This window comes from Pyrus communis, chromosome 8, assembly GCF_963583255.1.
Source record: "Pyrus communis chromosome 8, drPyrComm1.1, whole genome shotgun sequence".
NCBI lineage: Eukaryota > Viridiplantae > Streptophyta > Magnoliopsida > Rosales > Rosaceae > Pyrus > Pyrus communis.
This window is the reverse complement of record NC_084810.1, coordinates 14,246,873-14,309,046: the sequence shown is the minus strand read 5'-3', so window position 1 is coordinate 14,309,046 and position 62,174 is coordinate 14,246,873. Positions and strand designations below refer to the sequence as shown.

Below are 62,174 nucleotides of genomic sequence, written 5' to 3'. Positions count from 1 at the left end.
CGTGAGGTTGAGTAGATCATGTTGGTGTATTCATGCACCCCATTTGAGCATTGTATGAGAAGTTGTTTCGTAATGTTGGTTATGTGCTTTAAAATTTATGTTTTTATAATTGTTTCACATATAGGTGAGACCTATCCCGATGACGAGCACAGTCACTCGAGGCAAGGGGGTTACGACCCTTCTACATACTAGTGAGTGGGCTTTTGGTTTTCCGTATATACCTATATACTTGTGATTTTCCCAGAAAATGAAATTAAACGTTTATTTGTTTTATATGCCATGCATTATGTTTGCCCGGTTAATTATGCATTATTATTTGCATATATACATATGTTTGGTGCTGCGGACGCGCAGGTAAGTGCCAGGTAAGTTATGGTTTATGTTTATGTTTAGTAGTGATTTAAGATGCATAGAGAGCTCATAACCTGCACCCCCGGTGTTAGTGCTCGCGCCCGAAGTAGGGCACAGTCCTTCATGTGTTGTTCACCTCCCGCACCACATGCTCATCTTGGATCCACGTTAGGTGCACAATCCTGTCGTACAGACCACTTTAGGTGGTTCCGACTCGTAGGTGACCCGCGATTATTCGCCTAGTCTTCAAGTGATCCTAGCACTTGAGCGTATCTATTTACACCCAGTCCTGTCGTACAGACCACTTTAGGTGGTTCCGACTCGTGTGCAGGTGTAGTCATTAAGTTGGAGAATTGAGCTCTAGATTCAGACGTACAGGTCACGTTAGGTGACTCCGGCTGACAGATTATATGGCATTGATTTAACATTACCTGAGTACTTGCATTCTATTTAGAGGCATATGACATGGCATATTTTATGAGCATGTTAGCTATATTATGTGTATATTCTATTTTTCTGGGAGGTATACTGGTTTTACGGCGAGGGGTTAGAACCTTGTTATTGAAATGATTTCGAAAAACTTTGTTTTTACGCACTCACGCTTTCTGTTTTGCACCCCTCCAGGTTCTAGTTTGGATAGCGCTTTTGGTGGCTCCCCATAGGATTTCTCGGCATATCTGACAGATTATCGCCAGTGTAGGACCACCTTTGGGTGTGTTTATTTAGTGTTGTTTCTCCCGGACTACACTAGGTCTTCCGTGCTCTGAACATTGTTTTTCACACTTACGCTTGCACATGTATGTTATTTACTTTGTGTATAGCTAGGTTTGTATGTATTCGTACTTTTATTATTATTCTTAGCTTCCGCATTGTGCACATGGTTACGTCACTTCCACGTGACAGCCAGCATGCCCTGATATCGGTCGGGGTGTTTATTGTAACATTCCACATCGCCCAGGGGAGTGATCTTTAAATGTATATTCTCATCCCTACCTAGCACGAGGCCTTTTGGGAGCTCACTGGCTTCGGATTCCCTAGGAACTCCGAAGTTAATCGAGAAGGGGGCGAGAGCAATTCCGTGATGGGTGATCCACTGGGAAGTTGCTCGTGAGTTCCCAAAAACAAAACCGTGAGGGAATGGTAAGCTCAAAGCGGACAATATCGTGCTACGGTGGTGGAGTAGGCCGGGGAAGTGATCCGCCCCGGGCCGGGATGTGACATATTGTCTTTTAAGATATAGAATGAAGAGAAGAGTGGTTTCTTCAAGGTTTTTTATTCCTTGTTAGTCAAATTCTGAGTCGTGTCTTGAAAGTATGGAATATATGAAGTTCACCAGAGTCCGAAGATTGATATGCTTTGACTTCGGATTATAGATTGTTGAATCCTGGAAGATGGACGCCTACCGAACTACAAGCACAAGAGTCAGGATAAAATTCTGTCTTTAAGACAATGTATTTATGCAAGCCTCAATCTCTAAGTTTGTCAGTTTTTCTAACTATTTCTCTAGTTGTTTATGTTAATCTTATATATAATTGTTGTAGTGAATTTATTTATTATTATCATTAGAATTACATTGTTTTTTTTTATATTTTCTAGTATTACTCCAACAGTTAACATTATTAATAGAAAGCAATGGATGTTGTGAATCCAGCCCATACCTTGAACCAAAAGGGGTCTAACCAACAAAATAAACAACAAAAAGGGACGTCTAAGAATATATATATATATTATTTATTTCCATTTTAATATGAGTGTTGGAGAAGTTAAGCAAGAGTGAATCAAAATAACACACATCATTTCTAGAACTATAGTATAATAACCCAATATTTTTTAAAGTAACAAAAATAACCCACATTATTTCTGAAACTACAATATAATAACTCACACTATTTCTGAAAGTAAACCAAAATAACCCATATTATTTATGAAACTACAATATAATAACTCACACTGTTTCTGGATCTACAATATAATAACTCACACTATTTCTGAAAGTGAACCAAAATGACCCACAATATTCCTGAAAGTGAACCACTATTTCTTCAACTACGACAAATAACCCATACTATTTCTGAAAATGAACCAAAATAACCCACATTATTTCTCAAACTACAACATTATAACCCACACTATTTCTGAAAGTGAACCAAAATAGCTCACACTATTTCTAGAACTACAACCACACTATTTTTGGAACTACAGAATAATAACCTACACTATTTTTTAAAGTGATCCAAAATAACTCACACTCTTTATGAAAAATAACAAAATAAACACTATTTCTAGAACTACACCAAAATAACTCACACTAATTTTGGATTTGAACAAAAATTACGTACATTAAGGCTACAACTATCACAAATTTATACACTATTTATAACACTGAAGAAAATATACACTATATCTCATAATTCTAAAAAACGTTAGGCGGTAGTCAGGTGGCGGAATGGGTGAATGTAAGTAAATGAGATGAAAGTTTAAATAATTAAAATTTTGTAGGACAAAGTGGCAACCATTTTAGAATAATATTGTCATAATTTCGGTGTTTAAAAGAATTATTGAATAATCGTTACACGACCAAAAACTTTTGAATGCATTTAACTTTTTGTAGAGATGACTTTAAATGACAACCTAAAAATAAACAATTCAAATCGTCGTGCAACATTGCAGAATAAGAAAGAAAATTACGGTTTCTAAATTGATTTGTATAAAAAATAACAAGGTGATTTGTAAAAAGCATAACCTGGCGACTTATAAAGCTACAATTCAAAACAATTGATTTGCTGATATAAAAATAATTTAATGGGATATTGCTACTATGTAATTTTAATTTCACGTGCAATTTTTTTTTTTTTTTGGTTGATTAATTTTGATTTTATTCATGTTGCTAGATTATTAAGATGCATTCTTACTGGATACATGAGTAATAGGCAACATTGATGATAATAGCTTATTTTTGTATTTATTTAAAAGTCAAATCAATTAGTGCTACAATGGACGGCCTGATTGGGAGAATTGATAGAAACTTTTAAAATTTTCATTTTGGGTAAATGACATTTTACCCCCTCAGATTTAGGATCAATTTCAATTTCTTACAACATTTTTAAAACATTTCAATTTCATACATTTACTTATAATTTAATTTCAATTTCATACATCTGTTAGAAAATCTATTAAGTTAACCGTTAAATGATGATGTGGCAAATATAGGGTTCCTATTTGTGTTGACGTGGCTACAATATTTATGCCACGTGGCTAAATACTTAATAAAAAAATTTTAAAAATAAATAAATACAAAGAACCTAGAAATCCCCGACCCACTTCTCTCCTCCCCCGCAACACCACCCCCCCCCCCCCCCCAAAAGAAACCCATCCCTTCACCACAATTACAAATTTAGAATAGGAATGTGATTGTGTAAATCCTATTTAGATCAGGAATGTGATTGTGTAAATCCTAAAGAATCTGGGAAAGTATTATATATTCCTATTAGGATTAGATTACCTATTAAATATTGTTATCCTAAAGGGAAAGGTTTTACCCTTTCTACTACTATAAATGAAGGCACAATGGGGTGAATCAAACACACCCACAATTACACATCCCTCTCTTCTTCTTCTTCTCTATTGCCGCACCTTTCTCTCTTTCTCTCTCTATAGCCTCCATAATTGTTCAATAAATTATGCCTACAACACGTTATCAGCACGCTCTTGACGCTACGCTAAAAAGAGTTTATTTTCAATCAAGGGAGTATTACGTTTTAATCATCCTATTCATGATGAATTGAATTGATCTACATGCTATTGATTCAATTTAATTTTTTTGTGTTGAACGTGATACAACACATTGGAGATACAATTCCGACTCTTCGAGAAGGATCTTCTACAAATTCAAAGGCTTTAGTCGTTTTCTACTAATCAGGTATACTTAAAATAAAGGAAGATATTTGAAACGTCCATGAAGCATGAAAACATTCTTCATGATACATGAACCCCCTATGTTTATATTTTCCTTCCGATACATATATTGTATATATTCATATATTTGTCAATATATATATATATATATTTGTTTTATGCATTACGCAATTAAATTGCCATGTAGAATTTGTGAGTCAAAGCATTTTCATAAATTAGAAGCATATTAGGGTTTGTAGAACCCTAACAATTTCAAGAAAAAAAAAAAAGATTGGAACTTGGGATTTTGCGGCACCACTGCCGTGGCAACACCACGGCATCACTGTGGATAGCATTAACGAATGGAGCACTTGCGCAGTCCTATTTGGGTCTGCCACTACCTCAGACAGCACCAAGCCTTGGCTTGGGTCCATGTCACACGGGCCTGCAGCCCTGCCTTCTTGTCTCGGCCCACGGCCTACATGCCGCAACCTTTATGGTTGTTGGGCTTTGCAGATGCTCCAGCCCGCATCACATGCAGCCAGCCCTTGCGGCTGGGCTCCCCGCGCCACATCTATAAGCCAGCTTTTGTTGGGCCTTCTCCCATGCCTACCCCCTCGGTCCAACACGCCAGCCTTAATAGCTGGGCCTATACCCCCTGACCCGTAACCTGCAGTCACTCCCGAGGTCCTTTTTGGGCCCTCCCTTTTCTACTTAAGGCACCTAATTCGTGCCCTTACACACGGTACCAAGCCCAAATATTTTTGGGGCTCTATTTTTCGACCTAATGCCATTATTTTAGCATTCTAACTAATTAACCCGTATTTTAATATTATTTTTGCTTCTACGATCGATCCCAAATGGTTCCGATCTATTGAATTAATTAAAAGTGACCCGCAGTCCATTAATATGATAATAAATCCAAAATTATTGACTTGAAGATTTCTTTTGGACATTAACAATTCAATAATTTATTTTTATACTTTGAACCGTCACACACTTTCATAGTAACGAAGCTCTCACACTTGAATTCCCGAAGAACCTCAAATCCACTATACTTGAATCAACATATTGCATTCTGTGTTTCTTACAGGAACCTCTCATTATGAACTAATTGTTCATAAAACTAAATTGAATCTGTAGTTTCAAATTTAGTGCCTTTGAAACCCGAAGTTTTCAAAAAAAAAAAAATACACCCATGAAAACCCAACGTTTTGCATGAAAACAATGTCTTAGCACTCGAATGTTCTAACATTGATGCTTATAGTTGATTCATTCCCATACCGCTAATCACAATCTTGTTCCCTCCAATTCAATGGATTGTCAAATTGTAACACGTTCGATTTTCCTGATTTGGACGTTTCTAATAGAAACCACTTTATGTGGGGTACAAGACGTGAATCTCCACTTGACTATCAAGAAGTTGAGAAACCATTGAAGCTAACAATGGCAAGGAAGAGCTGAATAAGCCTCTGACATGATCTTCATTCGAAGACTTATGCCTGAAGCATTATCAATGGAAATACCTCCCGAACGAGGATTCCCTTTGGCTCGCTCCTACGGACCGTGTGATCAGGTGACATATTGCCTGAAGCACACCATGATTACGTCCATGAATGAGTACAATTCTGAAGTTTATAAATCCAATCGAATTTTGACTGGAGAATATTTTTCTCATCCTTCCATGTTTCTAAATCGCCCCCTGAAGTAGCAGTGTAGAAAGCGGAAGTTTACCACATTCTCAGATCTGATTACTACCACAAACATATGGTAGAATCAGGGCCTGCCAAGGTGTGGCATCATGCCCGAAGCCTGATCCTTGGCACCTAAGACCTAAAACTTCAAGAATAAGGGATAATATTCCCGAACCTTAACCCTGCAAAATCTTCTTCTCCGTCTTGATGGAATAGATCATTGGTTATGCACCTGTTCGTGCCCCTACCAATGTAGTTAAGGAGTACCATTCTACTAGTCAATAAGTGAGACTAATTTTTACTCCACCAAACACCATTGGAAGAGCCAAATTTTGACATGGATGGCCTTGTTGGCCGAATCCCCTTAGTAAATCAGTTACTTTGTGAACATTTTCCCATGTTCTTGGTTTCCAGTTTGGTATTTGTTTTACTTATGGATAAGCTTATTGATATTGTCCTCGAATATGAGTTAATTGAATCATGTTTCTTAATAGATGTGACCGATTCAATTAAACACGTGATTAGGTTGGAATGTGGGAAAGTTAGTTGTCTGGATGAATGCATACTATGCACACTAACTTTACACCTAAATCACATCTCTAACAACGACTTCAGGTTTATCTAACCTGATTAAGAGCATTGGCACGCTCCTCGTTGTATAAATGGTACTGCATCACCATTTAAGGGACATTAAATTCTCCCTGACGTTGAGTTTTTAAGGATATTCGAGATGACAATGATCATAAATGAAACCATTGAAGAAAATAAAGTGAAATATCTTTGCACCACCTCCAAAAATGAGCCTAAAGCTTTGATTTGGGGCTAATGGGTTGTCTCCCAACTGAGAATACACCACATGTGGCCGCCCTGGAGCCTGGTAATTGAGCAATTTACTTGCTTTGGCACGACCTTTTGGGACACTTAGGTCGAACACTGATGCTACAATGCATCTCCTCATCTGAAGTAAGGATATTGTGCCTACAAACACACTTTGCCAAGCATGCTTGTTAAGGAAATTGATTTTCTATATCATTCCTCACAAAGATACGACACGACTCTCTTTTTACAGTGGATTCAAGGGAATATAGGTGGACTAATCCAACCAAAATGCGGACCATAAATACTTATGGGTTTGGTTGATGAATCGATAAACTGGTCACATGTTTGTCCAAGAGACTGGATAATGCCGGATTGTTTATATCAAAGGTTTTCACTAAAGTATTGCATGTCGTTTTGGGTTTTTAATTGAACATCGAATTCCCATGTTCACCCCAAATAGCCTCACCTAGTGATCATAAAGCGCAATTTAAATGATCGCCCAAATTTTGGTGAACATACCAAGTTTTCGGTTTCTGCCAAGGGCCATGCAATCCTTGTACACAGTTATGTTGGTCTGCCTTAAGGCCCATTGCCACCCAAGCTATATGACGTTATAGTTGGTTACTGGATACGAACTTGACGATTTTCGTATTTATGCATTTGGGTGTGCATTCCATGTGCTAAGTTGCGCCGCCGTAACGGACCACCATGGGTCTTCAAAGAAGGATGTGTATCTTTTGTCGATCATGATTCTCCTTCACACTAGCTCTCTTAGAGCCTTTACATGCGATCTCTTTATCGCTCATTTGCGGGTTGCCACTTTAATGAGACAGTTTTCTTGCCATTAGGGGGAGATAAGAACGTCAACGTTCCTGTAGAACGACGTGAATTTACGTGGACATTACCCACTATGTCTTATCTCGATCCCCGTACCGCACATGTATGATAAGTAAGTGCAATGAGTTCTAGATTTTAGAATGTTGCTCCAGACGCATTCCTTTGATCTAGTTAAAATGACGAGATCATATACCAGCTGCAAACATGCCTGCAAGGATAGACGTACTTAACGGACGTCGAGTTAACATACCTGGAGGGTGTGCCGCCCCCGTTGAACGGTTTGGACGTCCTTGTTAGACGGTCCAGCACACTGGCGGATAGCCAATCAATTTGTGTTAGTCTGGAGCACGACAGATCACTCGGTTTGTATGATTCACTTCCCTAGAAGAAGAAGACATGGCACAACAATGAATCTAAACTCGATCGCTGTCTCAAATCATTTCCATCTTATGAGATTAATCCGGATTTATCCCGAGATTTAAAGTTCTTGGTCCAGTATACTAGTTGGGATGTGCTAAATGGAATTGAAATGAGATTATCATCGATGATGTTTTCACTTATATGGTTGCTACCAACATAAATGAAAAGCGATGATATCGAACTGTGTTCCGTTGATTAAGTGACAACGTAGAACGGATTGGACAACTAAAGTTACAATCCAGGTCAAATTCCTTACCAAAATGTGTATTGGACCTCTCGTTCCTACATAGCCCAAGGTAACCCTGTTGTGTTACAAGTGGGAAAGGAAGCGTTATGAGATGAATGAAATAGTGCGATATAATGCACCCCTTACTGCGCAAAGTTTCTCTCAAACATCCTGTGATTAATAACAACATTATGAAATGTAGTTAGTGTTTTCTCCATGGGGATATAAATACAGAGATTTACATGCAAGTTCCCGAAGAATTACATGGATTGGTTCAAATAGTTCCAAAACCATGAAACACCCTCATAACTCGTTTTGAGGTGTTCACTTATGGATTGAAAAATCCGACGGATGTGGTATACTCGTCTACATGATTATTTGATCATTAAGGGATGAATTATACCCTTGCATGTTAAACTATGAAGTATTATTCCAAATTGCTAGAGTTACAGTTTATGTCGTTGACACAAATCTCACTAAGACTTCGAAAGAGCTTGAGAAAACTGCCTCGCACCTGAAGATGGAATTTGAGATGAAGAATCTTGGGAAAACTCGTATATGCTTTGACTTGAAGTTCAAGCATTGTTCAGACGGTATTTTGGTCCACCAGTCGAACTGCACCTCGAATGTGTTACTTTTGAGTATACCTTTGATCGTCCATACGTTATATTTACATGAGACCCTGAAGAGGTTATGGAATCTGAAATTCCATATCTAAAGTTCAACTTTGAGCTTCGTTATACTTAGCTCATTGTATTTAGACAGGACATCTCTTTCGCTGTTGATCTATTGGTAAAGATGCAGCAACGCACCCACACACATCCACTGAATTGGTATTAATGACGTACCCTGAAGGTATTACATAGGCAAATCCCAACGCATCTCAGCGGATCCAACCCCCCCGATCCTCGGAATGATGCTTGCCTTATTTGTTATGCTGACGTTAGTTACTTATCAAACCAGCACAAGGAAAAATCCCCAAATGGTTGTGTCTTTACCATTAGGGATATCGCAATATCTTGGAGGTCCACGATATAACCTTAGTTGCCAAATCTTCGAATTGTTCCAAGACTCACCTCACTTCATTACGCCACAAGTGAGACATGGTTAGGAGTTCTTATTGAAAATTTCGAAGTACTTGCTATATTTTCATCCATTGTTGAGTCTCGACGACGATCCATGAAGATTATGCCGCATGTATCAACCCAACCAAGCCATGATACATCAACGAAGTCAACGACAAGACATATTGCGCCTACATCTACATCAGCAAAGCATCAGGAGATTGAAGTCATGCAATCCATTCCTAAGACAACTTGGCCGATCTCTTCACCAAGTCATTGCCCAAGTCTACATTTCAGAAGCTTGTCCAAGGAATCGGTATACGTAAATTATCTGAGTTAAATCGCTTGTAATTCTCTTATTTAGAAGTTATGTCTAACTCAGGCGGAGTATCTTGAATCATACTCACATGATCTTAATGTACTTTTTTTCCCTACGATTAGGAGCATTTTTCCCACTAGGTTTTTGCTACCTAACTAGGCTTTAATGAGGCACCTATCTCGAGATGATCACACTCCGTTGAGTTCATTACCTTCATCCAATTTGACGAGCGTTTTAGACATTATGCATATTTTTTTTACTTTTCTCCTTAGTTTATGGGGTTTACCATAGCAAGGTTTTTGTGAGTTTTTACAAATGCATACTTCAAAGTAAATTTGAGATTCACGATCACCCGTTGTGTCAATGACTTCATCAACTATTTTACCTTATCTGCTGAAGAATATGATGCAATGGTTTGTTGAGTATTTACACACTTAAGGGGAGGTGTTGTAGTCATATTTAGAATATGAATGTGATTGTGTAAATCCTAGGGAATCTGGGAAAGTATAATATATTTCTATTAGGATTAAATTACCTATTAAATGTCGTTATCCTAAAGGGAAAGGTTTTGTCATTTATACTACTATAAATAAAGGCACAATGGGGTGAATCAAACATACCCACAATTACACATCTCTCTCTTCTACTTCTCTATTACCGTACCTTTCTCTCTCTATGGCCTCCATAATTGTTCACTAAATTACATCTACAACAAATAGCTTATTTTTGTATTTATTTAAAAGTCAAATCAATTAGTTCTACAATGGACGACCTGATTGGGATAACTGATAGAAACTTTTAAAATTTTCATTTTGGGTAAATGACATTTTACCCCCTCAGGTTTAGGGTCAATTTCAATTTCTTACAACATCCTTAAAAGATTTCAATTTCATACATTTACTTATAATTTAATTTCAATTTCATACATTTGTTAGAAAATCTGTTAAGTTAACCGTTAAATGATGACGTGGCAAATATAGGGTTCCTATTTGTGCTGACGTAGCTACCATATTTATGCCACGTGGCTAAACACTTAATAAAAATTTTAAAAAAAATAAATAAATAAAAAGAACCTAGAAATCCCCGACCCATTTCTCTCTCTCTTCCTTCTCCTACCTCGCAACCCCCCCAAGAAATCCATCATTTCACCGCAACCCCTCATCCCATCCCACCCCACCCCACCCCCACCTCCCCCGCGACCCCTCCACCACCCCGAAACCCCAATGCCCAAGATGACGTCGTCCGCCACATCAGCCTGCGGGTCTTATCGACCCTGGAAGCCATGGATGCCCGTATTTCCATCCTCCAACTCTTCTACACCCTCGACCTCGCCGCCTCCATAACCACTGTGTTGACGGCGCTCAACCTCTTCCCGGTGGCTTTGGAGCGTATCTTCGAGGATTGTATTCGATTCTGCCTCTGATTCCTAGAGGCCATCCCCTGGACCCAAGATGATGAAGCTCGAATGCTTGACCTAATCCCTCACTTAAGTGAAGATGAATCCAAAGATCTCATCACTAGGGTTTCTAAAACCCCCGATTCGAGCGAAGAGATGCTATACGGTCTCATCCTCGCATTAACTCACAACCCAAGCATGGTGTTCGTCGCAAAGCTGCTGCTGGAGTTTGGGTCCAGAGACTTGGTCGAGCGAGTTCTGGATCGCGTATTTCAAACCACTTTGAAGGTCATCAAGGAGTCTATGGAGGAGGAATACACGAGTCTCGGAGTCCGTGGCGACCATGACGAGACCAAAGCCATCTAGAGGCTCAACCTCCACACCACAATGACCAATAGGAAACACCTGGTGTCGCTTGTGGAGAGGATGGTCAAGCTCCGAGTCACGGTGTCACGCCCCGATCCTGACATATGTCCAGGATCGACATGTGACGTCACCAAGTATCCGTATATCTAACATACCCCACCTCCAGAATATGTACCAAGCACGCTCAAGCCTCGAATTGAGTAATGATTTTTTGTATACTTTATGGTTGCATCTAACCTTCTCGTTAGACTGCCTACGTACCCACAATAGGGATCAAGCCATTCGTAGTTCACCAATTCACTATACTCGAACATTTATCACATAAATCGTTATGTCTCAACAATATATCACAATGCATACCATGCAATATGTTCAAGAAACAATGACGAAGCACAATATTCTTCTCAAGCCACATTGATCAACTAGAATAATCATAATAATGACATCCATATCTAAAGTCATTCCGCAATCCCGTCAATTAATCAATTCATGAATAAAAAATGCATGATCTTAGCATTTATTTACGTTAATCAATCAATGTGATAACTTATCATTTCACGAATTTAACTAAGAAATTATATATAATTCCCTACTTGGATTATGAGTAATAAACATGGTAATTCTAATTTATAATCACAAGGTCTATTAGGGGTGATTCCTATCCACTCGAATCTAGGGTTCTAGACTAATCTTATGGGAATTAGCAAAAGCAAGGATTCTGGACCACTCAACGGAATCCAACAATATCAGGTTCCGAACCACTCAACGGAACCAAAATACCAAACGATTTCTCGTAATCTACCCAAACCTGTCATATGTAAAATCAGTGCTTACATCAAGGGAATGCTGCACTGGCAAATCAGAACTCGGTTAAGCTGCGAAGCTCGGGTAAGTTGACAATAATACAAGTATGTGATATTCAATAAAAACATACCATTGATCACAATCTATAAACATCAAGTGTAGAATCATGCTTTATGAAATCATAATCAAGTTGTTGAAAACTCCGAATGAGTCACCTAGACATCCAACAACTTTTCTAAGTCAACCCATAAGATTCTCAAAAACCAACGTTCATATGTACATTAAAAACTAGGGCTAGAGGGACGCGGTTCGGCCAAATCCTACATAAGTAATCAAACAGGAAGTGGCCCCCCATAACGGATTAACCAAGCAAAGCCACCCCTGAGTAACCATGTAGGTAGTGACCCCCCATCGCGGATTAACCAAGCAGAGTCACTCCCACGAATCTATTAGGCAGTGATTACCCATCGCGGATTAACCAAGCAAGACCACTAGTGACCCCCAAATGCGGATTAACCAAGCAGGGTCATAGTCCCCTACTACCCCTCAATTTATAAAACATTTCAATATGCAATTCGAATCACTTTTCCACAAATATTACCAATGCATGAATCAAGTCAAATTTAACAAAAATAGATCGATGGCCAATTATAAAAGAATCATATTTTAATAGAAAACACATTTATAAAACCATGTCATATCCACAAAGGATATTAATATAAAGAATAGGGTAATCACCATATCACACACACACACACACACACACACACACACACACACACACACACACACACATATATATATATATATATATATATATATATATTAAAGTCACTCCCGAGACAAGTCCGCAAGGCTTCACTGAGTCTCTAGTAATACTAATTTTAGTAATTCAAATGGTTCAAGACCTGTTGACAAAAATCAATGGTGGGGTCCATACCCTAGCAATTTAATCCGGAAGATTCACACATCATAATCTAGATCCGTAACTTCTTAAGGTCCACATTATGCTCAAAGAACAACATACTAAACTCTCATTGTGATCTGACGGTCGGATCTCCGCCAATTGCTAGAATTAGGTAGTGGTTAACAATTAATTTTACTAACTTAGAAATCCAATTTAGGAAGATCCGTAAGTAGATTCTCGATCTGTCAGTTCCAGCTATTCTCAAATATTATGTTCTATAATGCATTAAAGTTTGGTGATGATCCAACGGTCAGATCGTCGATTCAAATTTTGATCAAGTGATGTATCATAATGAAACTAAGTTCAAACAATCAAACCACTTCATATGGATATCAATTATGAATTCAGAGCATCTAATTGGACTTAAAAGGGCATTGTTGGCACACTGGCCATGCGCCGTCGTGGGTTGCGGTCGATCGTCCCAACTCGCCGAAATATTCAACTATTTTCAATAATTACCAAATTTTATAGGCAACTAGATCTCAGTGAGTGGAGCAAGTTTTATACATGTGGCCAAGTCCAATTTGGCTAGGAAAAGCTCCAATTACCCTCGAACTCGTCAGAAAACCTAGAAATGGGTGTTCCTCGATTCATTGCCAAAACGAACTCCGATGCCTCATCACATAGTTGGGCCTTGCTCCAAGGGTTGAGGGGAGTCTATTGGTGGTGTGATCGCAGGTAATCGTTGTTGGAATCACCGTAACATGAGAAAACTCGCCAGAAAACCATGGACTTTGTGGCTTCGTTTTGTAAAATTAGGTTAGAAATTGAGAAATATAATACCACAAAGATGTTGGGTTCGCTGAGAGCTTTCCATAGACACCAAAATCACCTCAATTGGATGTCGGACGAAACAGATACAACCGGGTCAAGGAACCGGGTCGGGGTTTGAAATCGGGTCAAGGTTGCTTGGGTGTTTCCTCCTTTCTCTCCTTTCCCTCCTTCTTCCTCCCCCTGATTGGTTCCCTTAACTCACATAAATATGATTGGCCTCTTTCCCACAAGATGAGAGTTTAAAATAAATTTAAAATCTATAGTTTAGTAACACAACTTCAGATGTTCGTATCTATAACATTATAATCCGGACTCGCAAATGGTTTTCGCCTATGCGCTCGTAGTTTCAAGATCTATTTGAATACGTTACTTGTGACCTCGAAAGGTCAACGAATTTTAGATAATTACTTCCCAAACTTCAAACTTTGTAACTAATTTAATTAAAATCTAAATCCAAATCAATTAATATAATTTCTCGAAAAATAATATAAAATCTTAATAATACAAATACGGAGATTATAATAGTGAAATCCAGGAACGGGATTTCACACGCAGACTTGGCGGTAAAGGATTGGAGTGAGCAACCTGCTTTCGCTGCCAATTTGCAAAGACTTTTCAGGATGATGCATGGAGAAATATTGTGTTGAGGCTACCTAGCATCCTGCTTCTTTGCACTTCGAGGCTTGCAAATGTCGTCGCTGCTGGAACCATTTTGGTTGATGCTCAGGTACTATTCCCATGTCTGGGGGGTTGCGGATAAGGAGAGGGAGAAGTGGGTCGGGGATTTCTGGGTTCTGGTTTTTATTTTTATTTTTATTATTATTATTTTATATTATTATTTTAATATTTTAAATTTTTTTATTAAGTGTTTAGCCAAGTGGCACAAATGTGGTAGCCACGTCAACATAAATGGGGACCCCATATTTGCCATGACATCACTTAATGGTTAACTTAACAGATTTTCTAACGGATGTATGGAATTGAAATTAAATGATAAGTAAATGTATGAAATTGAAATGTTTTAAAGATGTTGTAAGAAATTGAAATTGGCCCCAAACTTGAGGGGGTAAAATGTAATTTACCCTTTCATTTTTATATGATATTTAGGCTTTGATGAGGTAGTGGTATAGTTGTAAATAAAGAAAAGTTTGCTTCTAACTGAATTGGGCTGACATAATGAAGTTTCTGTCAAGGGCATGGCTGGAAAAAAAAAAATTATTCCGTGTTTGGGCTTTTTATTCAGCCCATGTCTCTTAATGTTTGTAAGGTTTGATTTAAGTTAGTTTTGTCCTTATGATTAAATATGAAACCCTTTTAGTTAAATAATAGTTTATGGTGGTTTTTGGTTAAGTTAAACTTAGCCCAAACCCTTTTCATTAAAACTCTCTTTATAAATCCATGGAATTTTATGGAGTTTAATTGATTTGTAGAGATTCATGTAAAATTTTGGTTCAATTCCCTCGAAATCTCACGGGGAGAGGTGAAATTTGTAGATGCTTAAAATACACTACGAAATTTCTAAAATTCCCTCGAATTCCTCAACTTTTAAAAATTCTTTAAAATCAATTTCTAATTTAATACACCCGGAATATTATAAACTGCTTTAAAATCCTAATTAAATGCACCTGAATTTCTAAGGATTTTAATTAACTATCTTAAAATTCTGATAGAATACACTTTGAATTTCAGAGAATCACTTAAAATCCTAATTGAATACCTCTAGATTCATTAAAAGAATTAAAATCCATCAAAATCTCATTTGAATACAAAGTACCAAATGGAGGAATCTAATCGAGAAATAGAAACAAAACCAAATAAACTAAAATTGAAAAATAAAATAAAATAAAATAAAATAAAAGAAAAATAATAATAAGTACATGAGATGATAGAATAAATAAGCATAGTTTTTCCCTTGCGGAGGAAACCGTCGTGGGAGAAGTGGATAGTGGGTTTCAGAATTTAATTGCACTTCATAGACATACGTTCAGAAAACTACTACGATTTCTTTTACTGGTCTAGTTTTGCACAATGGATGGGTGTGGTGTTTGTCTGGTTCTACATGGTTATTGTTTCAGTTTTTATTTTCTTAAATAGTATAGATAATTACGCATTTTGAAATTTTGCAAAATTTAGTGTCCCACCTCCTCCAAAATTTTTCAGTTAAGGGTGTATGGTTCTATTAGACATTATGCTCGTGGTAGATAACAAAAAGGGTTTGTGGATACAAATAATATTGACCACGAGCATTGTCCATGGTGGCTTAGTAAATTTACAATGTGCAACTTTGTGCGTGGTCGTTCACTGCTATTTTACAACGGGTTAAAATTTAATTGTAGTAAAAAATTGTTATTTACCGTGTGTTTATCATGCCTGTGGTAAAATTGTACACTTTTTTATTTATTTATTTATTTTTAACGGACACATGAAGCCCGTGATAAAATTGTCGTGGTAGAAGTGTGGACATCGAAATTTCGGTGAAATGAATGTTGACCAATAATTAAAATTTCAACGCTCACGTGTCACATAAATTTTACATGTAGCGTGTGACTCAACGAAAAATCGAAATAAATTGGAAAAGTCATCAAATAGGACACGTGTCAATACCTGGCAGAAATGATTTATTTCATCTGATTATTTAAATCCAAAAATCAAGTTTTGGAATTCTATAAATAGGAAGCCAAGACATTCATTTTAGGGGAAGGAAGAAGAGAAAGAAAGAAGGGAATTCACATCACACCAAAACCTTGAAGCCTTGAAACTCTAAAGCTCTCAAGCAAATCCCGAAGGATCAAGAAAACACTCTTCGTTCTTCGTCAAATCCTCCTTCAAGGTCAAGCCCCAACGGCCCTTGAAGAACTTCCACCGACTCAAGATCAAGCCCCGACGGCCCCTTGAAGAAAGTGTTCACCATCGTTCATCATCCGTTCATCCCAAGATCAAGCCCCAACGGCCCTTTGGATCAAGAACACATCAACAAATCCACACATCCAATCGTTCTTCAAGATCAAGCCCAAAAGCCCTTGAAGATCCGATCATCCATCAACCTTCAAGATTAAGCCCAAAAGCCCTTGAAGAAATCCGCACAACTATTCTTCAAGATCAAGCCCAACGCCCCTTGAAGATCCATTCATCAACTCTTCATCCTTAGATCAAGCCCCGACGGCCCTTTGGATCAACAGCTCATTCACAAACCTACACCCTACGAAGATAGAATCAGAGGATCAAATTACAAAGAGATTGTAACCCCAAAATCATTAAACCACAAAAAATATATTTTGTATGCGTATTCTTGTTTCTTGTTTCAGGAATTTTTCGTGTTTACAAGATGAGCTATTAGTGTGGAACGGCCAGTATAAGGCATGGAAGTATGAGCTGCATAAGTACTACGACACTTTTCTGACACCTGAGGCAGCTCTTGCAAAACTACCCTAGGAGTTTGTGGAGAAGGGGGCCGAGTGGGAGTAGCTTTGTATTCATTTTCAGAGTGAAAAGTTTTAGGTAATCAAAGTTTATTTATATACTTTTTTTTTCAGTTAAGTTAAATTAATATTTTGTAATGGACAAAAAAATCTGCTGCAATTAAAGGTAATCGGGACAAAAAAACCGTATCTTCACCACTCCGATTCTCGACCCCTATCTTACCAAGTCAAGGAACGGCAGGTGGCTAGGGAGCCTTTCTCCAAGGTGGTGGTTTGGGGGGGATGCACGCCAATTATGGCAACGAGGTCGCGATGAAATTTATGTAAGTATTCATTTATAATTCTTTTACTGTAAGTTTCGTTACAGTAAATAAGATTTAAATTATAATTGATAATCTTCCTTTGTTTCCATTGTTTTTTTTTTTTTTTGGTAGGCTTCTATGATACTCGATAAAAGAGTGTTAGTGTAATTAACCTTTATTTTTAGGGTTTGAATTGAATACATGATAGAAAGCATATAATATAAGGAAACAGAGGTGCTCAAAAGCCATTTTCGTCAAACAACAAAATACATATATTTTTCACCAAGGACTTCCACTAGGACTCGCAAACATGGCCTGTTTATGTTTGTTATCAAGTCCTCTCATCCTCAATTTTTGGCTTTTGAGGCTATGTAGTTGCTTGAGCTGTTTAAGTTATGTACAACTCGAAAATTTTCAAGTTATTAGTGTGTAAATTACCATTTGTGACAAGCAAGGTTCTAAAAGACGTTAAGCTAGTCGGGCGGTAGGTTGAGGCCTAATGCCTAGGTGACTAGGCAGAGACTAGGTGGGGGCCTAGGCGAATTCAAATAAATTTATTATATATTGTATTAATAAGTGCTGATTTATACTTAAAAAACACATAATTATATTGAGATACATAAACTACATAATAAAATGACATATAAATTATAAAGTATTAGAACATATTGAAAACATGCGAAACAAGCATATAATGAGTGTTCATCCAAGTATTTAACAAGTCTATTATATTTTATTTAAAAAATAAAATACAAAATGAAAATTATTGATTTTTTGTCTAAGTAGGAGTCACAACCTAGGTGGGCGCCTAGGAGAGCTAGGTGGATGCTTAAGCGGGTCTAGGTGACATTTCTTAATTTTCAAACGCCCAGGAACTAATCGGCACGGTGGCCAGCCATCAAGCATCTAGGCAAGGATTTTTAGAACAGTGATGACAAGCACCTGATAGAATCTTGTTTTCGGTACACTACGAATCTGATGAACTCCAGCAACCTACATCCCAGACAAAAAACATATGAATACAACCTTGAGCGAGCAAAGTATAACTCTAAGAAATGGCCAGCTGATGTTGTATGCAATACATTAAGAATTTGTACTTACAGAACGGTATATTCTAATTCCTTTTTATTTCCTGTATAAATAGTATTTTACCTACGCAGCCTCGGGGTACCTTAATTCTGACAGATCGATTATCCATTTTTTGCTCATGAGACTGATGAGATCGTGTTCTTATTTGAGGTGCATATATACCGTTAAGGGGTCCTAATCTTTTCGACTTGAGTAGTCTGAAAAAACACATAGAGCCTTGCCAAGAACTACCTTGTACGGAATAACTCATGCTTCTTTTCCATGCATATATGCATGGCCAAGTGAATCGTAGCTTCCTTATCATCCAACCCAGCTTTCAGTAAATGTGATTCTGATTGGTCAATGCCACCAGAAGTGTGAAGCTCCTCATGTCATATATATACAGAAGGAGTTTAACAAATACACGAGGAAGGTAATAGTCAGTAAGATTTCTCTATATTAAAAACCTGCATTTTGAACATTATGAGTAGATTATTTAGTCAAACACAAATTGTCGACCTTTTGGTCACTGGATTTACAAGAATGCTCCATTCTTGGTGGAAAAATAAACTTCACTGAACAATCAAGAAATGAGATTAAAAATGCAGTCAAAAGAGATGAAGATGGTATACCCATCTTTGATGAACATATAGGACGAGGAGTCCCAAATGCAGTTAACACATTACTTTTCACCATTATAGAACATTTCATAAGAACACCCAGTAATGTCACCTCTAGGATTCATGACCAACTTTCTAGAATGGTTGATTACTATCTTCTCTAAGCATGACTTTGGACATGAAAACATCTTTGTACCACCTAACATCACTTAGATTGCTAAGTTACTCATAATGTTCAAAATGCAGATTTTCAGTATACAGAAATCTTACTGGCTATTACCTTCCTTGCGCATTTGCTAAACTCCCTCTCAGCTTATGCCAATCCTATGGACTTATTGTTTGGAACACGCTTTACTGTTTGGGTTAAGAGTAAACAATCCTTCTTAAAAGGTTAACAAATTAGATAAGCTGTAACTGATAAACTGAAAGATGAACAAATGTAGTGATTATAAAGATGATAACTCAGAATTTCCCATTACTCCATCAATTCCGGCACAGGCAGCACAACCATCTCTGCCTGCCATCCCGGAACAGCCATTATCGGACATTAGTCCATCATCATCACTCAAAGGAACACCTATGGACTTCTGATGGTTGAATTTATCCCACCACTTGACTGATCTGGTTCTATAAACTTCACCTATTTCAACTTCATAATCCCACTTCATATATATATATATATATATATATATATATATATATAGCTACAAGGGCAGAGCCAAGTACAGGGCTACCCTAGTGATGCGTGATTTATACGCACACAAATTAAACCCTCTTTTTGTCGATTTGTAGTATAAGTATAAGTAGGGATCGTTCTGGACCAGGGATTAGGAGGGATTGTTAATCACTTGGATTTGACTCAAAAACTTAAAAACACAGTTTAAAACACTAAACTAGACTCAAAGAATACAAAACTAAACTTTAAAACACTAAGACAAATCAAAAGCTCAAAATGCTTTAAAACATAAACTAAACAGATTTCTAACTAAATTGAACAATAAAGTAAAGGGGATTGAGTTTTGGACTAAATTAAACTAAAATGCACAGATTATAAATTAAAGCAGAATGTAAATATGAATGTGATGGAATTGAATGGATGAATGCTAGCTAAGGGGTTCTTCTCCACACATGTTACACTTGCATACAAGATTGATTCTCAGTTGGTCTTTCGATAAATTATGAAACTCAACACTCCGGGTTAATTAGGTCCGCTTAAATTAACCGTCAAGTTTTCCTTAAGTTAATGAATTGGATGGGTTAGCGCAACGCAATTCACAACATTCTCCAAAAGTCCTTTACGTGAACAGCACAATAAAGATACAATCAAAGATCATTAAGCATTATGAAAACTATAAGTGTTGACGAGGCATTCGTTACTATGATGAGCATGAAACTCTTGCCAAGAATTCATTTAACGCGATTGTTTATAAGCAACCTCCACTACTTGTGAATATAAGTTCATAACGATTAGGTGAAACTCACTTATATTCTAGCGTCATATTCATGCATGAAAATTAAGCGCGCATTCTTAATAAACATTCATAAATAAGTTATCAATCAAACGGTTAAACAAATTGAATCCACAACTTATGAAATTCCAACGAAAGTTAATCAATTCATATTGCAAACATAAACATAGTTTCGAATCACCCCCTAGCTAAAGGGGGGGGTTTAGTTCCTCATAACTTTGAAATCAAAGAAACACCTAAACATTCCAACAACTCAAACTTGAATTGTATGAACGTTTAGGCACTCTTCTCTTCCATTCCTCATACGTACAAAACAAAGAGAATTGAATTTAAACTTTGAAATCAAAGAAACACCTAAACATTCCAACAACTCAAACTTGAATTGTATGAACGTTTAGGCCATCTTATCTTCCTCGTTGTTGTAGCACAAGGTCTAAGGTGAGGTTTGGGGGATTATGGAAATGGTAGAGGAGTGGTGGGGGGACTCACGGTTTTGGATTCTAAGGGGAAGTGTTTGTGTTAGTTGTGGTGTGAGAAATTGAGAGATGGAGTGGGGAGTGAATGAATGAATTGTATGAATGCAATGCATGGTTTTATAGGGAGAGAATGGATGGGAGAACATGTGAATGGCAGCTAGGAATGATTAAAGAATGGAATGCTAGGTTGGAAATGCATGTGAATGCAAGGAGGAAAGCTGAAAATGCAAGGGAAGCTCACGGCACAATGTTGTTTTGCTTCTTGAAATGCATGTGAATGCATGTGAGTGCAATATGAAAAGAATGACTAATTAATGTATGTAGGGTGCAGCTAGGTTGGAAAGGTGTGGATTGTGGCTGCAATTTAGGGAAAGGAAATAGGTTTAATGCATAAATAAAAGGGCAAAGTGGCTGCAATGATGAAGAAAAGCTGGAATTGGTGTGGAAGGCACGGCAAAGACTTGTTGTTTGTGTGAAGTGTGTGTGAATGCATGTGAGTGGCTGATTTGTGGTGCAATGATGAAGAGTTGCATGTGGGTTAGGTTGGAATTGCATGTGGAATGGCTGGAATGAAGGGGAAGTCACGGCATTGAAGGTGTTTTGTGCTTGAAATGCATGTGAATGCATGTGAGTGCATGTGTTGGTGTTTTTTGCATGGCTTTGATGGATTGTTTGATTGGGCTAGAGGTTTTCCATGGCTCAAAGGATTTGTTTGATTGGGCTAGGCCCTTTGTTTTATGTCCCAAAGAGCATACAAGGCTTCAATTTCGTTCATCCTCTTTGCTCCATGATTAAGCTATCCAATCCATGCCCAAAAATGCTCCAAATAGCCTCAAAATGCACTTTCTTGCTCCCTAAGCCCTTAGAACCTAAAAACACACAAAAGAAGCATAAAGGACTAAAATAACTAGAGAAACATAACGTAAATGCACGAGAACAAGCCATTTAAGTCGCATGAATATGCTCCTATCACCTAGGCTATAGCCTAGGTAACTCTTGTGGGTACAAACCAATTATTCCCTATGTTTCATTTATTTTTATATTCATCTCACTATTAGCCCATGTATTTTTTTTTTATTTACTTCATTAACCAGTACTATTTATTTCCTAACAAAATCTATTTTACACTTCATATACTCTCCATTTATAGTTATTCGTGACAATAATTACTTACTCTAATAGTGCTTTTAATTGTTTTCAAAAGCAACTCATTGCATGTTTTAGTTTTTGAATTATTTTATGCATGACTTTTATCTATTTAAAAAAGTTTTACAGTGTGTTAACCTTTTTCTGTTTATTTATGTATATATTTGCCATCTTAAAGGTTGATGAACATAGAATAATTGGACAAGCTTTGCTTGTAAGATTAACCTACAGTCATTTTTTTAAAAACCAACTGTTTTTTTAGACTTCTTAGCTAGCTTATCGGCCGAAATTTTTTTGGCTCCGCCCTTGTATAGCTAGTACTTGAGGGTTTCTATATATCTATTGACCCTAAAAACTACATAGCGTACGAGGCGCGTAGGTCAAGTAACTTAATGAGTTAACTATGTCCTTCGTTGGTTGATTGCTGATATGGGCATCCCAATTTGCTACTAAGATCGGCCAGAAAAATGCTTTTGAATGTAGTGGTATGATGGAATGTGTTCCTGACTTCAGAATCAAGTGACCTTCGTTGAGGAAGCAACACTCTCAGCCTTGGATTCTATAGGTTGTGCAACTCACTACGAAGTTCAGGGTCTTCTACACTGGGTTCGGCAACCTTAACTATTTTAGTGAGAATATAGGTCCATCGAACTGGAATTAGATTGTAGAGACAAAGATACTGAAAGGAGATGAGTGTCTTTATAGTAAAAGTGGTTTAGCCGTTGATATGTTGAACTTTAAATGTTACATGAGAATATCTAATCCTAGAAAAATCCAGTTCATCGAGAAAGCTAATGAAGTGAGGTTGTTCGGCAAAAAAAGTCAAAGACTCTTCTCTAGGAGAGACTTGGGATAAATAACCAGTCCAAAAAGGAGATCTTATTATTTAACCAAATTTTCAAGACTCCTTAGCCAAGCTGATTCTATGACTTCAGTAATGTTTAGCCAAACTGTCACCTTCACCAGTTGCCTTTAGAAAATTTTGTTTAAGCAAACTGTTATAGCCCATTGGCTACCAACTCAAACCTGTTTAACCAAATTGAATTTGTGCTGACTTATTAGTGGAGCAGTTAGTGTTTATTTATTTTTATTATTTCCTTTTTCTATTTTATTATTTAATAAAAGGGTAAAGTTGTGAATTTAATAGTAGAATTTTGACTGAAGAGGTTATGTGAAAGTGAATTAAAACCTGAGGGCTGTTAGTGTAATGTCTCAAATTTGAGGGGGTTTTGTGAAATCTCGATAAACCTCAAGGAATTTATTATTTAATTAATTAGTTGTAAGGGTAAAGTTGTCAATTTATTAGCAGAATTTTGACTAAGGGAGTTATGTGAATGTGAATTAAATCCTGAGGGGTGTTAGTTTGATGTCTCAAATGTAAAGAGGTTTTGTGAAAACTAGATAAACCTTAAGGAATATTAGTGTAACTGACCCTAATCAGGAGTATGCATGAAGTAGGCTTGACAATTTCTGACACGACCCGTTAACCCGATATGAAACGACATGAAATTAACAGGTTATCGGGTTGACACGATACGAATCGGGTCGTTATAATAAGCACCTGTTAAGATAACGGGTTGGTCCGGGTATACACGTGGATAACCTGATACACGATAAGTAAAGTATTAATTTAATAATTTTATACCCCTAAAAATAATATAATAATTATATATATATATGTATGTATATATATTAAATTAAATATAGAAAATTTGGAAAATGAGGTAATATTTTAATATGATATAGTACTATTGTTTTATTTATTTTCATAGTTGTTTTGGTAAACTTCTCATAATTTGAATGGTTAACAATATTTGGTTAACGGGTCATAACGGGACAGGGTCATTTTATCTGTTAAGTGACCCACTTATTAAGGATCCATTAAGATAATGGGTGTGACATGACACGACCTGTTAAGATAATATGTATTACACGAAAACGACACGAAACACAACATGAAACACAACAAACACGACCTGTTTGCCAAGCCTACATGGAAGAAAAAAGTTGTACAGAAATTATTTTTTTATTATTATATTCTTCTTAGTTTTTAAACAGTTGTTTCCCTTTGGGTATAAAATGCTTAATTTAGAATTTTTGGCTTAGGTGTTTGACTTCTTTCTCTGGCATTTTGCTTTCAAACGTTAAGGTAAAATCTCTTTAAAAAAATTAACTTGATCGGGTTTAGTTGTCAAATTCGAGCATACGCTAGGAATTTAATATTTATTGACGACGAAATGAGCAAAATCTGTAATGTTTTTAGGCATGATCTTGCCCTAAAATGACAAACAAACGTCTGTAGAACTTCAATTACAAGAAGAAACATTGTAACCTTCATCTCCAATTTTGACATCAGAAAGGCCTGCAGCAACAATACAAACCCTAATAACCTCGTTTTCTTTAGGGTTCCTTCAACCCTAAACCTTATAAATGTTGCCCTTGTGGCCAACCATCTCATCCCACAACCAAACATTAATAGCACAATATTGAATAATTCTACAATTAAATCATTCAACTATGGCAGCTCTCAGATTTTTTCACTACTAATTGCTTCAATCACCTTTGTTCAAATGGCAATGGCTGGAGACCCGGACATTCTTACCGACTTTATTGCTCCTCCAAACGTAACAGTAGATGGCAACTTCTTCACAAACACCGCATTTCGCGCTCTTGTTGGGGGCGGCCCTCCCACAGCTTTCAAGATATTAAAGGCAACCATGGCTGAGTTCCCCGCTCTTAATGGCCAGAGTGTTTCATACGCCATCCTCGAATTCCCATCTAAAAGTACCAACCCACCACACACTCATCCTCGCGCTGCTGAACTCCTTTTCCTTATTGACGGTGCCCTCGAAGTTGGTTTCGTGGACACCAAAAACACACTCTTTACACAGACCCTTCAAGTAGGTGATCTCTTTGTATTTCCCAAGGGGCTAGCACACTTTCAGTACAATGCTGATCCACAAGTCCCAGCTCTGGCAGTTTCTGCCTTTGGAAGTGCAAATGCAGGAACTGTATCAATACCCAGCACCTTGTTTGCCACCGGCATTGATGACAATGTCTTGGCTATCTCCTTCAAGACCGATGTCGCCACCATTCAAAAGCTCAAGGCTGGACTTGCACCCTAGCCATGAGGACAGAATTGTTATTAACCAGAAGTTCAATGTTCTGCTCAAGCAATTTTCTATCCTTTCGTTTGAATAATTTAGTCTTAATGTATTCAAGGGGCATGTTTGTTTCCTACAAATGATTTATGGTCAACCAACTAAAATCTTCACTCTCTTTTCCATTCCTTTTCCTTATTGCCAAACGTCCTAAAGTTAAACAGTACAGAGAAATAAACTCATCCGAGACAGCAAGTAAAACAGAATTATGCTAAAACTGACCAAAAAGAAAAGGCAGCATATAAAATCGTACCCGTGTGTAAATACAAATTCTTAAAGTAAAAGCTCAGTTGGAGAGGACAAAAAACTACATAACATTCCAGTTCTTCAATGCTAATAACGCCATAAACTACATCCGCCCCCAAAATTTATGGATAAAATTGTCGGAGATGAAACATATGCAAGTCGCTTACAGTTTTCTACCTCTTCTACCACCCTTTCTTCTGGTGCTGTCAGTGGGAATTGGAGTCACATCCTCTGGAAAACAGAAAGCAAGAATGGTTCAAGACCACCACCGATAAAGGATTGGCATACAAAGTTAAATCGTTCTAGGTTCAGTCAGTACATTACTATATCTCACAACAGAAACCTCTACCAAATCATCTAGGCTAAAACGATGACGAGGATAGGTTGCAGTCTTTATAGTCGTGAAATAGTGATCTTAAACATTTTTTGAGAAATAAAAGGGCTTTATCAATACGGCCAATCCTCATTCCAGATCGAGCAAGGGCCCGTAATGCAGAGTGAGTGCCTGGACCAGGAGTCTTGGTTTTGTTGCCTCCAGTGGCACGGAGCTTAATATGAAGAGCAGTAATTCCAAGTTCCTGTTCAGAATTGAAAGTACAACTCATCTTACTGATTAAACTATATCACTTGGTAGCAAATCAACCATAACTATTCAGGCTGGCAATAGTATTCAGTTTCTAATCATTAGCGCAGTTAATGGGAGATGAAGATGACCTTGCATCTCTGAGACACGTCCTGTGCAGCAAGCATGGCCGCATATGGTGAAGACTCATCCCGATCAGCAATCACCCTCATACCACCTACATTTAGTTCATATGTTAGAATTTTGACTTCAGATACAGCTACTCAGGCCTACAACCACTGCGAGCAAAACATAGAACCCCAAATACCATTAAAGAAAAATACAAACTACAATTGCAATGCGGAAACAGCCATGTCAATTATTCACATCAAAATTGGAACCAACTGATAAAGTTCCTAGACCAGCCAATCTTAAGCTTGAGAAATACTCACCACTAATTTTGGCCACGCCCAGTGCGCAGAACTGAAGCCTCCGTATAAGCTCCAATATGACTCAAAAAAATTTATGGGAAGTGTATGTCTTTCAAGAGGCATGGAAATCAAGCATTCAAGAAACAATTTCTCCACTATCTAATGCTGCAAATATACCTCACTTAGACAAGGCCCAATCGCAACCAAATGTGGTTTGAATCGGATGTTACTTCATCTATAAATTTTTAATGTTTCATACTTCAGATGAGTATCTACCTGATAAACTTGGGTATTAGGTAAGACAAGAAAAAACAAAAACAAGAATTATGGAATCAGAATCTCTGATATAATTGATGACGGGTCAAGCAACTTAGCTTGTCCTCATGCTATCAGCAGTACACATGCAGGCATATGATAATTTCTTACAATTCTAATGTACAGTTGTTACATCTTGTTAGCTTGATTAGTGAATTAGTAGTTAGTTACGAGAACCCACAAATGTGGCTTCGGCTACTCTTTGTTATTATCTATAATATAGACATGTACATATGCTTCTGCTAAAGTAACGAGAAGTAGCTTAGACTTTCACAGTGACTACAACAAGAAATGATATGACACGTAAAGGTAGTGCGCATAAGGGTTTCTCTTCAAGACAAATCAGTCACATGGAGCAGTTGTAAAACAGAAAGAAAATTACTCTATCCAACTGAAAGATAACAGATGACTGATGTACAGTATTCAGCACAGACTACAATACTGATAATTATCATGAAAGTATCATCACTGCTAGAAAATATTGCTTTCTCTACAATCATTTACGTGATGGAACAGATTTCGTCATGTAAATGAACTTTACCTGACGGATATTTCAATTGGGAGGGCGAAGACGATCAATAATCAGGGTTTACTCAAAAGCTTTACATGACGGACTATTGTCATAGTGCAAGTAAAATGTTGCTCGCGTCGTCGAGCAACATTTTGACGTGAAGTAGGAAAAAAATGGCGCGGAATAGCAGGGGGTTTGCTTGAAGAATTAAGTATTCGTCGGCTAATTCTAATAATAATATTAAAAAATTTATAGTTACTGCGAACCCCCACCATTGGCTTGCACTCCTTGCTCTGGTAGTACTTACTATTATGATTTATACCACCAATATATTACTCCTTAGACCTCCATAACTAAAGGTGCACCTCCTTCCCAAACAATTAGGGTTTTTTTTTTTTTTTTTCTCTCTATATGCTAGTTTCCATAACTTTTACATGAAAGCTTACATTGTATTTAATGGAAGTATAGAAAAAACACTAAGTGTTTTGGAATCGATTCTTTACAAGGGGACACACATTCTACAAAACTAGTTTCCACGATCCAACCGTCAAACATGTTTGCATATACTTCGAGATCTCCTCCGCCAAAATCACCCAAAACAACCATTCGGAGATTAGGTAACGGGATAAAATAATTCGACGTTTAGAAATTAAAATTCACGATTTAACGGTCGTTTTTGCTTCGATTTGGTTTTGTTTTTTGCAAATGCAATCCTCGACCCAACAAGAATAAGATGAATGAACCCGATCATGAATTAATTTTTTTTTTTTAATAGCAAATACAACAAAAACTTATGCTGTACTTAATGTAAGTATAGAAAAAAAAAAGGGAACTTTAACGAAAAGCTCCCGGTGTATATACTCCGAAATCTCTTACGCAAGAGATCACCCAAAACAAATGTTTGGAGATTAGGTAACAAGATAAAATCATTCGATGGTTAGAAACTAAAATTCACGATTTAATTGTCGTTTTAGCTCTGATTTGGTTCATTTTTTACAATGCCCCAAATTGAAAGTAAAAGCACATACTAAATTTACCTGATCATCAAATTTAATGATTTTTTGAACAGTTTGAACTTAATGTTCAAAAGTAGGTAAACACTATTTTTGTTTTAGGTTTGCCCGACAGAATACTTGTATTCGTCGAGCGAACTTTCTAAATTCCGTCGGGCAATGTCAATAAAAAGATGCCCACAAATTTCCCCAAAAATTCAAATTGGCCCCCAAACTAGTACAACAAGTACAAGTAGTAGTAACATAGCAAAAATGCGTTCCTTATCATTAATATGTTTCATCGCAGTAATTGTGGCCTCTTGGGCGAATTGATGATTGCATCTTTTATGCACTTGCTTTGCTATGTTAGTAATTTCCCCCAATTGTTTTTTCACCAAATTTTACAATTTCTAGTAACTTTGAAAAACGAAATCTTAGGGTTATGAACACGTGTCAAAATTTTTAAAATCTTTGCCCAACAAAGTCGAAATCTTTAGTTGTGACGGGAATATGGGTGGTATACCATGTGTTTTTATGTAAGTGGTGGGAAATTTTATATTTAAGTTATTAACTTTTTAACACACATATCTCACCATTTATATAGCGACACGTGGTATACTACCCCATGTGTGACGGTCACACTGAAAAATCTCTCCAACAAGTGTCAGACAAGTTTTTAAATTGATATAGGAGGCAGATTGTCTGCTCTCCTGTTTGGGTGCCCTTCCCATTCCCTCCTATTTGTGCGGTCACGTTAAGTCATGTCAACATTTTATATTCCTATTACTTTTTGTCTTATTATCTCTATAAAAAAAATTAATATAAAATGTTGACGTGGCTTAACCGTGACCACACAAAATAGAAGGGGATGAGAAGGGTACCAAACAGGAAGGCAGACAATCTGCCTCCATTGTTATAACATCACGCAGTTCAAATTCAGAACCTCTCCCTCAATGCTCTCTCTCTCAATCTCTCCCTCTCAGTCCTTTCTCTCTCGATCTTTCTCTCAGTCCTTTGTCTCTCAGTCCGCGTGCCATGAGCAACCACCACGCCAACCACCAAGATCCAAGAGTAATCCCTCTCTCTCACTGTAAGTTTTTAATTTCGAATTTGCATTTGTGAAATATTATTTGAATTTCGTTGTCCATATTTGTGAATTTTGTATGTGAATTGGATTGTGAATTTAGATATGTGAATTTGGTGGAATTTGCATTTGTGAATTTTTATGTGAATTTAGATTGTGTAGGGTTTAGGGGTGGGTACGGTTTAGGGGCGGGGTGGTGTATGGGGTAGGGTTGGACGGGGGGACCAGTTTACGGGTAGGTACGAGGTGGTTTTAGGTGGTGTTGTGTTGGCCATGAGGTAATGATGGTGGTGGTGGGGTGGGGAGGGTACGGTTTAGGGGTAGATATTGGGTGTTTTTAGGTGGTGGAGTGTTGAGCATGGGGTAGTTGTGGTGGTGGGGTGGGTACGGTTTAGGGGTTGGTACGCGATTGTGGTAGTGAGTGGGCATGGAGGTGGTGGTGTGGGCATGAGGTTGAGGTGGTGGTGGTTATGTGAAATTCTAAATTGGGTTAATTTATTTAAAAAACTTGAAATTGTGGGTTAGTTTAGAAATTATTTGAAATATTCGAGAATTTTAGAAATTGTTTGAAATATTCGGCAATTTTAGAAATACGAAACATGTGAAACTTTTGAAATACATTAGAAATTATGTGGAATTTTAGAAATTTTAGGAATTATTTGAAATGTTAGGCAATTTGAGAAATTGTTTGAAATTTAAGGAATTTTAGCTAATTTTAGAAATTATGTATTTTTTTCACAGATATTTTCCCATGTGATCACAAGTGGCCGCCTTTCTGCTTCCACATCTACTCAGAGTGAGCACTGGGCCCCTAATGCCACTCTGGCGACCAGCGGGACCTAAGTGGCCACTGTCGAATCGGCCATCGGCAGGAGTATGTATGCACCAATGACTTAGGCCACCTAATCTGCAAGGCAACTCCATAACCGTAGTCGCCACCAGCCTATGCTAGCACCCACCTCTGCCCTATCTCACCCTTCTCAGGGCAGTGCTGAGGCTGAATCCGCAACCCTGGAGGAGCTGTTGGAAGGAAACATCCCCGCAGGCTTGAGGACTAAAAATACTAGGTGTTCCCAACGTCTGCCAACAAACTCCTCATTTGGCCCGTCTTGAAATATAGACCAAGGAGTTTGATATGTGTGCAAGTCAACGGACGATAAACTCATAAGGCGCAAGCAAGCTGATTGGTGGGATCCCTTTGAAGGTTGCAACGCCGACCAACCTTGATCTTTTAAGAAGGATTCAAGTGTGAGCATGCATGCTGGGACCTGAAAGGTGGTGAACTATGCCTGAACAAGGTGAAGCCAGAGGAAACTCTGGTGGAGGCCCGCAGTGATACTGACGTACAAATCGTTTGTCTAACTTGGGTATAGGGGTGAAAGAGTAATTAAATCGTCTAGTAGCTGGTTCCCTTTGAAGTTTCCCTTAGGATAGCTGGAGCTCATAAACAAGCTTTATCAGGTACAGCCAATGATTAGAGTCATCAGGAGCGACACACCCTCAACCAATTCTCAAACTTTAAATAGGTAGGAAGGTGCGGCTGTGTCGTTATTGAGTCGCGCCACGGAATCTAGAGCTCAAAGTGAGCCATTTTGGTAAGCATAACTGGCGAAGGAAAAGCAAGGAAGTTCGTAACGTAGGAGCAGGATGGGTTCAGGAATTTGGGTCTTTTCCTTAATCCAGCTCTACTCCATCGATTGAGACTGATTCTAGACTTCATCGAGTAGAGATGGAGCTGGCACGCCAAAGGGAATTAGTGCGCATGTACTTCACTGTCATAGCCAAGTCCTTGTCAGCTTCTAGCATTAGGATTCTCGAGCCCTCAGCCGAACTTTTGTAGCCATTCCAGGAGCCCCCCAGCAACCATCCTAAGAGCCGCCTCAACAGTCACACCACCCCTCATCACAGTAGTTTACATTTTCTTGTTAGTTTTTGTAATATAATTGTACGAACAATTTTTTTTTTTTTTTTTGGGTTGTACACATTATATTTCCGTTTTTGTAATTATATATTTAATATTTTTTAATTGTTGTTTTTTTATTTAAAAAACCGTCGCTCGACGGAACCGTCGTCACACAAAATGTTTACCGTAGAGTTTACTTAATGACTCTGTTGTCGGGTCAAGCTCACCACATTAGTTAATCTTGTCCTACCTAACAACATAGCTTTCGTCGACCAAGAGTCCTTTCGTCAAGTCATTGGGTCAACGCACGCTCCCCCCACAACCACTTTCGTCGGGTTAACCCATATTTACCCAACATAATAGTGTTTCCGTCGTGTAAGGATAGGAGCGACAAGTTTTGCCCAACATTCTTTGCTGACGAACTCTTCGGCGACAAATGCTGCTTTTAGCTGATGAAGTTGTTCAGTCTGACGATGTGTTTTATTTATTTATTTTTGTACTACATTAAATGAGGCAAAAAATGTGAGCCACACCATACGCATGTTCTCCGTCTCGTAGAGCAGGCCCAAGGGTCACATTTTCTCCTTTGTTTCCCTTTGCTTTCTCCTGGACGACTGGGGAAACCGCACCAAAAAAATATAGACCGAAGAGGGTTAGGAATAATAAAAAAAAAAAAAGGGTCACCTGTTCTTTTGTTCTTGCACCCAGTGAGAGTACTGTATCAATGGCGGGCTAACCTTCTGAAGGGAAAGTACAATTAAAAATAGAAATGTTAATCTCAAACAACGGTTCGAAGGCCACTCTATAAAGGGCTCACATACAAATTTGAAATGGAACCAAGTCCCACTATAGTCTCAAACAAAGCAAGCACAACAAAATATTTAATCCCGAAACAATTTAGCTTCCTACTTCTAAAGCGATACCGAAGTCATGATTTCTTTTACAATGTGTGAAAGAAATAAAGTTTCCAAATTATACATGAGGTATGTACATATAATTTGAAATCCCGTCCTCATATTTCACTATTCAATTTTTCGTAATCAGTATTTTCAGGAAATTATTATTATTTTTCTTTAATTTTATCATTTTAGTTGCCTGGTTACAAAATTTGATTTTCATGATTTGTCATTAAATATTTGTAGACCTTTATGGGTCGCTCATAGTATTTTCAGATGGAGCTTGATTCCACAGATGCATTGGCCAAAATCGTTTGCTAATCGGAGCTTTAATGAAGAAATTAGAGGCCCTGAAGTCTGGGGCATTTTTGTCATTTGAACATCTATATATAATAGACCCCAAGGTTGTGGAACCGAAATCCTTTTTTGGGACAATGGACCCGTATGACTAAACCAGGTGACACAATTCCCTGGGCGAGTTTCAGACGGCTTTTCAGGCGATCTCCAGCAGCAACTGGTGGCGAGGCTCATCGCTACTGCCTCCGTTCGACTCCCCTTAGTGCCACGATCATAACCCACCTAGTTTTTACCCCGTTTGGCAGCCGAACGTGGTGGCTCGAAGCCGTAAAAATCTCTAAGTTTCAACCAGCGATAGCCCAATTCTGTTGAAGAATACGGCAACCACCACCCCCATTTGACAGAGCTCGGCAACTTGAGCAAAACCTTGCCCTCCGATCGTCCATCAGTGCAGTGATGACGGCGCAGTGAGGCTCGATTTTTGCAGCTACCCTAGACTTCCACGACTGTTTCCACCGCTTTCCAGCCACAACCAGGCTCCAGCGCAGATATAAAAATTACTCCGCTTGTTGTGAGCTCTACATTTTGGTGTAACTAGAGTCATTTTTGTGTTGGTTGGAAATTCTAACGAATCGTAGCAGTTGGCTCCCGGAAGCGGCAGCGCGTGGCAGCGACATTTGAGCAATGACCTGACCATGTGTTTCTAGGCTAATTTTGATGTTCTAATTTCATTTCCGTTGTCCGCTTGATGTGATTTCATCGTTTGAGCCTAGTTTCATAAATGGCTGCCACTTGACCTTCGTAATTGGCAACCGACCGTTTGATAGCTATAAAATTTTAGTATGTTATTGTGCATACTATCTGATGCTCTTAGAAATTTATGAACCGAAAATTCAATGTGCAAAACTTCCAAATTGAATTACATATGGATGGTGACCCTACCGTTTGACTGAGGGTTGACTTTTAGTCAACCATATTTCGAATCATTCTTAAATGCTGAAATTAGCATTACTACAAACTCGATTAGACCTAGTGGGGCTACCGTGGTTTGTGTGCCATCCTAAGAATGTGTACCTTGGTTTGCATGCAAGTGGCACCCTATTGGGATTTACGTGTTTAATGCACTTTTAGATGATGAGTCAGAGACATTATTAGAATTTCAGTAGAACTAGCATATTAGAATATTTCGTGTACTACTCTTCGTATGACTATATATACTTAATTGATAATTGGAATCGATAGTTTATGTGCTTATTATGTGAATCAAGCTGGCATGATGTGTGATGTGTGATGTGTGATTATGAGGCTACACCACGTAGCAATGTGGTACATGGATGATCTTACCTGATTAATCCATATTAAGGACGATACTATCATATGTAAGCTTATAGTTGTGCTTAGTTAATCCACGTTGGGGACCATACTATATGCAAAAGGGGCATGGTTCCATTGAGTTGGTCCGAAACCCTCCTCCACCTGGTTTCCGTTGACTTTGTCTGAAATCCAACTTCTTATTCGCTTCTGTTGAGTTGTTAAAATCCTCCAAAAATTGTGATATGTCCAAAAGATTGTATGCCAATGGACACAAGTATTTTTTTCTGAAATTTCCTTTGATGCTAAATACCATTCATATTGTCACTTGATACTATGTTTTAGTATTATTCTTCAACATTTGTAAGTAAAAGGTTTTAGGTTCTAATCTCGTAGATGACAAGTCTGATACCATTTTTTTTTTTTTTTAACCCTTAATATAAATATATCTAAGACAACAATTGTAATTTGTTACGCACATGTCATTGTATAAATACATATACAGGCTCAGGGAAATGATTCTCATTTTTCTCAAAAAATAGGGATTAGTTGTGGAATCCATTCTATATCGAACTTCAATGATCCACACCATCTATTTTGAAGTCTCGATTTATAGATCATCCTTGCAAAAATTCAATTTAATCCGAAATCATTTGTTTATCTAATTATTACAATGAAATTTAATTTCAATGTTTTATTAGAACAAAATGTTCGTCAATTCCTGATGGAAAATGTGATTGATACTTATTGCTCCATATTAGTGGTATTTTTAATCATAAATTACTTCGGTTGTATGCTGGGCAGCGCATCCCCTCTGTTTTGGGTAGAGGCGGGAAGGGGTGCTAACCCGGCCACCCAACCTAGCGGTCAGGGGCAGGCCAACCATGGGTTTGAAACCTGCCACCTTTCTTGTGGATCATCCCATGCTTAGAGGGTGATGGAAATAACAATGCAGAAATTTTGAAATGAGCAAACAATGTCAATATATGAAGTGTTCCATTATTCGTTAATTCCGAGTCTTTTCATTGCAATAATGTTTTGAACTCTTGTCTATTGAGAACAAAAAGTTCTTTGATCTATGATGTTTATGTTTTGGCATGACTCGTTAAGGGGATTACAATTTTTTATGTTGTGGTTTATCCTTTTTTGTGACAAACCAATAGTGGTGTTGTTTGTGCATGTGGTAGTCGTTTAAGGATTTACTTTTGTTTGTTTAGTTGTGTAAGTTCACTCAAGAACAGTTTATTAGTCACTAGAGCAATGACATAGTGGCACTTTTGTATTTGTTTGTGATGATCAATGTCGATCACAGATTGACGGCTGATCTTTAAAGTATATGAACCCTGACCTTCTCGATGGAAGAGCTTAATTAAGCACGTGCTAAATACTTCCTTAATTAACATGTGCAAACCACTTCTTTAACATGTCCAAATTAACCGCAAACCAACCCCTTAGCATGTGCAACTGATCATAGATATAGAAGTTATCCTAATACTGGATACATGACAACTAGTAAATTTCTGATACATTAACTGCAATTTCTGAGATGTGGAGACAATTTAACATGCCATGGCTTGCGATATTTTCGGTGCCAACTACACTTCTTTACCAGCAACCTCTAGTTGCTAGAATATATGTAACGTTCCGGCACAAGATTCAAACGCATAGGTCGAGTTGTCCGTAAATTATCCTTGCACTATGGAGAGTAGCAGTACTCTTTATAATTAAGCTTATGAAAGATCTCTTTCTTTCTCTGAATGGAATTCATACTCTCAACAAACTCTTTGTTGTCTGTCAAATAATCCATATACCTACTAGAGCGACCAGAAGTTATTGTGAATTGGGATAAGTGGGTGGAGGAAATATTAGGTATCGCATATGCATGCGTGAAACTGTCACTTTCAGTCTAAAAAAATTCCAGGTGCAACAGACTGCATGTAGGACATTTTCCGAGCCTATCTAGCCAACTTGGTAGCCCTAGCTAAGAACTCAATGAGGAACATATATATGAGTACTTGCAAGTTGCAAGTGCATTACTATTATTATTCCAAGAATTAAATAAAAGAATAATATACAATATGCATGATTCATGGGTGGCACCGAGACCTAAAGAAGGACGTTCAACCTCTCCCATTAAATAATTTGCCAGTCAGAACAAGAAAAAGTTGCAGTAATATTCATCATCCCCGAATTGGTTGTTCATTTAATTCTGCTTGCTGCGACGAATGGGAAGTGAAGCTCACATTTCTGTTCTAGCTGCGAGAAAATAAAATGGTTTAATTCGCTCACTGAATTTTGCTAGCAAGGGAATTTCTATGATACATACCATACCTGATTGTTATGACACCTCATTGATTGAAGGTGTAATGTCCTACAATTATGGAGTCGTGTTTGATGAATTGATCAAACAAGCAATCTAGAATCAGGAAGTTATGTGAGCAGACAAGATTAGATGAAGTAATTAACTCATATGTTACAATTTTTTGTGCTTTCCAATGTGCTTATTTCTTTTACAATAGACATCGAGTTGGTTTTAATCCTTGTGTGCTTTATCTGAATTGGATTCTCAATGTTTATCCCATTGCTGCTTCATAAACAAATGTAGTAGCATTTTGCAAATGCTTTAATCTCAAGTTTTTACCTCGGTTTTAAGATTATGTGTATTGGGGTGGTGAAATTGTAATCTGTAAATCCATATTCTTAGGCATCACTTGGGCTTTAGCCACAGTAATTCTAATCTACATGACTTATAGGACTCAATTGTTTTATACACACACATAAAATAGTAATAAGAATTAACTCAGACCCTTAGTTGTCATTGGAATCGGCAATGTGTATATTGATTAATTAGTGGGTTTAATGATAAATTTTAGTTTTATTCTTGATTTCATCATGTATTTGATGGTAATTATATAATAGGGTAAAACTGACAATTCACATTTTAAATTTAAGTTGGGTGTAGAGTGAAGTTATATGGGTTCAAATAAAATTTCTCTTAGATTTTTTTAAGTCCCAATAATAGTTCCCTAAACTAATTAGAAACAAATCCTAAACAAGGCATAAAAACCTGATTTCTCATTATGGTAATTACTCTCCTAGAGCATGGATCCTATGGGAATTGCCGAATTGGGACCAAAAACTTAGGAAACACGGGTACACTCTAACCTTGAGCACAGCGTACCACTTAAAAGTTAAAACTGAAGGGAACCTATCACAAAACACGAACAAGGCATGTCAACACGGAAAGGAACCTATCACAAAAACACGAACAAGGCATGTCGACACCGAAGGGAACCTATCTTCAAGAACCAGGTCATGGAAGGACAGTGGGCACCGAGCATACTGAAAAGACCTACCCAATAAATATCACTTGAGTTTGAGGCATATATCTTCTGGTGTGGTTCTTTGCTTCACCACTTGGCCTTTTTTTTTTTTTTTTTTTTTTTTTTTTATTTATTTATTCTTTTTGGAGTACATTGATATTTTTACATTAAGGGAAAAGAGAGTTCGGCTAAGTTATACAATGGGAAGCCAAATTTGGTATCTAATTCGCCATCCTCGAGATTTGAACCTAAAACCTCTTATTTCTAAGCAAAGAGGTATACCACTTGGCCTATTATGGCTTCACACTAATCACAATTATAAAATTAGGACCCGTTTATTACAAAAATATTGAAATCTTTATTAAAGTTCATGTACTTTCTGAAAAAAAATAATTGGAAGCTCTTTCTAAAAAAATGCTTGAAAATCTTTATTAATATTCATGTCCACCCTGGTGTTTTTGTTAGAATCAATTAATTCGTAATTAGCTCCGTAAAAAAAGCATGTTTACTTTAATTTCATGAGAAGTAATAAAAATATAAAGGAATGGGATGTGAAGGATTGTGTATGACATAAACAAACATCTCCACCCCCTCGCTCCACAGTGGAATTAGGCCTGGCATTCGTGTCATGTTTTCCATGTTCATGTTGTTTTCGTGACATACCCGATATTTTAACGAATCGTGTCGTGAGTACCCGTTAAAGTAAACGAGTAATATAACCTGACTCAAAATTGACCCGTTAAAAATTATTAGGTAATATGACCCGATCCGTTACACATTAAAGAAAATATATTTCAAATCAATAAATAATGAAAATGAAAAACATAATTTGACCCAAAAAAACATGGAGGAAATAATACTAAAATAGTATATGCATATCACATTGTCACATAAATATTACTTCAAACCATAAAAAAAATAAAAATAAAAAACAAAACAAAACAAAAACAAAAAAAAACAATTGTCTTTCAAGTATTACAAACCCCAAAATAAGAGCCTAATGAAAAAGTTATAGTATATTACTACAAAATACCAAATGTTTTAGGATAGGGGTGTGCTATCCACACACCCAATTTTACTTCTCATACACTCCTTGATAATTTATGTTCATTGATCTTCTTCAATTCATCCGATCTGACGACCGAAAATTAAAAAGGTGCATGAGAAGTAAAATGGGATGGGAGTTTTGTTTCATCAGAATTGGAGGGTTTTAAAAATATAAATGACCATGTAACCATCGTCTAAGGATAGAGGATGCAATCACGAGCGTTTATATGTATTTTATTTATATATTTTTTTTTTCAAACTTGTACATTAATGATTATGAATTTTATTTATTTTTAACTCCCTTAAAAATACTATTCATGAGGATTTATGGTTTTAAAAATTCAAACGATGAAGTACCCATCCTCAAAGCGTAGAGGATGCAATCACGAGTGCTTATATATTTTTTCACAATTTTCGTACTTGTAAATTAATTATTATAATCTTTTAATGTGTTGGGTATTTTTAAATTACTTGACATTTTTATTTTTAATGTGTTTTATAATTTTTAATCTCACTCTTTGCCTATAGTATACTATAAAAATAAATAAATAAAACTTAAATTATTTAAATTTATATAGAATAATGTTACAATAATACATATTTAATATACAATTATACATATAAACTATGGCTATTGTATTTCATAGTAAGTTTTTTAGTAGTTTAAAAAATTAAAATCATCAAAATAACTTTTTTCTTAACATGTCAAAATGGGTTACCTGCATGTTGTGTAAACCTGTTAAGGACCCGTTATTAACAGGTTCTTATAATGTGGTCCGATAATGACCCGATTAGTTATTGTGTTGACTCGAAACCTATTATTTTCGTTTCATTTATGTGTCTTGTAAAAAATTGCCAAGTCTAGTGGGAATCCCATACTTTGACTTTTCAGGTATGAGAAGGTATATGATTCCATAAGGACTTCCTAGGATTTATACAATCACATTTCTAACTTAATTAAGATTGCAACATTCCCCCTTAAGTGTGTAAATACTCAAACAAAATGTCGCATCAGGTCTTAGGTGGTGAAGTAAGTTCAGTTGATGGAGTCATCGTTGGCATAGCAAGCAAGAATGTAAGTCTCAAATTAATAGAAGGATTCATTGGTAGTAAAACTCATAAAATCTCGCTATGGTAAAATCTGGTATAGGAGAAAAACCCTAGACTAAGGAGAAACGTGAGAGAATGCATAATGTCAAATCTAAACACCTACAAGACGAAAATAGAAAAACCTAACACATGTATGGCCAACCCAGGATGGGTGCCTCGTTAAAACGTAGTTAGGTACCAAACATCAAGTGAGAAAAATTGCTCCTAATCGTAGTTAAAAGGAGTATTTTAAATCAAGTGAGTATACTTTTGGATTCCCCTGTGTTTGACAAACTTTCAAAAATAAGAACTACAAGCAATACATATCAGATAACTTATGCATATTGATTCCTTGGACGAGCTTCTAAAAAGTAAAGTTTCGTAATCACTTCGTGAAGAGATCAGCCGGATTATTTCAATTTGTATAGTGATATTTTCAATCAAATAAAGAAGGTGTTTCGTGGTCTAGAACTATTTGAACCAGTCAGTGTAAGTCTTTCTAGAACTTTCATGTAGATTTCCGTATCAAAATCCCCATAGAGGTACAGAGTTACCATGTCCATGAGCTGCATATTCATTTTTTTTTAAAACTACCAAATTGATAAGTAGTCAAACGTTATGTCCATTATGGAAACCCACTTGTAGCCAACTGGCTTCACATGTGGAGGTGTTAGAGCTACAGGGCCAAACACATTGTGTTTCGCAAATGAATTGAGTTCGACCTGGATTACTTGTTTTCAGTTTGAAAAATCTTTTCTATGTCAACATTCATTAGCAGAATGTAGTTCAATGTCATTGCTTAGCATGATATTAATAGCTACTATATATGCAAAGGCATCATCGATTATCATCTCAGTCCGATTTCAAACCTCATCCAAACTCTGTGATAAAACCATGAGGAAAAATGATTTTGTTTTATATCATGATATGTATGATTGTTTTATGCTACAAATTAAAGTGATGACTTGAGAGTGAAGGGGGCATAGCGACCGCCTTGGGTTTCAATCCCCTAAACCTCTAGAGGGGCTACCATGAAAGGATTACTACCGCTACCTTTCTAGAGATGTACTAGGATATCTAAAGGTAGAGCATTAAAGGACACTCTCGCTACACCTTACCATAAGTATATTTGTTCAGAGTTGGTCCAGGTAAAAGGGTAGTTGGTCATTGGACCGGTCACCAGGCATGTAGCAATTTATTGGGATCCTTATTTTCTTTTTAAAAGGAAATTGTGTGAGTATACAATTTATTTTCGAAACTAAAGCTTTTGTTATGCATCAATCATTTTCCTATAGTATATGTAGTGTCGTATACTATTTTCAAACATAGCTCGGGTGGATTCGCTGAGGGGGAGTGATGAACGTTTGTGATGCTCACCCTTACTTTATTATAGGACCGGTGCACTTGCAAATAGACGATCTGGAATAAAGTCGGGACAAGCGTTGTTTGTTACTTGTCAACTTCTTAGTCGCTCATTGACTTTCCACAAGTTTTTGTTTGTACATATGCTTGATTCCCTCCGTCTTGAAGGAATCTTTTGTAGCCAAACTTAGCGATTTGTACTTTCCAAATCATACCTAAGAGTTGGTTTTGTTGTAAATTGTAAACTTCGTCTTTAATGACAAAAAGAAATTATCCAAATTCAGATACCCTTTTATCCTTCGTTTTACCAAAATGATTTCCACTTCCGTACTGCTTAAAAATATATTATTTTATTCCCCTCAAATGGCCTTACGTTCTATTAGGAATGTAGTGCTATAGTGTTGGATTTTAACACTATAGTATTGTGTTACATATAGAGCGTGGCACTATTATGTGCCCGTTTTTGGGGCGTGACACCTCCTATCTTGTGGAGATCCCAAAGTGAAATCAACATCTCCCCTTAAGTCATGTGAAGTGTGTTGGTCGCAAAACACCAATGCTAAAAGAATGCACGAAGGATGGAAGGATGACGATCATAACTAAGCAAAGATGCATATACGGCATGATAAAGGCCCACATTAGTAAGCATATCTTTGGATTGGCAAAGACATCTTCAAGCCACTCTTAGTAAAACTCAGCAAAGACAACTTCTCCAATAGTCAACAAGGTGCTATTCCAAGTCATAGCTTCGCTACGGATGCGATCACCAAGAAGCTCAAACAAAGTCGGGGGATTGTCATGAACATGGTGCAAAATATTTAAGATAAGAATCCTCAATGTACACGCCTTCTTCTTCATATTTGATCAACCAAAATCTATCACCTCCCAAGGTACTTTAGAAGACCATGACTTGATATGCGTCGAGTTGTCTTTCGCAAGAAGAACAAGCGCCTTAAGGCCAGTCAATGGCGCACAAAGCTTTAACATCGTTCCCTTATCTTGCAAATCGCCTTCCTTCTCAAGAATGGTGATGGTATTGCTCTTAAAGCACTTGAAAAATACCATGGTTACAACAATACAAATAAGGAAACATAAGCATAAGAGTAGGGTGGCAAGAAGAAAAAACAATTACTTCACTAAAGCAAAAGACATGTGAGACAAAGTCACAATGACGAAAAGAAATCAGCCATAAAGCTTGAGCAGCACGGCAAAAAAAGGAGTTACAAGACGGTCATTCAAAGCATGCTACAGTAGCAAAGAAAACCAAAATGCTACACAATCCCGCAGCGATTACTCAAGCAGTTTCTTGCACTGCACAGCAACATCACCACCAAGGGAAACTACAACCAAAAGGCACTACACAGTGTAACCTTGCTGCAGTCTGTTGCACAGCACCATACGGTAAAAAGTAACGCACTGCAACAAGCACCAAGCAGCAAAACCCAAGGCACTAAGCAGCAGCAAGCACAGAGGCAGTGCACGGCAAGGGTGGTCTATGACAAGACACACACCCAATTGTCTTATAAATAAGGATCAATTGCTTTCTAATGATATAAGACAAATACATACCAAATAGCAAAAGGAAAATCAAAAGAAGGAAGCACATTCCAGCTACAAGAAGGAAACAAATTCCAAGCAAAAAAGGCAATGCTTATGCACGGCAATAAAGGGAAAATTTGTTGAAAAGGGAAAGGAAAAAAAAAAATGAAAATCCTACTTACCTAAAGACAAGCATTAAAGCTTTCCAAAACCTTGAAGGAAATCACCAAAGTTTTTCCAAATCCTTGAAGGAAATCAGCCTCATTGCCAAAATTGAAGGAGGCTCCTACTTAAGGAAGGAAAAAGCATTTTTTCCACACCCACAAGGAAAAAATCCAAGCATCAAAGTACACCAAATGTTTTTTTGTCAAAAAATTATGGAAAATCATTATGCACAATAAGTATGTGCCGAATTATGCATTTTAAAAATTTTCATTCAAGATTAAGCCTCTACAGCCCTTAAATTAAATTTTCATTTCATTCAAAATTAAGCCTCTACGGCCATTGAAGAAAATTTCCATTTCATCAAGATTAAGCCTCTACGGCCCTTGAAGAAATTTTTCATTTCATTCAAGACCAAGCCCCAACGGCCCTTGAAGAAATGTTTCATCCAAGAAATACGCCTTAACGGCCCTTGACAAAATTCATCATTTCAATTCAAGAAATACGCCTCAACGGCCCTTGAACAAATGTTTCGTTCAAGAAATACGCCTCTACAGCCTTTGAAGAAGCAAACTAATTCAAGATCAAGTCTCGATGATCCTTGAGCTAGAACATTCACATTGTAGGACTTCAAAACATGTTTTCTACATGTGACAAGCACATGCCTACAACACTTCTTGAAGTGGGGGCATTTATAGACATGTAAATTTCGTTGCATGCAAATGATACGTCACAAAGCTCCACGTGGCATATGACTCTTCACAAATGGACAAGTTATCAATGACATGTGGCACAAATCAAGCAAAGGAAGCTCAAAAGCATTCCTAAAATACGGCAAAGGGGAAGAAATCTCCTTAAAATCGGCAAGGGGCCAAAATTGCTCCCAAAATCGGAAAGAAAACTAAAGCATCTTAACAAAACAAGCAAGAATTGAAGATAGCTCGCAAAATAGGCATGAAAACCCTATAGATTTTGGCCAAGCAAGGGAAAATAGCTGAAATTAAGACACAAAACATGCCTAAATTCTCCCATGGATGAATCAAGACACAAATCAAAGCCAAATCCATCCAAAGGCAAGATTTGAGAAGTCTATATATACAAGGTCCTCAGACAAGCATAAAGGTCGACAATTTCTACATTGAAGGGCCAAAATTCTCACAAAAGGAGAACCTCTGCCAAATCTTTAAAGACTAATATGCTGCCAAAGCTCTCTTCAAATAATGTACAACCAAAGTCGAAGCTTTCTTTCGACCAAAGCCGAAGCATTCCCTTGAAGAATCAACAAGCACTGGTGCCAATTCCTTCAAGACTTTGTTGCAAGCTTAAAACTTGTAACGACGTTCGATTCAAGATCAAGTTGCCAAGACCCTTGAATCAATAAAATGTCACATCAACATCACCTTTGCCGCATGTCATACATAAACCTAGAGGTAAAAACTATCCACGCATTGTTTCAAGTTCAAAACTTGAAACAATCCTTCAATCGGTCGTTCGAGATCAAGTCATCGCTACCCTTGGATCAACAACCTATGCATCTACATCAAATTTGAAGACTGAATTAAAGGAAAATTGTAAATAGAGATTGTAACACTACAAATTCATCAATACCAATCTACTTTGTACACGTGTTCTCGCTCCATTCATCATAGAATTTTTGTGTTTACAATAGTAAAATTATGAAATAATATAATGAGGATTCATGCATCATGAGGATTTATAGGGTGGGAGAAAGAGGGGCGCGACAAGCAAGAGAGAGAATTTGGTGAATTCTAAGGTGTATTATCTCACCCCATTATCACATTCCTAACCTAATTAGAATTGCAACAAGAATTAGAATATTACAATAAATGCACAATCACATTCCTAACCTAATTAGAATTGCAACAAGAATTAGAATATTACAATAAATACAAAAAAATTTGACTCATGAGAACAGATTCTAGCTACTACATCAGAAAACTCAAGTGGATAGTAATAATAATAACAAGAAGGGATTTTATCACAAATGGTCCCTGAAATTGACCCTCACCATCAAGATGGTCTCTAAAATTGAAAATCAATCAATGTAGTCCTTGAAAATAGGTGTCGCAAATCAATGTGGTCTTTCCGTTACAATTCTGTTAAAAATTCTATTAAGTGCTGATATGGTAGATAAGTGGGTCCTATAAGTCCTTTTTTTCTCCCAAATGGTCCTTGAAATGACCCACGACATCAAAATGGTCATTGAAATTGACCCGCTACATCAAAATGGTTCCTGGAATTGAAAATCGATCAATGTAGTCCCTTAAGTGTCCCAAATCAATGTAGTTTTTCCATTACAATTCTATCAAAAATTATGTTATGTGCTGATGTGACACATAAATGGGTCACACAAGTCTAATTAAATATAAAAAAATTACAAATAGGTTTAATAATTTACTAGTTAATAAAACAATGTCAACCCAAAAACTCAGTCCTACAATCACCTCCAGTCTTAGTCCACATTCCTCTACCTCCTTCGCTGTCTTCTTAAAAAAAAATCTCAATATACCCATCCCTACACACTTCAACACCGTTCACCTAATTGAACTTGGATCAAGATTACCTTTGGTGAGGACTTGGCTGATTGGCAACGACTTATGAGATATCACCGTTAACATTTAGGCGATCAACATCCTCACAACCTTAATCTTGGAGAGCTTGTTCGGAGCTGCCTTGGTGGTTTGGTGACTCAAAGAACAGTGAGGTCAACCTTGAGATAATGAGGTTATAACCGAGGTACGTCTATTGTTGGTTGAAAACTATTTCAAACCCCCATCTTAGGCCTTAGTTAAGCCTTGTGTCTTTGAGAATTTATAGAAGAGATCTCTCTTCGAAGTAGGCCCTACTATAAGAAAAAAAAAATTCCACTGTGCAAAAAGGTATATAGACAACTTTTTTAATTAATTATTAAACCCACATCAGTACATAACAAAATTTTTTACAGAATTGTAGCAGAATGATAATATTGATTTGTGACACCTATTTCAAGGATTACATTCATCGATTTTCAATTTTATGGACCATCTTGATAGTGTGGGTCAATTTCAGGGACTATTTGTGATAAAAATCCATAAATCTTGTGGGGCACATTTATGTGCCACATCGGCACTTAACAAAATTTTTAACAAAATTGTGACGGAAGAACCATATTGATTTGCGACACCTATTTTTAAGGACTACATTAATTGATTTTCAATTTCAGGGACCATCTTGATGGTGAAGGTCAATTTCAAGGACCATTTGTGATAAAAACCCTAACAAGACCATGTTTTGATGTTTAATATGAACTAATAATAATAATAACAAAAATAATATTGATAATTCACCATGTTTAATTTTGTGGTTTAATATAAGTGAGCGACAAAGATTATATGCTTAGAAATTACTCTAATTCTCGAATGAGAAAAAAACCAAGTTCAAATAGACCCTGCATCTTCCTCTCCATCTATTATTTTGTGCTTGACTTACAATTAAGAGTCCATTTGACAATTATTATTATTTTTTTCACTTTTAATTTTTGCGCTTGAGAAAAAAAGGACAAAAATAAAACGTAAACTAAAATAACATCATTCTAATTTAACTAAAATTTAGAAGAAGACGAAAAAAGTAGGGTGCTCTGAAAATTCCTACCTCTTTTGGGGTCTGTGTCTGGCTATATTTCGTTTCTTTGTAATTGTTTTAATAAAGTTATATATAATTGACCCCAAAAGAAATGACATTATGCTCAAATGAGCTTCTATTGGTGATATTTGAAGGGAAGACGCAAACTTTGGTTAGAAATTGAAGCAGGACAAAATCTACATGTACCATGGTATTTCGTACCAAAATGCCGGTGATGAATTGTTCCAGTGAACTAGGTCTATTCAAACCTTTACCCCGTTCCTCTTAACTTAGAATAGTAAATATTGTTTGTAATATGCATATATATATATATATATATATATATATATATATATATATATATATATATATATATATATATATAAGCTTTTAAAGGAAGAGATTTTCATTTTTTTATAAAAATTAGAATTAGTTGTGGGTCCACACCAACTTTAATGATCCGAAGCGTCTATTTTTTAAGTTGTACCTCATAGATCATCCTTACAAAATATAGCCGAATTGGAAATATTTAAGACATCTAATTAGATTCAAAGAAATGAATGAATACTTTGTTATATAAGAAACAATAAAATTTGATCTTGATAATTAAATAGGCAAATGGTTTCGGATTGAATTGAATTTTTGTAAGGACGATATATGAATCGAGACTTACAAAATAAATTGTTCGGATCGTTGAAATTTGACATGGAGTGGGCCTCACACCTAATCGTTATTTTTTTTTTCACAAAATGAGAATCTCTTTGCATAAAAGGCCTGTATATTTATATATATTAAATAATGTGTACATGTGCCATGATGTCCAAGTTAAAGTTATAGAGACGGGCCAATGGTTCAACACCGATATTGCCTTCAATTTAACCACCTACTCATTCAGGAAAAGTAAAAAAAAATTTATCCTCTAAAAATTCGGTGTAATTAGGAATAAAACCATGTAATTGGAAGTTGTAAATTTCTGGCAAACGAAGCCGGATATTCAGCATCCTCCACCAAAATTTCTGTAAGGATTGAATACCAACATTACTTAACCTTCCAAAGTATCAGTCCTAGCCTCCACCGTCATAATCAATACACCTGTTTATCAGAAGACTATAATGCAACAGAAATTCACGTGCCAATAAATTTTGGACAAGCAAAATTAAAAGCCCTTCACGACAGAACCAACTACTAAACTCACCCACTGAGGCCATTTATTTAGTATGACCCCTCCTCATCTATTTATAAGCTTCTATACGCTTACCATTTCTTTAAATTAATTCAGTTTGCCAGTGTTTCTGTAAGCAAGTGAGTGAGTGATTAGATTACTTCAATGGCGCTTTCCTGGATTCTCCCGGCACTTCTCTTTGCTTTGGTTCTTGCAAATGTTGAGACCTCCACATGCCAAGTTCTGAAGGCCAAGGTCACTTGCTTTGATTGCCATCAAAACTATGATTTCTCAGGTCCGATTTGTTAATGTTATTCTCTATATTTGTTTTTTTGTTTTTTTTTTTGTTTTGTTTTGTTTTTTTTTTTTTCATTTTTGTCCTAACTTAAACTTGAAGTTAAGAAACCCTATTAACTGTTCCAAAGGTGGAATTCTTAGTACATTTTTCTAGACTTTTAGAATTCTAACCACTCTAGGGGTTTGAGTAACACTACTTAACGGAGTCCAATCATTGCTTGAGAGAGTTCGAGTACTTCTTTAGAAGGATTGAGTATTACTCCAGGGGACCTTATTTAATTATTTATTTTATTTTTGTGTACAATCACATATTTTACACTAAGGGTACTTAATTTGGATTAAGTCACACAATAATAGGTCAGCCATAATAAATTAGAAGTCAAACTTATCATTTATAAGGGTCAAACCAAATTTATGTACTAAAGGGTATAATTATGGCTAGATCTATAAATAAATAAATTTACACTAAAAAGTGGTTTTATATTATTTGATTTATTGAGAATATATTTACGCTTGGGAGTACGATTTGGGTTAAGCCAAAATAGGTTAGCTTAATAAATTAGTACCAAATTCGTTATTAACGGAAATCAAACTTAAGATTTTTCACTTAACAAATGGAAATGATTATCCATTAGACTGTAGTATTAACTGGCTAATTTCTTCCAATTTTTCAAATTGCCCATTTTTAAAAGTAGACAAATTCTTATTTTACTTCGTGTGTTATATGTTTCAGAAATCAAGGTTTTGGTGAAGTGTGACAAAGTAAAGAAGTTGGCAATGGCAATAACAGAAAAGGATGGCTCTTTTGAAGCAAAGCTCCCATCAAACAACAACCCTAAAACTCCAGAAGCTATGAATTGCCTCGCCAGGATTCTTGGAGGACCAGATCAGCTCTATGCCTCCAGGAAATTCTTGGCATCTGAGATTGTCAAGACCCAAGACTCCAACTCTTACACCACTTCAACTCCTCTTGGTTTCTCTACATCATGCCCTTTGAACATCAAGGATGCAGCCTGTAAAGCCATGAACAAGTTTGGTTCATCCAAGACTGTTGATGTGCCTCTACCACCAGGGTGGGGGTTGCCACCCTCAAGCTATTATGTTCCCTTCATCCCCATCATTGGGATACCTTAAGTATTTTGGGTGTGAAGAAGCACGTTATAATTAAGCTGCAGAATTCTATATTATGGTTTAATTTTATTTATTTTCTTGTCTCCACTATAGCATGTGGCGAGTGTTTTAGTGTGCGTTTTTATTTATTTGTTTTTTTTTCCTTTCTGGGATGTAAACCTAGGAGGTACAATGTATTAAGCACTCAGATTAAGGTTGATTTACCAATATTAAACAAGTAATATTACTGCATTCTCAGTATTTTCTAGCAGATTGTTATTTTCTTCACTATAAGTTTAAATGTATACATTACAACAACAACAACAACAAAGCATTTTCTCACTAAGTGGGATCGGCTATATGAATCCTAGAATGCCATTACCCTCAGTTATGTATCACGTCCTCCGTTAGATCCAAGTACTCTAAGTCTTTTTTTAGAGTCTCTTCCAAAGTCCTTCTAGGTTTTCCTCTACCCATTTAGCCCTAAACCTCTGTCCCATAATTGCATCTTCTAACTGGAGCGTCAATAGGTCTTTGTTTCACACGTCCAAACCACCGTAACCAATTTTCTCTCTTCTTTCCTTCAATTTCAGCCACTCCTACTTTACCTCGAATATCGTAATTCCTAATCTTATCCTTTCTCGTGTGCTCACACATCCAACGGAGCATTCTCATCTCCGCTACACCAAGTTTATGTACGTGTTGATGCTTCACCGCCCAACATTCCGTGCCATAAAGTATTGCCGACCTTATTGTCGTCCTATAAAATTTTCCCTTGAGCTTCAGTGGCATACGATGGTCACACAACACGCTGGATGCACTCTTCCACTTCATCCATCCAGCTTGTATTCTATGGTTGAAGTCTCCATTCTACTCTCCATTCTTTTGCAAGATAGATCCTAGATAGCAAAAGCAGTCGCTCTTTGGAACTTCATGATCTCCAATCCTCACCCCTAACTCATTTGAGCTTCCGTTTACACTGAACTTGCACTTCATACACTCTGTCTTTGACCGACTTAGGCGAAAACCTTTAGATTCCAACACTTTTGTCCAAAGATTACGCTTCGCATTTACTCCTTCATGACTTTCATCTATCAACACTATATTGTCTGCGGAAAACATATACCAAGAAATATCATCTTCAATCTGTCTTGTTAACTCATTCGTTACAAATACAAAAATGGTAAGGGCTTAAAGATGAGCCTTGATGTAACCCTACGGTTATGGGGAAGCTTTCGGTTTGTCCTTCATGAGTTCTTATGGTAGTCCTTACTCCATCATACATATCCTTTATAGCTTGGATATATGCTACTCGTACTCCTTTCTCTAGCTCTCAAATCCTCCAAAGAATGTCTCTTAGGACCCTATCGTACACTTTTTCCAAATCTATAAAGACCATGTGCAAATCCTTTTTCATATCTCTATATCTTTTCATCAATCTTCGTAAAAGATAGATTGCCTCCATGGTTGAGCGCCTTAGCATGAACCTGAATTGATTGTCCGAGACCTGTGTCTCTTGCCTCAGTCTATACTCAATTACTCTCTCCCAGAGCTACATTGTATGACTCATTAACTTAATACCCCTATAGTTGATGCAATTTTGTACGTCGCCCTTATTCTTGTAGATAGGCACCAAAGTGCTCTTTTGCCACTCATTTGGCATCTTCTTTGTTTTCAAAATCCTATTGAAAAGGTATATGAGCCATGCTATACCTGTCTCTCCCAAGACTTTCCACACTTCGATCAGCATATCATCTAGGCCACTGCTTTTCTATGCTTCATCTTTTTCAAAGCTACAACCACTTCTTTCTTCCTGATTTAGCGGTAAAGGGAGTAGTTTCTACACTCTTCTGAGTTACTCAACTCCCCCAAAGAATTACTTTTTTCATGTCCTTCATTGAAAAGATTATGAAAATAACCTCTCCATCTATCTTTGACCGCATTCTCTGTAGCGAAAACTTTTCCATTCTCATCCTTGATGCACCTCACTTGGTTTAGGTCCTTTGTCTTCTTTTCTCTTGCTCTAGCTAGTTTATAGATATCCAACTCTCCTTATTTGGTATCTAGTCACTCATACATATCATCAAAAGTTGCTAGATTAGCTTCTCTCATAGCTTTCTTCTCCTCTTTCTTCGCTATTATATACCTTTCACCGTTTGCTTCGGTCTTATCCTTGTATAAGGCTTTACAACATTCCTTCTTAGCCTTAACGTTTGTTTGTACCTCCTTCTTCCACCACCAAGATTCCTTTTGGTGTGGAGGGCTCTCCTAATACCCATTTTGCTACTTTTTGGATACTACTAGCCATGGAATCCCACATTTGGCTAGCTTCCCCCTCTCTATCCTAAACTTATTGGGTGATTACTTTCTCTTTGAAAATGGCTTGTTTTTCTCCTTTTAGATTCCACCGTCTAGTCCTTGGGCACTTCAAGGTCTTTTTCTTTTTTTCTCTCTTTGGATATGTACATCCATCACCAACAAATGATGCTGATTAGCCAAGCTCTCTCTCTGTATAACTTTGCAATCCTTACAAGTTATATGATCCCTCTTCCTCATTAGAAGAAAATCTATTTGTATTTTTGACTACCCACTCTTGTAGGTGATCACATGTTTTTCTCCCCAAAACCATGGCCACCATGAAAACCTTCATAGTTGCATGTCTCCTTGCCCACATGTCCATTTAAATCTCCTCATATAAAGACCTTCTCCATCTAAGCGATTCCTTGCACCAAGTCTCCAAGGTCTTTCCAAAATTTCTCCTTTAAACTCGTATCCGACCCTACTTGAGGTGCGTACGCACTAATCACATTGATGTGTTCTTGGCCTATTACAATCTTGATTGCCATAATTCTATCTCCTACCCTCTTGACATCTATAACATCTTGTGTCAAGGTCTTGTCCACGATGATGCCAACATCATTTCTTGCTCTATTTGTGCTTGGATACCAAAGTTTAAAACCTGAGTTTGAGATCCTTTGCCTTAAGACCAACCCACTTAGTTTCTTAGAGGAACACAATACTTATCCTTATCCTCACCATAACTTCCACTATTTTCATAGATTTTCCCATTAAGGTTCCTATATTCCACTTTCCTAAATGCATTCTACTCTCTTGAACTATACCCTCCTGTCCTAGCTTCTTCACCCTCCCCTGTCTAATAAGGTCAAAGTACTTCTTTTGCATGTCATGTGTAAAGTTGATAGGAGCAGATGTTTCCAAACAACTTTGAGTGGAGTCTTTCAAAAAGAAGTTTATATGGTCCCTTTACTCATTTAACTCTGCATCCAAGTGCCAATGGAGATATAGCGACCCTTGCTCACTTATCACTGTGCTCAAGCCACACAATGCACCAATTTTGTTCAGGATTCATTATCATAAGGATTAGACATAAGATAGGAGTGCCGGATATTGACTACCTGACGCCCTCCCTTTCCTCCTTCATCCGGGCTTAGGACCGGCAATGTAAGATAAACTTACACAGGCAGAGTTAAGTTTAAAAGTATACATTAATGGCATAAATTGTTATTGGTTCCATCTTGTACACAAAATCACGCTCTTGGATGATATCCATCTTGTAGGGATATGATCCTTGAACCTTTTAGATGATTATCTGAGTTGGTGTTGTAGCTATGTATAAAACTACGTCATTGATGCCACTTAGTACTACAGTTCAGTGGTATTCTTCTTCACTTGTAAATGAGAAGTCTTGGGTTCGATTCTCGCCAAAGGTGAGTTTGAACCACATTATTGCTAGTACATTGTGAGGCTAAGCCCACCCATCTCCCCTTAGAGTAAATAATATCGTTTGTTCAAAAAAAAAAAAAAAAAAAAAAAAAAAAAAAAAAAAACCAACCTCTGCGTTAGTGAAGCAATTTACAGTTGGAGCTTCAAGATTGCATCAATTTAAATATTGTTTGAATGATGGTTACGTTTGTTGTCAGATGAATGATATGGCAACGGCAAGTTTCATTTTTGTGCTTATGGAAGACAAATCATAAAAGAACAAAATATTGAACAAACACCTCCAGGATTATTAGATGTATGTACAAATATCACTCAAATTGTACAATCAACCATTTTTAAAATCAGTGAATTTCAGTTTCATTTTTTGGTTAATATCTTATCAATTTACCACCTAAGCTACACTTTTCGAATGGATATCAATCAAGCAAAACTCATCATGTGTTGCACACACACGAACGCTTTTCCTTGCGTATCTTACTCTGGATGTGTTTGAGACTAAATTCATATTTTTGGCCGAATTGAGTCCTAGTCTCAACCAGTAGTGTAATGTTTGGACTCAATTTAGCACGCTCCTAGCCCGGCCATTTTTTTTTTTCCATTGGACAATGGAAAAATCAGTTAATTTAATTACTTCAAGATATTATCATTGATTTTTATAAGCATGATAATTATATTGAGATTTTATTAAGGACTTTCTAAACCATTCCCGTTTAATATGGTTGAGTTTATGTGGGATACTACAGTGATATGGTAGATTTCTAGGCAAGCTACAAATAAGGGTATTCTTTTTTCTTGGCAAGGCGTGCATGTACTTGGACAAGAATGTGGGTATGAACATTGCATGGTTCCACAGAAAGCATCACTTAAGCGATATAGCACCAAATGGTTAAGGACATGCAATCTCAAAAATTTCAAGATAACATTCCAAGTAGGGGTGGGCACGGGCCGGGCCGGGCCCAAATTTAGAGGGACTGGACCAGACCTGCTTAAAAAGGAAACGGGACGGGTCGGGCCGAGTATTGTAAATCTGATCACTGGAACCGGACCTAACCCGGCCCGTTTCAAATTGGACGGTTTGGGACGGGTCCACGAGTCCTCTTACTTTTTTTTTTCTGTTTTTTTTTCCTTGGTTTTGATCGCCTCCGCTCATCCTCCAGATCTTCTCCGACATCAAGACCCTCATGGGTTTTGTTCTCTTCTTCTTTAGCTCTCCTGACGAGCTCGTTGGGATGGTGAGGGGTCTTACTCCTCAGAGTTCTCTTCCAATGGCTACTGCTGTGAAGGAAGAGCAAAAAGATGAGCTCACCGAGTCCATCAACTACCAAGTTCGACAGAAGTAGGGTGAACTTTCAATTTCCATCTTTTTTTCTTCAAACCAATCACTCACAACACCAATTCAACAAAAAATTACATTATCTATATCTATATATCTAATATCTATATCTGTATAAATGTGATTGTAATTAAAGATCAAACAGAGCTAGATTCAACTCAAAACGCAAAACCCAGAAACAAATCTGAGAGTGGATGGAGTACAAGGGCTTCGGCAATGTGGCGGCAGAGTTGGTGGGGCACATCTACGCCATGTACTAGAACGTCCTCAAGCAGTACCTAAACCGAGTGGAGATCCTGCAGCTGGAGGACTCAAGCAGTACCCGCCAACCAAAACCATTTTCATCCCAGACAAGGAATGCCAGAAGCCAAACCTGCGATGTAAAATTTCACAAATTTTGTAAATCAAAATTAAGAAATTGACAAAATTGGAAGAAATGTGGGAAATGAGTTACCTCGGTATCGAGATCGGAGGAGGAGACAGAGGAGTTGGTAAGGGAGGAGAGCGGCGGCAGCATATCATTTCTCGGTAGGGTGTAGGTGTGGGTGGGGTGTGTCTGTGCTCTGGGAAGGAGAGTTGCAGAGATAGGGGGAGAAACAAAGAAAAGGAATGAGGGAGAAGGTTCGAGAGATTGGATGAGGGGGAAACACGGGGAAGTGGGGTGCGTGTGTGTGGAGAGTTCTCGAGATTGAGAACTGTCGTGAGGAGGAACAATAAGAAGTGGGCCTGGGAGACGGTACCCAACACAAGGGTATTCTTGCAAACGGGCCAGTCCGGGTACCCGTTTTTCTATACTTTTGGAACCGGCCCAAACCTAAAATTTCAAAGGCCCGCCCCGCCCCGTTTCTCTTTTTTAAAATTAGGACCCGCCTCGTACCCACCCTGAACTGCTAATACCTACCCTTACCCGCGTGCCCAGGACCCGTTTGCCCACCCCTAATTTCATGGATCAGACTCTATAGTAATTCGACTTGCATATAAAGCAACTTTTTCTTATAAATACAGGGCGTTGTGCAACTAAGGAAGGACCTTCATCTGAACATACAATCAACGTTTTACGCGGAACGTGCTAACACCATTGAGAAATCTACTAACTACTCCAATAAACAAGTTAACACAAATTCAATTTGGTTAAACAAGTTTAGAGTTGGCAATCGACAGACGAAAGTTCAGTTAAACAAAATCTCCAAGAAGCAGCCAGTGATAGTGATAGTTTGGTCAAATAACATAAGAGTCATAGAATTAGCTCAGCCTAATTAGGAGTCTTGACAGTTTAGTTAAACAACAAGTTCTCTTTTTTTTTTTTTTGACTTGTTTTATCCTAAGTCTTTACCGTCAAGAAGTTTTTTTTTCTTTCACCGAGCGAGGTCACTTCATTAGCTTTTTTGGCGAAGTGGAGTGTTCTATGATTGAATATTTCCAAATGACTTTAGAGTTAGGCATATCAACAGTCAAACCACTATCACCATTAAGACACTCATCTCCCTTGAGTATTTTTATCCCTATAGTTTGATACCGATTAAGTGTACTTATATTTTTACAACTATAGTTGAACCGCCTAAATATGGTATAAAAGATTGAATTTCATAGCAAATGGCATAACCTTCTCTTCATGTTATAGAACTCAAGTCCGAGAGTGTTTCTTTCTCGGCTGAAGACGCTTATTTCAGAAGTTAAGAGCGTATTCTTAAATTGTAACCAAGCAGCATATCCTGTAATTTAAAATTCAATATGTGCTTGACTGACTAGTCAGCTTCATCGATCAACTAAGATCAAATTTGTTAGTTTACCAAAATAGAGAATATACAACTACACTAGGTTTACTAACTTAACTCCAGTTAACAAGGGTTTAGTTCAGTGTACTTTTAAACTTTATTAAACTTAGTTGACGACACATATCTATTTGCAAACCCTAGAGTCAATGTGTAACATGCAAATTAACAAGATATGTGAGTAAGAATGACAATAATCAACACAAGAAGGTTTTGGCCAAAAAAATCTACCTCTAAGTTTAAAAACCAGGGACCCACCATTGAGTCCAATTCACTAGTGTAAACAAATGTTCATACAAAGATCCACACACAGCTTAATTCCTATAACCCAATCTATGGAGTAGCTTTATCTTTGTGCAACATTGCCTTACACGAGATGAACTCCTACGACCTTCATGAAGTGGCAGCTCCTCCTGAGCTCATCACCTTATGGCACCGAGAACCAACACAATCAACGCAAATGATATGAAAATGATGGTTATGTAAAACCTAGATTCAATGGTCAGTTAGTTTCTCTAGTCAAACATTTGAAGAATGAAACTAATTTGAATCCTAAAAATGGGTCCATATAAGGATTTGAAACTTAATGCAAACCATGAAAACAATGCAAACCTACTTCTTAATGATTGGTATTTAATGCATGAAGAAGGTTTGGCAGTTAGGGTTTTATAAATGGAGAAGAGACAAGCTCAAAGCCATTAAGGTAACTCTTTCTCACTAAAATGAATTCTAAGACCCCCTAAACACAATCTGAAACCCTAGGGAACAAATATACCTAAGGAAATCAGATTTTCCATTAGCCAACTTATCCCAAGGACACTTGTTGGCTGCAAAAGAGATCTAGGTAGATCAATGGCCAAAAATTAACCACTAACAGAAAGGTGTCAATCTGCCCATGTAAGCTGTCTTAATTTGTGTGCCAATGTAGCTTCAAGTCAGCGTGCAAAACTGATTAGACACTCAAGCTAGATAAAATGCAACACAAATATAGATATGAAATGCACATGCATGAACAAACCTTTTGAGGTGACATGTTCCACATCTTGAACATTTACTCCAGCAGTAACAACTCATAATCAAAGTATATCCTAAAACTAGATTGAGCTTGTGTGATGTTCTATTACAAAATTTGACAAGGAAAGCCAAACCTAAAAGTCTTGACTTCACAATCTACCCATTTGGCTTTCCTTGACAAAATACCCTATGACTAATTTCACTCAAAACCACATTCAAGAGAACATCAATCAATAGAAAAAAGAAATAAAATAAAAAAGACCAAGTAACAACTCCTGCAAAAACAAAAAAAAAACAAAAAAACTCGTGACAAGAACAAGTGAAATTTATCATGGGTAAAGAACTTGCAAAGGTAAAAAACACAAATTTTACTCTCCTATTTTGTCATGGCAAGACAAAGACAAAAGTAGAATATCATACGCAAAGTCCAAATAGGCAAGAGAATATAAGCACAATGGATCAAAACAAGTAATAAATCATATAAGCATGCTCAAGTAAAATGAAGCAGCAACAAGTAAGTGCATGTAAATGAACCAACTCCCCCAAAAAGGATTCATAAAGTTTGCACTTTTTATGCCGAGGAACAGTGACTCAGTAGAAAAGAGTGATGTCCATGAGAAGGCAAATTTGAACAAAAAAACAAGACATAATGGTCCCTAAACAAAAGAAGACAACATGTTAAAATGATAGACATCAAGTTGATAGTTGAAATCCTTGCACCAATAAAAAAGAGCTAAACTATAAGCCACGAAGAGAACAATGAGAAAACAGTTTGAATATCAATGCTTCCAAGAGATATTGATAAGACAAGTGTTTGACAAAACAATATGCAATGCAATTCTCAAAACACAACTCTTCAAAGGCATACAAAGACAATAATACACAGATTGCTCATGATGCAACTGTGATGTGTCAAGGTAAGGAAATAGGATTGGTGATAGCCATCTTAAAATCATAGAACCAAGCACTTAATCTCAAAAGCATTTTCAAAGATAACAGGATTTTTAATAATCCATTGACTTTAAGAGACAACACTTCTTACATAATATGAACATAGGACAAGACTCACAAAAGACAAGGCACAAGCCTTGGAAGAGAAGTTAACTTTAGTGAAGAACTTTGAGTGAGGCACCAATTTGAGAAACGCCGAGGTTATTGGAATGAGGTGAAATTTTAATGAATCACCATTTGATTTCTCAGACTTTTTGAAATATGACCTGCAAAGGGGATTTGGAAGCACTACACATGACATTGCATGGAAGGCCAAAATAAAGGGATTTTTCTATTTTTGATGATATATTATTTCTTTTGAAGACACCCCTTTGCTTACAACACTCTCCTAATTGAATTTGTTTTAATTTGGGGAGAAGACAAAAAAAAAGATGAGAATTGACACTTGGTTCAGATTATAGAGTAAGTAAAGTCATTACCACTCAATTAGAACCAAAGTAACATTAAATTCAAAATCACTTCAAGATTTGGATGAGTAGAAAAATGATTTTGCAGAGGCCACCCAAGAGAATATGGAGAACCTTTGACATCACATTGAATAATTATCCAAGGCTAATCCACATATTACTAATAATGTGTGACAATTAAGAGATGTATATAGAGAGTAGAAATGAAATTATCTTATGAGATAACTGTCTACACAAAAATGTGCACAGAGACTAGACAAAATATTCAACTCTTGGAAGCAAGGCTATACAACCTATTCAATTCATGTCACAAAGACCAACAGACTATCGAAGATCTTCATACCGTCGATTATCTAGGGCTTTAGTGAAGATGTCAGCTAGCCGTCTTTCAGTTGGCACAAAGGTTAATGTAAGGAATTTACCTTCCAGAATATCTCTAATGAAATGATGCCTTATGTTTTGTTATAGAATATTGAACAAGATTTTTAGAGATATCAATGGCACTCATGTTATCACAATAAACAAGAAAGGTGGATTTAGGGATATCGTAGTCACTGAGCATTTGCTTCATCCACATTAATTAAGTGCAACAACTCCTGACAGCCACATATTCTGCCTCGGCAGTTGACAAAGAGACACCATTTTTCTTCTTGCTATGCCAAGCAACCAAATTGTTCCCAACATAGAAAGCTCCCTTAGAGATACTCTTTCAATCATCAATGCACCTAGCCTAATTGACATCACTATATCCAACCAAGTTGGTGTTTGTGTCATGTCTTATAGCCCAAAATCAGTAGTTCCACCCATATATTTGATAATCTGCTTGACGGCCAATAGAAGAGACGCCTTAGGACAACTTTGAAATTGAGCACACACCCTAATTGCAAAGGCAATATCCAATCTAATTGTAGGCAAATAGAGTAGGCTCCCAATCATGTTTTTAAACAAAGTTTGGTAAACATCCTTACCACTCGAGTCTTTGTGAATTTTGGCACACGTACTCATTGGTGATCTTGTAGTCTTTGATCCTTAAAGACCAAATTTTTTCACTAGATTCTTGGCTTAAGAGATGAAAATGCCATCTTTTTCTTGTTTGACTTGAAGTCCAAGAAAGTAGTTTAGTTCACCAATAAGGCTTATTTTAAACTCATTAGTCACTATATCAATGAATTGCTTCACAAGAAAATCAAAGGTGGGTCTTACAGCAATATCATCCACATATACTTGAGCAATCACAACATGAGATTTCACCTTCTTCATAAAAACTGTATTGTCAACTGAGCCACGTGTGTAACCATGAGCAAGAAAATGATAATATAATATGTCATACCATACACGTGGGGCTTTTTTAAGACCATAAAGGGCTTTCCTCAGTTTAAACACCCTATCTTCCCTGTGACGATCTTCGAAGCCCTTTGGTTTTCCACATAGACCTATTCATTAAGATATCCATTAAGGAATGCGGTTTTGACATCCATTTGAAATAGCTTGAACTTTAAATGGTATGCAATAGCACAAAGAAGTCTGACATATTCAAGACAAGCAATAGGAGCGAAGGTTTCATCAAAATCGACACCTTCAAGTTGAGAGTATCCTTAAGCAACAAGTTTAGCCTTATTTTTTTTATCACATTTCCTAACTCATCAGACTTGTTCTGTAAATCCATTTGGTGCCAATAACATTAGTATTTGATGGACGATCAACAAAGGACCAGACTTCATTCCTTTCTAACTGATTCGACTCTTCATGCATGGCTAAAATCCATTCCTCATCAGTTAAGGCATCTTTAACTTGGGCTCAATTTGGAACACATAGCACACATTAGCAACTTCATTAGCAATTTTCCTTCGAGTTCTAACACCTTTATCAACAAGACCCACTATTTCATTATCTCGATGAATTCTGGCCCACTTTGGCTTGTCCTTGAACATGGTATAGGAATCTTGCTCAGAACTAGATACACACTTTATGTCGTTTTCTAATAACTTATCAGACACAACATAAACATCAGCTTTATCCTTAAAGGGAGGAAAAAACAAATTAACATTGTCAGCATCCAGTGTAACAACCCGTCCCAGGATTTATGGAACAAAAAGGGTATTTTTTTGTATTTTCACTAAATTTAGGGATATTTTCCTTTTAAAAATGATTTTTGTGTCTTAAATGGTGTGCCCGAGGGGCCCACCCTTGTTTTGTTTGTCCCTGGTCCCCCCTCATTAGCTGCCACAGGGCAGTCTCCCTGAGCTTTCTCTAGTCCTCACTCTTCTCGCCCTGAGTTTTCTCTTTCCCTCACTCTTCACAACTCTCATCTCTCTCTTCTTCTCGGTACTCTTCTCTCCGACAAGAACACACACACACCCATAAATATATACACACAACAATCGTGAGGACTTCACCATCATCTTCATCATTTGAGCTTCATCTTTCTCTCCCTCACCTTTAGTATCCATCTCGGCACTGCACACAATCACTGTGCACGAGATCTCCATTGAGGTGAGTGCAAAGCACACCTAAATCTCCTTAGATCGTGCTTACTATTGTGTTTAGATAGTGTTTGAGTTGTTATGGTACGGTAAACACCAAAATAACTATGGAAGGCGTTTTTCAGATTTTCCAGCGAGGTCAGACAGCATTTGAGCCAATTTCTGGCCAAACCACAGTGAGTTGGCCAACATGCAATGTATCAATCTCTTCATCTCGCTAAGTACTTCACTCAATTTCGTTGAGTATTGAAGAAGTTATATGCATTTGAATCTTATTCAGTTTCCAGCGACCTCTGTGGCTTTCGAAGAATTTTTCGGCCAAACACAACGATTTATATATTGTGTGAGGTACCATTCTCTTCATCTCGTTGAGAGCTATGATTTCCATTTTTGAATCACTCGATTTCGTTGAGTATTGACAAAGTTATTAACGTTTAAAGTTTGTTCAGTTTTCCGGTCAAAATCTAGCCTTCTTCTTGAGGTCTGGTGACCCACCAAACCCAGGCCCTTCAGGCCGTTCCTGCCAAGCCTAGAAACACAAGGAACTCAGGCCTTTCAGGCCACCTCAAAGACATCGGGCCCTAGGCCCGTTTCAGACTCAAGCCCAAGCCCTTTTTTATTATTTGTTATGTTTAAATTATTTTTTAAAGGCCTTTAGGCCGTGAGCTGTTGGGGGCCTCGAGCCCAAGCCCTAAACCCAATTTTCCTCAGCCCTTTTCTTTTAAAACCTAAGCCCTTAGCCTTTGGGCCTCCCACCTAGGCCCAAGTAACCCAAAACCTAATCCTAAACCCATTAAATCTCAGCCCACCTAAATAGCTAAACCCTAACCCATTAACCCATTATCCTAAGCCCAACCTGCCTAAACCTAAACCTAACCTAATTCCAAACCCTAAGCCCTAAACCCGGTTGAAACCTTCCAAGGATATTCCTAGAATCTTCCGAAGAATATTCCCGTGTTGACCTTTTTTGGAAATTTAACCGGGACCCTTCTTAGGGTAATTTGACTTCCTGAATCCGTTTGTCGTCTGTTTTCCCAAATTCAATTGTTATAATAGAGTTTTATTAATTGTACCCTTTATGTGCTTAGGGGCAATTTATTGTGACAATTCAATCTTCACTAGCTTGCATGGCTTTTGACGGCGAAGTACTGTGAGTGAACCCCTTCTAAAATGCATGTTTTAATAGTAGAAATGCATACATGAAAAGCATGATTTAATGACTATGTTTTATGAAACGTTTTATGAGATAACATGCTTACTGAGGCTAGTTTGAATTATTAATATTTTTCCTATAACCCGTGCTCTTATAAAATATCTGATGGATAGCGATATGATATTTAGAACATGTTTAAAACACCTCTTTATAGTATAGATGATGGATGGATTTATACTATGAAGTTGCTTTTCAATATATATACATATATATATATATGTTCAATGGTTTTGTACTTACCTAGTGGTCCCAATTCCGTTACGGGACGAATGGATGGATTCCGGTTCGTCACGGGTGACGGTTATGGTGTTGGCATAGGGCTTGAAGTGTTTTTCCTCTGGCTAT

General features: G+C 37.2%; 2 protein-coding genes and 2 pseudogenes across 2 annotated transcripts; 3 read left to right on the top strand and 1 right to left on the bottom strand.

Annotated features, from left to right (window-relative positions):
* The first annotated feature begins 9,080 nt into the window (after nt 1-9,080).
* On the top strand, nt 9,081-19,931 carry LOC137742996 (uncharacterized; annotated as a pseudogene).
* A 3,993-nt stretch (nt 19,932-23,924) lies between these two features.
* On the top strand, nt 23,925-25,570 carry LOC137742995 (germin-like protein 9-3). The gene is made up of 2 exons (XM_068482920.1): nt 23,925-23,947; nt 24,788-25,570. Exons 1-2 carry the CDS (start codon nt 23,925-23,927, stop codon nt 25,554-25,556), a joined length of 792 nt encoding a protein of 263 aa, XP_068339021.1. The 3' UTR covers nt 25,557-25,570.
* A 431-nt stretch (nt 25,571-26,001) lies between these two features.
* Nucleotides 26,002-33,063, bottom strand: LOC137742994 (small ribosomal subunit protein uS11x-like; annotated as a pseudogene).
* A 14,510-nt stretch (nt 33,064-47,573) lies between these two features.
* LOC137741344 (uncharacterized) lies at nt 47,574-49,118 on the top strand. The gene is made up of 2 exons (XM_068481069.1): nt 47,574-47,740; nt 48,476-49,118. The coding sequence occupies exons 1-2, from the start codon at nt 47,611-47,613 to the stop codon at nt 48,874-48,876; spliced, it is 531 nt and encodes a 176-aa protein (XP_068337170.1). The 5' UTR covers nt 47,574-47,610; the 3' UTR covers nt 48,877-49,118.
* Nucleotides 49,119-62,174: the final 13,056 nt, after the last annotated feature.

Coding starts and splice junctions, on each gene's coding strand:
- LOC137742995 (XM_068482920.1), top strand. CDS start 23,925: ATGAAACGACATGAAATTAACAG. Junction 23,948..24,787: donor AAACGACATGAAATTAACAG/GTTATCGGGTTG, acceptor TTTTGACATCAG/AAAGGCCTGCAGCAACAATA.
- LOC137741344 (XM_068481069.1), top strand. CDS start 47,611: ATGGCGCTTTCCTGGATTCTCCCGGCACTTCTCTTTGCTTTGGTTCTT. Junction 47,741..48,475: donor TCAAAACTATGATTTCTCAG/GTCCGATTTGTT, acceptor TATATGTTTCAG/AAATCAAGGTTTTGGTGAAG.